The 64,319-nt window shown below is 38.4% G+C and overlaps 4 protein-coding genes and 1 long non-coding RNA gene across 7 annotated transcripts; 3 read left to right on the forward strand and 2 right to left on the reverse strand.

The window, feature by feature from the left end:
- Positions 1-3,435: 3,435 nt before the first annotated feature.
- Positions 3,436-11,541, reverse strand: LOC125261404. Its single transcript, XM_048179970.1, has 14 exons — positions 10,990-11,541; positions 9,645-10,090; positions 9,260-9,355; positions 8,718-9,098; positions 7,969-8,070; positions 6,773-7,005; positions 5,980-6,158; positions 5,795-5,888; positions 5,350-5,694; positions 5,149-5,266; positions 4,934-5,025; positions 4,714-4,828; positions 4,202-4,238; positions 3,436-3,628 (listed from the first exon to the last, which is right to left on the reverse strand). The coding sequence occupies exons 2-14, from the start codon at positions 9,904-9,906 to the stop codon at positions 3,436-3,438; spliced, it is 2,247 nt and encodes a 748-aa protein (XP_048035927.1). The 5' UTR covers positions 9,907-10,090; positions 10,990-11,541.
- A 2,336-nt stretch (positions 11,542-13,877) lies between these two features.
- LOC125261410 lies at positions 13,878-18,240 on the forward strand. The gene is made up of 4 exons (XR_007183287.1): positions 13,878-14,034; positions 14,136-14,192; positions 14,613-14,686; positions 17,878-18,240. It is a non-coding gene; the product is annotated as an uncharacterized LOC125261410 (long non-coding RNA).
- An 8,146-nt stretch (positions 18,241-26,386) lies between these two features.
- On the reverse strand, positions 26,387-44,454 carry si:ch211-234p6.5 (pleckstrin homology domain-containing family A member 4). Of its 3 annotated transcripts, none has more exons than XM_048179975.1 (19): positions 44,047-44,225; positions 38,714-38,786; positions 38,537-38,632; positions 37,303-37,375; positions 37,131-37,231; positions 36,934-37,052; positions 36,645-36,854; positions 36,336-36,564; positions 36,171-36,248; positions 35,674-35,742; positions 34,814-34,894; positions 33,319-33,456; positions 32,959-33,057; positions 32,639-32,747; positions 32,502-32,557; positions 30,024-30,446; positions 29,055-29,170; positions 28,629-28,720; positions 26,387-28,372 (listed from the first exon to the last, which is right to left on the reverse strand). In XM_048179975.1, exons 1-19 carry the CDS (start codon positions 44,085-44,087, stop codon positions 27,438-27,440), a joined length of 3,138 nt encoding a protein of 1,045 aa, XP_048035932.1. In that variant the 5' UTR covers positions 44,088-44,225; the 3' UTR covers positions 26,387-27,437. The 3 variants fall into 3 exon arrangements, with proteins under 3 accessions (XP_048035932.1, XP_048035934.1, XP_048035935.1); XM_048179977.1 differs by lacking the exon at positions 44,047-44,225 and adding an exon at positions 40,943-41,169; XM_048179978.1 differs by lacking the exon at positions 29,055-29,170 and having other exon boundaries at positions 28,232-28,372; positions 44,047-44,454.
- Positions 44,455-44,696: 242 nt separating this feature from the next.
- On the forward strand, positions 44,697-45,834 carry LOC125261417 (pentraxin fusion protein-like). The gene is made up of 3 exons (XM_048179980.1): positions 44,697-44,809; positions 44,955-45,027; positions 45,125-45,834. Exons 2-3 carry the CDS (start codon positions 44,967-44,969, stop codon positions 45,739-45,741), a joined length of 678 nt encoding a protein of 225 aa, XP_048035937.1. The 5' UTR covers positions 44,697-44,809; positions 44,955-44,966; the 3' UTR covers positions 45,742-45,834.
- Positions 45,835-59,095: 13,261 nt separating this feature from the next.
- LOC125261416 (pentraxin fusion protein-like) lies at positions 59,096-60,443 on the forward strand. The gene is made up of 3 exons (XM_048179979.1): positions 59,096-59,255; positions 59,544-59,616; positions 59,699-60,443. The coding sequence occupies exons 1-3, from the start codon at positions 59,247-59,249 to the stop codon at positions 60,313-60,315; spliced, it is 699 nt and encodes a 232-aa protein (XP_048035936.1). The 5' UTR covers positions 59,096-59,246; the 3' UTR covers positions 60,316-60,443.
- Positions 60,444-64,319: the final 3,876 nt, after the last annotated feature.

A 64,319-nucleotide genomic window follows, 5' to 3' on the forward strand; every position in this document is an offset into this window, starting at 1 on the left:
GGAAAGATGAACCGGTAACACTTACAAATACAATACAGGTACACTAATATGCATTAATTCATGCATACCTAATGCACAGATAATCATGAGTTAATGTATGACTCATTAAGAACTAAACCATTTATTAATGATCACTGCATCAGCAACTAACGAACATTCTATATGATTCATAGATTAAATAATATATGAATTGCTGTTAATTAAATATGACATCGTGTTAAATCTCAAATAACATTATATTAACTAATAATGTAAATTAATGTGTTAATTATCACAATGGGTCAAAGCCATGCATTTCAACTTTCAGTTGTCTGATTTAATTAATCATTAGCTAACGATTTGCAAAAGCATCATGTTATGACTTTACTTGTTGAGGCACATGACTATTAACTAATTTAAAATTAATTCAAAAGCCATAACCACAAAGACATATGACTCAACAATTAGTTAATGACCAGCACAATTGTATTTTGCAAATATAAACAAAGTTATAATTTCATGCTCAACAAAAATTGGGACAGAGGCATGTTTACCATTGTGTTACATCACCTTTCCTTTTTATAACACTTTCTAATCGTTTGGGAAGCCACGCTGTTGTTAAATACAGAGGATGCAACAGGCCTACGGTATGTGTACCATCATAGCAGCATTAACATAAATAGTTATGCTTATAAGCCATGTGTGTGTCCCAAACAGAAATACGTGTGTGTGTGTGTGTGTGTGTGTGTATACTTGTTTATATTACATTGTGGGGACCAGCCAGCGGTCCCCACAATGTAAATGGATTAATAAACATACTAAATGATGTTTTTGTGAGAAAGTAAAAGTGTGCACAGTTTCCTGTGATGGTTAGGTTTAGGGTTAGGGGTAGTGTAGGGGGATAGAAAATACGGTTTGTACAGTATAAAATGCATTATGCCTATGGAAAGTCCCCACAATTCACAAAAACGTGTGTGTGTGTGTGTGTGTGTGTGTGTGTGTGTGTGTGTGTGTGTGTGTGTGTGTGTGTGTGTGTCTAGCCTGGTGGGGTGTGTGTGTGTGGACAAGGTATTCCTCATGTTGTGGGGTCATTAATTAATCTGTTTACACATTCAGAAACAAACAAACAAACAAACATGTTCATTTTATATATTGACACCTCAAAGTGCTCTCTGAAACTAGACCTGAGATGGCCTTATGTCCATGAAATGAGAAAATTAAAATTTTGTTGTACAGCTAAACCAAATACATTTTTGGAAAGGTCTTGACCTGGAGAGTAACATATGTTAATATAAAAATTCTATATAGCTCCTACTTTGAAATACTGACCTTTGAAACTTCACCTTGGTGCATGTTTGAAGGCTTATAATTCAGCAACAAAAGGGGCTACATATATGGGATAAACTGGTATAGAGAGCTCTTGACCTCAGCTATCATACTGAGGTATATACAGTATAGGCAACAACTAGGGGCGCTGTCAAATATGGTTAAAATGTATTTAAACCCACTTAACAATTACATATTTAAAATCTGATTACATAGATGTGTTTACCATACCCCTAAACCCCTCACTATACTTTCAACTAACTATTTACAACCTCAAATTCTAAGGAAAATACAAATTTGGTAAAAACTACAATTCCCAATAGCCACACCATGCAGCTTGATACAAATGAGCACTACAGTTGTAGTTCTTTCGGTTTGCAAATTAGGGTTGTAAACTAGGGTTGTAAAAAGATATATCTACTGAATATATCAAATATCTAGTGCAGTCAAACTAGTAATTACACTGCATTTAGATAATCTGTGTTAACAAAAATTTAAAATGTTGGTTTATTTCAGATATTTTAGCCAAACAGTAGAACGCGCAAACTCCGCCCACAACACGAGGCACTTCCATAACCTTCAGCTACAAAAAAGAAAAAAAAACATATTTCTCAGAATCGAAGGAGAAATTATTAAATGTGATAGCATTAACATGAACATATCGTATTGTTGACTTATCATATTGTTTTTTTCTGTGGAGAAATGTTATAAATATAATTATATATAAAGTGAAGAAAATACTTCCGGGCGGAAGTACGTAATGCAAGCTACGTGGTTTCAGCTGCGTCAATAGCAACCGCCATAGCAACGAAAGATAATCTTCGTTCAATGAATGTATATTATCTGTATCTTTAGTTTTGTAAAAATAAAATGCACATTTCTCACTACAAAGCAGCCAATTGGAAAAGGAAGAGAAAACTACGAGAAAAGTTGCTCATCTAACGTTACATAGGCCTGGATCTGGAGCATTTCAAGCCAATAACGCCTAACGTTAACTGTTATGTCAGAACCTACTGTATGTGACACACTGTCTGGCTGATTATGACAGTAAAATCATTGTATTAATAATTTATTAAGTACTATTACTTTTTTTATTGACTTCTCAGGTGTGCTGACAATGGTTGAAAACATGGCTATAACTCATGGGAAAGCTGTTTTGTAGTCAATACACTTAAATGTTCCTTTTTATTTGTTACAAACTTATATAGTGTGTAGCAGTAAACTTCATTTACACATGGAAAACATATTGAGGGCAAGCTCCATTTTACAAACGTGTCTTTTTTTTTTTTTTTTTCCAAAAACAGTGTAGATACAAGAATATGGTTAGTGTCAACTGTAAGGTTATTCATAACACCAAAGCTGGCTATACCTTGAGTACTACAAGGCTTTAAAATGTTACTTAGACAGCAGCTTGTACGAAAACAGTGTTTATTGTCCAAAATTAAGGAAACATTTTGAATAATGAAGCAGAGATTTATAAACAAATAATTTTTATTTACAACATTAGAAGAACAGAAGAACTTTATTGTTGTCCACATGGCCACATTTTTTTGTTTCTTGGAACCAGCAATGTGACAACAGTCATTTTAGCAGACCTTCTTCTATGACACAGTCATTCCTATGTTCCCAAGATGGGGGCCAGGCCTTTAGGCTGAAAGAAATGGCATTTCATTTCTGAAATATGTTAAATATAAGGATGGCCTCTGTTAAACCTGTTAAGCTTCTACAGATTTCCCTGATAGAATGGGGTGGAGAAAGCAGAACGCTGAAGAGAATTTATATTTATATCCAAAATATAATTGTCACTTTGTAATGACATTTTTAAACTGTTTACATTACAAAGATTTGTATATCAGAAATATATGAATTTGAAAGCGGGCATGCGCGTCACTCAGCAGAAAAAGGGAGAAAGGAAAAAGAGACGCTGTACGGATGATAAGCCAGTTGAATTGTGTGTGTACGTTCTTGAGAACCGTAAGTCGTATAACTTATGTTGTCAGTTCTTTAAGCCTGGTCTTGCAAATTTAAATTAAGTTAACTTGATTGGACGCCCCCACTGCTAAAAAACCTAAAAAACTAAAAAGGAAACACTGACAAATATAAGGAATCAAAACAAAAGTGAGTTAATGCTCATTTCTCACTTTGAGAGCTCTCATTCAGTCTCTGCAGTTCATCACTGGTATCCATCCCAATCATTCTGGAAGTCCATTTGTTCCAGTCAAAACTTGGCATAACAGCTGCATGCTTCATCATTCTGGTGACTTCTTCTTTTTTCTCAAAGTGCTGGGAAACCATCCCTTCTTCGTTTAGAGCCCACAGCTCCCTTATGGGAGTAAAACAAAAAATTACAGAAAAAAAAATTACAATGTACAGTATAGTATTACAACCATTACTTAAATACGCTTTTCAATGTCACTGGAAAGCTGGCATCATCTCCTTGAGTGTGTCTGCATGGAGAGAGATTTCTTTTGCCATCTCAGAAAGATCTTCTTCTCCTCCTCAAGTTCCTTATTGCCATCACAACATCAAACGCTTCCTCTTGGTTTTCAAATCTACAGTCAACAGTTGTGGAAAATAAGTGAAAAGTATTTTTCAAAGCTGAAATAATCTGTGATAAGGCATTTGGTTTTGTGCTACTATGTGAATCAAACAAAATTTCAACAGATTTGTGTACATACCACGATGTGAAAGTTGCCATGGCCAAACTGTCTCGTCAAGAGAATGATGTCAAAGGCGATTCTTTCTGTATCTGGAACCATGTTGTATTTTTCAACAACAGCTAAGAATGGCCTTCTCCTCTCTGATTTTGCGCCGATCCGGGCCCGACCTTTGCTGCCATCGGTGTCTTTGTACGCTGGGACCTTCTTTTAATGCTGGCCAAGCACCTCCATTCTACTGCACCGCGTCAAGATCATTCTTTTGGGATGTTGTTGCTGAATCAAACATTTTGCTTAATTTTCATGGATGAAATATAAGTCCAATGTAACTCCACAGGGAAATTTTATCCCTCTTTGCTTCCTTTTTTTTCTTTATAAAAGAAAAGCTCCTGGAGGAAGGACAGGTGAGTCTCAATAATCATTTCATATTTCTTAGCGTGTATAGGAAGTATGTAACAGGGTACCAAAGAAAATGACAACGTAGCCAAGATAGGATCCGCTAACTGCGAGAAATGTCCAATGTTCCAACTTTTGGACTGTGAACCATTCAGGTACTTTCAGGGCACTTTGTTTCGGCATGATTTCCAGTGTGCATGCACTACATACTACAATTTGGCATTTTAATTGCATAAGTACATGACCAAGAAAACATTGTATGTATGATTTCATTTTAAAACAGTAATTACTTGCAGAAGCATGTCTCCCATTATTCTGCAGAACTGAGACATTAAAGTAATAGTATAACTCTCACCTTCTGCCCACTCCTTAATATCAGTGACCCAGCCCTCAACTTCAACCTGTGTCACTGCCAGCTGGATTCTCATGCTTTCCAGGTCCTGAAGTTGGCTCTCCAGGCGTTTTGTGGCCTTAAATAACAAAAAAAGGAAATGAAAGAAGAAAAATGTTATACCTACAAAAATATACAATAGAAGGTATTTACAATATAAGAAAATAACAATACTCATCTCTACCTTCTGATATCGGCAGGCAAGTGAAGTAGCCAAGTTCTTAAACTTTTGCTGATTCCAGCGCATGGCCATCAGTGTAAGCATGTCTGTACGTCCTGCAAAAAAAAAAAAAATAAAAAAAAAAATACACTAATCTGTGTTGTACCACATGTCCCTCACTGGCTACAATTTTCTTGTAACACTTTCAATCTAAGTAGTCCAGTGTGTGGTTACCTTACCTGCTTTGGACATGTGCTTCGTGGTCACAGCAATCCTAGAGAGGAAGGCGTTACACTGCTCAACCTCCTCCCCAAGTGTCAATCCGGCCCCTTGCTGGTAAGCTCCACTCCATTTAACCTATTAAAGAAAATACTTAAAAGCTGCCAACATACCTTTGCAGGTGTTTAGGGACAGTCAATGACATGGTAATGTTTTCTTACCTCACATTTAAAATCATGGGCTTTGGCATGAAACACTGAGAGAAACGGTTTCATGCTAAGTAGGTGCTGGAGCTCCGGGCAGCTTTTTGCCACTTTGTTGAGGTAGGGCCAGTACTTGCAGGTTACATCCATGGCAAAAAAGCTTATTGGCTTATTTGCCAGCTTGTTCTGCAGGTAGAGGGGATAAGCATAGATTTCTCCCCTGAACATGTTGAGAGCGCCAAGAAAAACTCCATGTCGACAGACTGCAAGCTCAAGTCCCTCCTCATCAATTTTACTTGAGGATCTCTGAGACGTTTCCCTGGCAGCTGACCACTCCCCTCCACAGACACCTCTTCCAGAGACCTACAACATGGAAAAAGGTTAATATAAATAGTCACCCAAACAATGTCAACTGTAAGATGTTATTGGTGGTGTTTTTAGAAATATTGTACAACAAGTTTACATGGTTGGTGGTAGAATGAATGTAATCCACAAATCTCTCTACTTCATCATCTTTTGCAATGAAGATGCCATCAAATAAGGCTTGTTCTTCAGATCTAAATGAAAGAAAGGTACACATTGACCTTCAATATGACACAGCAAAGGTTACTTTAACAACAGTGCAAATTACACACATTTTGTAAGTACCTTGCTGCATTCTTAAAGCGGTAGTGCTTGCGATTTCCATCCACAGAAACAGCAAGCATGTCTGGGGTGCACGCAGGACAGACAAAATGCTCCTCCCTGCAGATCTTATCCACCTCAAATCTAACAGCCTCCCACTCCAAAAAGCTTTTTCTGAAGCTGTCTGCTGTGATCTTCCCAGTCTGTTTCAGAACAGTAAAACATGTCAACATAATTCACAGTAAAGTTAACTAAAGTTAATAAGGTCAAAGGTGACACCAAATCCTCCAGCATCGAGCCTCCACAGGCAGCTGCTCATCACAGGCAGCCCAGTGCATCATTGGAAATCTTTTGGAAAACATCACGACCAAAGTCTCCAAAAAAAAAAAAAAAAAAAAAGACAAATTCCACAGCAAACTCAACTCCCACTGCAAACTTAACCAACCATGTCTTTATGGACCTATTTTTTTTTTTCTGAATGCAAACTGCATGACTAGAATGTGACAAGGACATCACTACTTGATCTTATACAACAGGTCTAATGTTTTGAGTGATTGAGTTGATAAATTGCTCCAATACTTTTGTACATGTAGTGTACGAATTTAGATTTTTTACTGAGCGGTAGTTTTTACACAAAGACTTTGAATCTTAGATGATGTTCTATAGATGTATCAAGTACAGCTGAATCACTGTGTTTTGATATCATCAACATGCTCCAATTATAATAATCAATGTGCTGATAATGTCACCATAGTCATTCTGCGATACACGTCAATACTAGTACTAGTTGTTAGTGATTCCCACCACTAATACTCACACGGCCAAATCGGACAGTTCGTTGATCAAGCATTCTTAAAAATGCTTGGCAGGACAGTCCTGGTGCTGCCATCTTCAACTCTTCATATGAACAAAACACATCTGTAGCGTACACCGTGGAAAAGTGAAGGGTAGCAGGCCAGTAGTCATTTCGGACCAGGTCATCCACTCCAGCGCTCCAAGTGGCTTTGCATGCCTCGCATTTCATCTCAGGCATACTGAGATCATATCGTCCTGGAAAAATCAAGAACACATTGGATTATGCACAACAAATGCATTGGGAACTAGAGGCACCTCCCACATGTCCCGACACAAAAGACTGCAGCGCGGGACAGGTTTTGAAAGCTCTATGCGGGACTGGCCGGGATGAGACAGGTGTGTTTGCTGGTGCGGGAGGAACAGATGATTCACTGCACTTCTGCAAATGAAATATGTGTTTAAAACAACATATACAAATGAGAAAGTAGTGTATGTAATTATAGTTCAGCTAGATAATCTATTAGGCAGCAATAAAAAAAAAAGATAAAAAAGGGGTTTAAGCAGCCTAACTGACAGTGTTGTTTACGTGGTTTCAATTCTTTCCTGCTGCTCTGTTGTTGAAACTTGAAATTGAAAGCATGACAGAAGAAGAGGACACCACTGGGCTACTTCAGATATTTGTGAATTTCTAAAGAAAAGTAGCCTACATTACTATCACCCATGTAGTACATTCAGAACCAAGAAACTTAAAATCAGACATCTGGCAGTCTTTCTCAGTTGTCAAGTGCCTCTTTCGTGAGACAGAACACAAAACTGAACATCCCTCCTGCCTATCCTGCGGTCTTTCACAGGCGGGAGATGCACATAAGGTTATAGATGCGGGCGGGAGCGGGACTAAACCGTCACATTATTGCGGAACGGGACAGAATATTGTGGGAACGGGGGGATGCAGGACTGAAAACCCTGCCCAGCTCAGACCACTATAGGGAACATTTGAATAGAAATAGATCAGGACACATTTACAAAGCCAATAGCACAGCCTTGTTTTTTTATTCAAATAGGACAATGAAAAGTGGCAGGAAGCGAGTGGGAGAGCCCTATGGGGTGGAATCAGGTTAAAGTCCAACCCAGGTCCCTATCAGCACTTTGCCCACAATGTGATATGGACGCTACAGCCACTTGATTGGGAATGTTCCCTTAAGTTCATTTTATTCTTACCATTCATTGTAACCACAGCAACAACTTTTCCTGGGTTGACACTCAACGATCCTGGAGAACAACTACATATTTTCTCGGGCATCTCCAACGGCACAATACACACTGAAAGACACATCATATGCAGGGATTAAAGACATGCATCATCCTATGTACTAACTGGGAAGTATTCTGTAATGATTTTTTTTTTTTTTTTTTTTTTTTTTTAAATCAATGATTTGAAAAGCTTTAAAAGATAAAAGGTCATTAAGTGTGTTTCAGAGAAAGTACTCAACAGATTCCTGTGAAGCCTATTATACTGTGAAGTTATTTAAATAAACTGAGAATGGGACTAGGGCTGCACAATATATAATTGCGCTTTTTCTGACAGATAAAGCGATTACCATTTCCAATGATTTTTTAATGTGAATGATTTGATTCAGTTCAATATTCCAAATGTCTCTTTAATTTGTGCCACCTCTTATAGGGAAGCACAGCCAGTGTACAAGAAGACAAACACCCACTGACCGACTGAAGTTCACCAATCAGAATTTTTGTACCCTTCACGCATTACGCACACCCACCAACCAGAAGTTGCACAGTCAAGGAGGATGACGTGAATATAAAAGTCAAATGTCACCTATTCATGGTTATTTGCAGATTTTACCATTAGGCAGTTGCATTGGATCATATTTGCAATTACGATTGCAATAATTGTGCAGCCCTAAATGGGACACTCAAAAAAAAAAAAAAAAGAAAGAAATACAGCTTACCACACTGGGAAAGAGCCCTCTCCACGACACAGGTTGTTGGAGGCAATGGCTGAAAGAATCCAGCTATTGTTGCATCCCTGTTGTGGAACACGTGGTTTCGGTGTATACTAACATCACAATCAGCACAGAAGAATGGTTGTGGTCGGCAGTCACGACAACGGACAGCAGCTGGACTGCTGCCACATTGTTGGCAGATCTGAGTTGTCGCATTTTGTTGTGCCACCATGGTATTCACCAGACAGGGTCTCTCTTTCTCCCACCTCTCTGAGAGGAGACTTTTTCGAGTAGACCAGTCTGAGGAAGCTCGTGGTGGTGCTGGTGCCGTTTCCTGATCATCCAAGTCATCACCCTGTGAGTGGTTTAGCTCTTCAAGGAAAGTCTCTGTTAAAATAGTACATCGTATTTAAAAACAATTTTCTACACTATCAAAGTGTGCAACATGGATGTTGTCGGCTATTCTGACGCAAAAACATGTAATTTACATTCTAATTATTAGAATCTATAAACATAATGAACTAATAGAGACAAAATAAAGAACATACCAACAGTGTCAGGAGGACAGTAGTTGGTCATCTCAATGCTGCTGTCCAACATCCTAGTATGAGCACCAGTCTTACGACTGTAGCTGTGACTAGTAGCTGTAGCAGAAAATAAAACCCAAATCAACCTTTAAAGCATTACAATTCCATAGATTTTGACAAGCTCATTTTATTCCACACAATGATACAAACTTCTATTGGCCCAATTTCGTTGTCTATACCACTTTGGATGAGTATGTAATAAAAACCTCATATCTCATACCAGACACGTTACTGATTCGTGTATTCAATCCCAAGTGGTAAAACAATCTATATCTCCGTTTTAGATATATGTGAAAAATCACAGGAGTTCTCCTTTAAGTAATATGACTGAAAAAAGAAAACTGACCTGTTTGGTTTCGGGATGATCTTGGTCTGTCATAGACAACATTTCCATCACTGTCTCTCTTCAGCCACCTGACAGGTTGATGGCTGGTGGATGGTGGAGCCTTCTGGACTGGTTGATGGCTGGTGGATGGTGCTGCCTCCTGTTCTCCCGGCATCTTATTGATGAAATCTTCCAAGGTCTTGAGTTCATAATTTAATTTAGAATGTTCAACAAGCTCATCAAGCTCATTAAGGACCTGTTCGAAATTGGAATGGTCACTCATGATGAACAAGGACAAACAAGACAACACTAAAGGGATAGGGGGGAAGAGCAAAAGAGCAAGAACAACAGAGAACCAGATGGACTGACAACAATTAACTAGACAAACGTGGCTCTAAAAAGTGCCTTTGTTTTTGCTTTGTAACGAAGCTGAAGTTTTAAAGTAAATGATGAAGGGACTAGGGGACCTGTTGAGAGAAGGGAAAGAATATAAATTCAGATTTGAAGATCATGCTACATACAACTACAAAAATACTTAAGAACTTGAGAAAACGTTGGTCTAGTTTGCCCATGCTTTGGGATGTGGTGGAGGAGGTCTGTGGGTGCTTATATAAATATTAGGCCAGAATACTGTAGGGCTGGGTGTTGCCTTGCAAACTCACAATACAATATCTCACTAGATATGGATGGACTGATCTTGACACTCATGGCTGATATTGATACCAACCATTCACAATGCCAGTTTGGTTGATAATCAGTGCCATTTTTAAATCTGTTTATGTTATTAATTATACTTTTGTATTAACAAGGAAACACATTTCTTTAACTGGATTATTTCCTTTTCCCTGTGATGATTTTAATCAAAAACCTCCCTCAGCATTCATAGTAGTTTAGAATACAAGCTTTTAGTTAACACTGATTTAATTTGTTAATGTGCTTTATTTTCATGTCTATGCTTTCATTAGTACAGTTATAAGTTACACTGACTAGCATGTGTATAAATGGGCACAAAACACTGGGCAAAGAGCAACGACACACAACCACAAGAAGAATCCCAACGCAGACATACATTACAGCTAACACTTACAGTATGTCTCATTATGAAAATCTTACATTCCCCAATAATTGTACCTTACATGATTATATGCGACAAAAATGAACTTGAATTCAATTAGCTAACTTTGCTAGCCCGCACATGTGGTGCAGAAAGCTATATTTTTATCAGAAATATCATCAGAAATATCATCAGTCATCAGAAATGGCCACCTTACAAATCTAAAGTTTCTAAACACAACTTCTTGTCCTGATTCAACAGTTTTTGATGTGTAATCCATCTCTATTAATTAACGTTAACCCTTCTACTTACCGAGTGTAAAATCGCAATGGACCTTGGGATCGCCCATACGTTGACGTCAGCGTTATTAATTTAGAGGATTTAATAAAACAACAACAACAAAAAAAGATTAATTGAACTCAATCGTAGCATATTATATATATTTATTAAAATCAACAAACCTCCGATAAAAACGTTATCCAGCATGCTATAATTAAAGCAGTGTCCTACCTATGACAAGAAAACTCTTAAAATGCTTACTTAAAATGCTTACTAAATCATTTTTTGTAGCCTATTCCTTTTTTATTTTTATTTATTGTAGTGTCGACCCATAAGGCAGACAACGGGTTGCGGTGTGCTGACCCAAGACGTCAAATTTCAACGCTGTTGAGTTCTATAGAAGTCTATCGGACTACCCTGCACGTCGAAAAATAACGCCAAAGGTATACCCAGTGCGTTAAAAAGTGACGCCAGGGTCTACTGACCATGCGTCAGACATTTGACGAGTAGGGGGTGAGACTGTGTGTTGTATAATAAATCAGGAGTTTAGGAGCTTCTCCAGGTTTCTGTAAGTACCAGGCTAAATAATGTCCATAAGAACTATAATAACACATCTCTGCTGGTTTTACAGTTGATGTTCACAGTTTGTCCTGGTTGCTGCTGTCATTGAGGGACTCTGAGTGACGGTGATCTGTCCTCTACACTCTGAAACACACAACAAGAAGAAAATCAACTCAAAACTTTGACAATATACTTGAAGAAATGAACTGATATCAAACTTGTGCTCCACAAACCTTGAGCAAACGCTGTGAGAGTCCAGATGAAGATGATGATGAAGGTCATGTTGATGAAGATTGTTGTGTGTGTCAGTGATGAAGTGTTAAACTCACAGCACTATAAACACTCTCAGAGCACTGAAGCATCTGATCAATATGCAAATGAACTCATTCTGTATTTAAATGAGGCTCTAAATGAAGGTTCAGGAGGAGCTTGTTCATCTCATCCTGTCAAACACAACATCAAATATAAGTGTGAACTTTAAAAAGCATAAAATAGCATAAAATTTAGAACAATTCAAACCACATGTGAAAAAACACTGTGAAAATGAAACGTCGATGAAACTTATCATCATCTAATCAAAATCACATGAGCAAAAGTGATCATCAGCTCGACTGTAAATGTAAGACAAACTCTTGGTCTTTAGACAGCTTTAATGCACATGAACATCCTCTAGCATAATAGGATTAACTTGTAGCTTGAATTGTTATTGGGATCTTTTACAGCTCAGAAACTTCAATCCAGAAACACTTTGAATCGTGTAGTAGACGGTACAGCAATGGCCATGTGTCTTTCCAAATAAAATATGAGTCTTTAAGTATCTCTTTATGGAAGTATTATTCTATGTACTATATTAAAATAGACAGATAATATTGTCTCTTTCCTTCAATTGAACGGCAATACATTCAGTCACGTCTGGCAACTTGACAAATATGTTTTCAGTAGTATAATATAAAATGAATATTAATATAAAAATTAATGATCTGTAAGTATTTTGGAGAATACAGTTTTTTTTTTTGCAAACTAATTGTATTGGGCTTTATTAAACTTTATGAAACTATAATGAATTTAGGCCTATATGCATTTTTATTACTACAAGTCAATCTATTGAACCATTTACACAGACTTTCATAAAGAGATCTGAAAGGATTTGTTGTCCTGTGGCTCCCTCTGGTGGACAGCTTTAGTATTATGACCTTCATCTCTGAATCCCATTCATATAAATGACTGATTTAAAAATAAGTTCCTGAAACTCGCATGTTTACTCAGAAAGTCTTGTTGTCCATGTGTGTGAAGTTCTGTGAATTTTGGATTCAAACTTTTAAACTGATGGAAACTGATAGAAAAATAGATTTCTTCTCCTGTGGTTCCCTCTAGTGGACAACATTAGTACAACATGTTGTAGTCCGTCGGCCATTTTGAGTTGCTAAAAACTTTTTTTGATCTCCTAAACCACTTGACGGATTCACATGAAATTTTGCACGTCATCTATAGACACTAATGACAAAAGTTATCAAAAGGATTTTAATTAGTCAAAGCGTTTAGAAGATAGTTCATTTAGCCATGGCTCAATACACTTATAAAACTATATCTTCTCAACAATCTGATGAATCCAAATTCTGTTGATCACGTGTTTGATGTCTTCAGGGTATCTACACTCTTAAAAATAAAGGTTCTTAAATGGTTCTTTGGCAGGGTGTATGGTTCCATGAAGAACCTTTACTATCCAAAGAACCTTTCCATTGCACAAAAGGTTCTTTGTAGCACAGAAAGGTTCTTTAGACTATAAAATGGTTCTTCACACTCAGTCTCATGTTGTGTACGTATATATATATATATATATATATATATATATATATATATATATATATATATATTTATTTATTATTATTATTATTATTTATTTATTTATTTATTTTTCAGGAAAGTGAGATCAAGTGAGCTAAATTCTCCTGTCTGGTCCAGAACTAATTCAGACTAATTTTTCCAGACTCAAATTAATATAAATAATGCAATATAAATTATTAATTTTGAGTTATATAAATAGAGTTGTGGTGTTTATCAATTGAAAAACAGATCAATCCTTTTATATATTTTAATGTTTTGCATGACTCAAGGCTCACTGAAAATCTTTAAAAATTATAATGTGACTTCGAAGGCGTTGCTGATTAATTTATTATTTAACTAAAAGCAAAGTTTAGTATAAAAATCCTGCAGTAATGTTTTAAAATTAGTTTTAAACCCTTTGTAAAGGGTTTGCCTTGCCTTGCCTATATGAATGGTTCGTAGAACTACAAAATGAGTTTCAAATTCGCGATTGAATAATAATGTAATATAATGTAATATAATTTAATGACATTTCAAATTGTTTATGTAGTGTTTTAATTCAAGATGCTTATTTAAGTGCTGCGTGACGTGTTTTAATGGGCGCGCGCGCTGAGTTGCCATAGAAACGGGCCAGCAACACCAACTGACAAGTTTAAGAACTCCGTCTCTCACTGTTGGTTTCAATGCTTTCAGGTGAGTTTAACCCCTACAAATCACACAATAAATACACACAACTGTTGTTGACACTTTCTTACATGTAATTGACACGCTTCTGTTGAATATTTACTTCACAGAAATGGCTCCGGAGTCTTCGAAAAAGTCCGTTAGCATCTCAACCGTTTTCCGAAGAGGTAAGGTAGGCTAAACTCTTGTTTATGAAAGTTTGGGCTTTTAACCACATCTTTATGTGTAGGTGAGCGGTTTTGATAGATTTGTAAAGGGTTTGCCGGCAGTTTGTCAATGGTTTATTTGAAGTTGGCCAATTATTTATTTATTTAGCTTAAAATATACGCTGTAACGTAGCCTACCGTTAATCGGTGACGTCACTTAATACACGCAGCGTGAAAATTTGCTGCAAACTATTGCTGACAGATGAGAAAGCTCATTAAATAACTTTATAGTATTTTTTTTTCTCACAACATATTTGTTTATGACCATGCATCTGTTATATTACAGTTTAGGAAGGCTTTGGCCTTTTCTGCTCTGTTTTCTTTTAATAAACCTGGCACTGCATGCTAAATATTATGACAAATTGCATGTTATGTTTCTAGATTCTTCCATGCTGATGGCCGTGCAGCAGAATAGGAGCAGACCTCAATCATACACTAATGTTCAAAAGTTTGAGGTTGGTGCAATTTATTTATTTATTTTTTTAAAAGGAAGTCTCACCACTGCTGCATTTATTTGATTAAAAATACAGTCAGAAAAGAAATATTGTAAAATATTATCACAATTTTAAAAATACCCGTTTTCTATGTGAATATATAGTAAAGTGTAATTTATTCCTGTGATCAAAGCTAAATTTTCAGCATCATTACATCAGTCTTCAGTGTCACATGATCCTTCAGAAATCATTCTAATATGATGATTTGATGCTCAAGAAACATTTATGATTATTATCAATGTTGAAAACAGTGCTGATCCAGATTTTTTATGGAAACAGTGATACTATTCAAACATTTGAATATTAAGATTTTTAATTAAGAAAAAAAAAGAGAATTTAATTATTTTATTAATCAAGGGTGCATTAAATTTATCAAACGTAACAGTGAAGACATTTACGTTGGAAAAGATTTATATTTTCTAAAGTTTTAAATAAATTTAGTAAATGCTGTTCATTGAACTTTCATCAAAGAATCCTGAAAAAGGTATCACCATTTCCACAAAAAATGTTAAGAAGCAAAAACTGTTTAATAATAAATGTTTCTTAAGCAGCAAATCAGCATATCAGAATGATTTCTGAAGGATCATGTGACACTGAAGGCTGGAGTAATGATGCTGAAAATTCAGCTTTGATCACAGAAATAAATTATATTATATATGTATAATATATTAAAATAGACAACAGTTCTTTTGTGTTGTATTACTGTTTTGTATTCTTGATTAAATAAATGCAGACTTAGTAAGCAGAAGATTTTTTTTTTCAAGGTACCATATAACATTGCTACCTAGTGCTTATATTGCTTAAATACCATTAATTAGATGGATATGTGGTTCAAGATGCTGTGATAGGCTTCCGCCCCATGACCCTACAGACAAGTGTCACACAACAGGAGGTGACAGACAAGTAAGTTGAAACACAGATTTTATTTATAACAGTGGCAAGGAACTGCATGAGAATGCAGACTAGTGAGTATAACAATTCAGAGATGGATGACTTGGCTGACTGGTGATGATAATCTTTGTAGGAGTGACGGTGATGACCAGGAGTTGGGATGAAGCAGACGACAGATGACGGAGGACAGATGACAAGAATTCACAAAGGCAGGTAGGTACACAGGTTGGTATCGTGAAGGAGTCTGTTCGTGTACGTAGAGATGAGACCAGACAAAGAAGTGCAGGTTGTGAGTGTCTTTATGGTGTGCATTGATGAAGAGGTGCAGGTGCGGCGAATCAGAATTCCGGGGAGAGTGAACAAGTGGGCGGAGCTTGCTGATCTGGTGACGATGGGTTGATTGTGGTCTGAGATGGCTACGACTCCTCCCCCTCCTCCACGGGCGGCTCCTGACGGCCGGATGGTGTGACGACGGGGCCTACCTCAACCCCTAGGAGCTGGGCAATCTAGGTGTTCGGTGTGAAGAACAGCTGGATCCAATTCAATGAGGTACTCTGGCCCTGCCACCGCTTGTCGAGGGCGGCCCTGATCCTGTAGATAACTTTCTCATTTGCGAGCTCAGGAAGAGGAAGTACCTTATCGTCACCAGATTGTGTGAAGGGAGACAACAAAGGTTCAGAGTCAGGTTTGAGTAGTGGCACATGAAATGATAGTAAAATGCGGTAGTGTGGTGGAAGATTGAGCCTGTAGGTGACCTCGTTGATCTGCCTCTGCACAGTGAACGGACCTATGTAACAGGGACTCAGCTTACGGCAGGGCAGGCAGAGACAGATGTCCCATGTCGAGAGCCACACCTTCTGACCTAGTTGGTAGCAAGGGGTCTGTGTTCTTCGAGTGTCAGCCTGCCTCTTGTGTCTCTGCACTGCCTGTTGGAGATGCACGTGAGCTGAGTCCCACACCCTCTCGCTCTGCTGGAACCAGTGGTTGACAGTTGGAACCTCCAAGGGCTCACCGGACCAGGCGAATAAGGGAGGCTGGTATCCAAGGATGCACTGGAATGGGGTGAGGACCTCAGGTACCTCCCAATCTCCTGGATCTTCCGTTCAGTCTGCCCGTTAGTTTGCGGGTGGTAACCGGAGGAGAGGCTCACAGAAACTCCCAGGAGTTTGAAGAATGCTTGCCATACCCGTGAGATGAATTGGGGACTGCGATCTGATACAGTGTCCTCTGGTAGGCTGAAGTGGAAGAACACATTTTGGAAGAGGGCTTCTGCAGCTTCAAATGCAGTAGGTAGACCTTTCAGAGGGATGAGTTTAGACGCTTCGGAGAAGCGATCAACGATGAAGAACACAGGTATTGTTGCAGATGGTGGAAGGTCGATCATAAAGTCAATCCCCAGGTGTGACCATGGACGATGTGGAATAGGCAGATGAACCAGCTTCCCCTGTGGCAGTTTGCAGGGAGTGTTGGTAATAGCAAAGACTGAGCATCCCCTGATGTATCAGGAGATATCTTGAGCCATGGTGGGCCACCAGTAGCGATGACGTAAGAGCGAGAGGGTATGTTGACTACCTGGGTGTCCAGAGCGTGAGCTGAGTCCATGAGGGACAGACGATAGGCTGGTGGTAGGTAGAGTAGCCCCTCAGGACCTCCCAGCAGAGCAGGATCGGAGCATGTAGCTTGGGCGATTTCTTCATTGAGGGACCATTGAATGGGACTAAAGATCATGGCACGGAATTGGACGGGGATGCACACTGGTGAGTATAACAATTCAGAGATGTATAGATGACTTAGCTGACTGGTAATGATAATGTCTCTTTGCATGAGTGACGGTGAAGACTGGGAACTGGGAAGCAGACGACAGAAGACAAAGGACGGGAATCCACAATGGCAGGTAAGTACACAGGTGAGTGTCACGAAGGAGTCTGTTAGTTTACGTAAAGACGAGACCAGACAAAGGAGTACAGCTGATCTGGGCGGAGCATGCTGATCTGGTGACGATGGGTTGATTGTGGTCTGAGATGGCTGCGACTCCATGACAAAAAGTGGTTTGGAGAGTGAATGGATGGATGAATTTGCAAGATTGTACTTTGACTTGCATTGATTTTGTTTCTCTTCTTACTGCTGTTCAGTTTTTTCTTTTTTTTTTTTGTCATGTCGCATCATTATACTTGTGCTAAAACTATGAAAATTGAGAAACTAATTAAATTTTCTTTCTCTTTCTCTTTCTCTTTCTTTTTTTTTTTTTCTTCCTGTTACAGGATGCTACCCAGTCCCAACCATTCATCAGAAGGACTGTGAAAGGGGGAACTGTTTAAACCACCAGTGGCGGTTTCCACAGGATAGTTGTGGATGAGGGGGGTACTGATATTAACACGTTGTATTCACTGTATTACACACTATAGTGTGTATATATTTTTTAAATTCACTGTGACCATTGAGTACTCAGACTTGACATTGACGGATGACATTGAAGATGTTTGCAGTGATCGAGTCTCAGACAGTGTCAAGTCTTAATACTCCAGTACTTGTGCACACCCCTATTAAACGCACACACACTGTATCAAGGTATGATGTATACTGCAATGATGTATAATGTAAATGCAATAAATATTTTAATCATATACTGTTTTTTTGTCAAGTGTTGTTACTTTTGGATTTTCTTCTATTATATGAACTATTAAAGAAAATTTATAGTATGATAAATGTGAGGATATTATTGATCTGGAAGAAATGGGGCCATAAAGAACCTTTTCATCAGTGGTTCTTTGTAGAACCTTTAAAAAGAGTTCTTTGTAGTACCAGAAAAGGTTCTTTATGGCACCAAGAACAAAATGGTTCTTTAAAGAACCTTTCACAAAACGGTTCTTTAGGGAACCAAAAAAGGTTCTTCTATGGCATCGCTGTGAAACCCCCTTTTTGGTTCTTCCTGGCACCTTTTTTTTTAAGAGTGTAGATGATACACAGATAAATTTGGGGTTAAATAGACAAATGGTCTAGGATGAACCCTTCAGTGTTTGGATCTCTGATAATCTCACCTGTGCTCGATATTCTCAGTCGTCTGAAGCTCTAAAATGATGTTATTGACTTCAAATCTTCTCATCTGCTGCAGCCCTCATATTTGTGAATGAACTTATTCAGTGTTTCTAGCACAAATCACTGTGACTCTGACTGACGGAGGTTTTTGACTCTTTATCACTGAACCAGGATAGAGGTTGATGATCCCAACTCTGATAGACGTCAGGACTGCTTTTACAGGACATGGTGAATGTGTTTCCTAGATGAACAGATTTCAATGCAGGCGTCTGAGTCGCTTCACCAACTGATTTATGATTATTTATAATGTTTCCTGAGGTGCACTTATAATGTTCATATGATTTTTACATCAAATAATTGTCATAATTTAGAAATAAATGGCTATTTCCACTCTGATTTTAGCGCTCTGATTGTTTACATGTGGAAACTTCTCGAATACTATCACTACATTTTTACTATAACAGCTGTCTAAATGAGCGAATGGTGAAAAGTGTTGATTATTGCCTTATATTTAGATCTGTTCATCACAGGGAAGGTTGCAGTGATGAGAAACTGAGCAGATGACAGACAGTCTGTTGATGGTGTGAATGCAGTGATCTCGTTATTACAACTAAATTTCTGCACTCCAGAAATGCTTTCACCATAACTAACAATGCAAACACGATGTAAATACAGTCAGAGATTGATTGTGTAGTGTAAGAGCGTCACTGATTATAACAGGAGTTTTGGGAAGTGTCCAGATAAACTCTCGCTGTGTGATCGACAGCTTCAGTTCCTCAGATCTTTACTGTATAACTAAGATTAGGAAGAAAAAATAATAAAAGTACATGATCAAAAATATCAATGACTTTAAAATATTGAGTGAGTGGAAATGAGGATAAATAAACCATAAATGATCTAAAAATGATGATAACATCAAAAGAATTTCTGTTTATCTTAAGAAAGACTGATGAAGCTCAACAAAGCTGATATTAAGATCATATTTGTGTTTCTGCACTGTTGAGTGTGTGTGAAAGTGTGTGAAAGTGTGTGAAAGTGTGTGAGCAGCTGCAGTATCAGTTCAGTCACTGTGACTCTGACTGACGGAGGTTTTTGTACGACTCTTTATCACTGTGTGAACACATAGTCACTACTAAGCCAATATGTTGTGTAGTGGTAACTCTGACAGTAATAATGTCCAGCATCTTCAGTCTGGACTCCACTGATGGTCAGAGTGAAATCACTGTTAGATCCACTGCCACTGAATCTAGATGGAGTTCCTGACTGGAGTTTTTTACATAATAAATCAGGAGTTTAGGAGCTTCTCCAGGTTTCTGTAAGTACCAGGCTAAACCTTCATCTCCATCATCCCATCTGCGCACATTACTGCTGGTTCTACAGTTGATGTTCACAGTTTGTCCTGGTTGAGCTGCTGTCATTGAGGGACTCTGAGTGACGGTGATCTGTCCTCTACACTCTGAAACACACAACAAGAAGAAAATCAACTCAAAACTTTGACAATATACTTGAAGAAATGAATTGATATCAAACTTGTGCTCCACAAACCTTGAGCAAACGCTGTGAGAGTCCAGATGAAGATGATGATGACGGTCATGTTGATGAAGATTGTTGTGTGTGTCAGTGATGAAGTGTTAAACTCACAGCACTATAAACACTCTCAGAGCACTGAAGCATCTGATCAATATGCAAACACACTCCAGATCATTTACCTGAAGACAGCAGAAACACTGTTTTGTCATTTAGTATCTTTGCTAATAAATTTCTATTGATCATTTTCAGAAACAGACACTCCTGATTTACTTCATGTTATTTTGGGTGGATCTTCTCCCTCTAAACACTGTTTTAATGATCAGTTTCATTCAGACTTTGATGCTGAGAGCATTTAATACCTGTGCTGCAGATTTGATATCATCATGATACTGTAGAACAGGTCAAAGGTCATCCAATAGAGAATGACCATCTCAATCTGGCTGAAGATTTCATTATAAAGCAGTTTAATAGAATTAGTGGAGTTTAAATCACATGTGTTTGTAAATGTGATCAATGTAGTTTTTGACTGATTATAACAAGTAACAATAACAAGGTTTTCATTTTAAAGATGAATATTTAGTGTGTGTTTTCAGCTCAATCATGTTGATGTTGAGAAGAGCTGCTGTTGAGTCTCATATCAGTGTGTGTGAGTGTCGTTCGTCTCTTTCTCTGCTGGAGTTTGTGTTCATTTGAGTGTGACGGAGGTTTTTGTACGACGCTTTCACTAGAATGAAGCACTGTGGTGGACTTTCGGTGGAGGAACTGAACTGACCATCAGTAAGTCTCTAAAATGCTCTAAAAATGTTTATATATAATTGTTTTGTTTTTAGATTATTCAAACAAGCATTTTGCAACAATGTTTTAAAAATTATAAAATAGTTTGAAAAAAAATTAACTACAATATTTCATAGTAAATTTAATAGTTTAATAGTTTATTTAAATTTGTCTGCTGTTTCATAATTACATGTTTATATTCAGTGATATTTCATGATATTTATCTTTTTTTCATTGGAAGGCATATTTTATGTTACTTTTACATATTTATTTCTTTTTACAAGAGTAATTTCAGATATTATAACAATCAGATATAACATTGTTTTTTAACATATTGATTGCAATATTTTCTGACATTTTCAATTATTTCTTAAAATACATAATTGTGTCCATAATTTTTGGTAAATTTGATAATTCAGAAATGTTGTAATGCATGAAACTAAAGTTTGATGATACGGACAAAATAATTCTAATTTTGTAGGCGTCATCATCAGACAAAGAGAAAGATCTGAAAAATTCATAATTTTATCTTACATTTGCTGATAATTATGATTGTGAGTGTCTTAAGTTAATAATGAAATGATCATTTAAATTTGTTTTCTACATATAAATCATCAGTTTGTGGACAATGTTTTTAAAATCAGTTTGAGATTAAACTGAACCTTATTCAGAAAAGATGAAATGACTGTAATATTTGCTGTATATCATGTCTGCTTCAGAGAACTGATTTATATTTATTCATATATCTTATACTTCATATATTTAGCAGCAGTGAATATTTTATTTGAACTGAGAATATTGAAATTTAAATGCAGGATCATTACTATGTGGTTTATGAAAGAAAGCAGTGATGTGAATTTCTGTAAAGATGAAATGATTGTGATTTTTCCTCCATTACTGTGTGTGACATCTGACTAATTGATGATCTAAAGACGTTGGTGTTGTTTGTGTGTGTTTGTGCAGCTGGTCCCGCAGTGAAGCCCTCCGTGTCTCTGCTGCCGCCCTCTTCTCTGCAGATCTCTGGAGACTCAGCCGCACTGCTCTGCCTGCTCAGCTCTTACTCTCCACAGGGGGCGACGGTGAGCTGGACGCTGGACGGGTCAGAGGTCAGCGAGGGGGTTCAGACCAGCGCAGAGAGCGAGCGGGACGGACGCTACAGCCGCAGCAGCGTCCTGAGCCTCAGCAAAGCACGCTGGGAAGGCGCGGATCGCTTCGTCTGCAGAGTAAGACATGACGGAGCTGATCACGAGGCCTCGTTCCTCAAGAGCTCCCAGTGCTGAAGTTTCTCCGGTCCAGACGAGGCGTATCTGAGCGTCCGGCAGGATTCACAGCAGTCACGTGATTTACAGCTCAATACTGAAGCAGTCTTTCAATGTGCTGCCATTGCTGTTCATTCAATAAAGCTTCTGAACGCGTTACATTTGTGTCCGACTGCATCATTGATCAGTGTGTCGTTCATTCAAAGTCCTGCACTAAAGTTTCAGCTGCTTTTGATTGATTGTAATAGTTGAGAACAGCTGCATTTAGCAGGAAATGTCAAATGAAGCTCTTGGGGTTTGAACATGGTCACTGGAGACGGAGCTGCTCTATTCTGAGAGGATCACAATCACTAAACCTGCCAATGCAAATGTGATTTTCACCTCAAACTCACAGTTTCACTCTTTGATTGGTTCAACGCTCTCAACTGGAACACTTTCACTTCTGCTCATGAGAAATGAGTTATGAGTAATACATTTATAAACAGCTTTAGATGAAGGAGCTGCTTGAAAAACATCTGCATGTTACTGATACACCATGACTTTAGTGTAGTTTAATGTACAAAAACAAAACAACATATGGCGCCATTATTAAATAAACCATAAATGAAAATTATGATAACATCAAAAAAAATTTCTAATTATCTGAAGACTGATAAAGCTCAACAAAGTTGATATTAAGATCATATTTGTGTTTCTGCTGTTGAGTGTGTGTGAAAGTGTGTGAAAGTGTGTGAGCAGCTGCAGTATCAGTTCAGTCACTGTGACTCTGACTGACGGAGGTTTTTGTACGACTCTTTATCACTGTGTGAACACACGTTGACTGTTTGGATAGTGGAAACTCTGACAGTAATAATGTCCAGCATCTTCAGTCTGGACTCCACTGATGGTCAGAGTGAAATCACTGTTAGATCCACTGCCACTGAATCTAGATGGAGTTCCTGACTGGAGAAGGTTTGTATAATAAATCAGGAGTTTAGGAGCTTCTCCAGGTTTCTGTAAGTACCAGGCTAAACAATCATAAGGACTACTATAATACACATCTGTGCTGGTTTTACAGTTGATGTTCACAGTTTGTCCTGGTTGAGCTGCTGTCATTGAGGGACTCTGAGTGACGGTGATCTGTCCTCTACACTCTGAAACACACAACAAGAAGAAAATCAACTCAAAACTTTGACAATATACTTGAAGAAATGAATTGATATCAAACTTGTGCTCCACAAACCTTGAGCAAACGCTGTGAGAGTCCAGATGAAGATGATGATGAAGGTCATGTTGATGAAGATTGTTGTGTGTGTCAGTGATGAAGTGTTAAACTCACAGCACTATAAACACTCTCAGAGCACTGAAGCATCTGATCAATATGCAAACACACTCCAGATCATTTACCTGAAGACAGACACTCATTAACAGACTTGAAATGTCACTGTTAAAGCATTAGTTCACTTCAGAATTAAAATTTCCTGATAATTTACTCACCCCCATGTTATCCAAGATGTTCATGTTTTTCTTTCTTTGGTCGAAAAGAAATTAAGGATTTTGAGGAAAACATTCCAGAATTTTTCTCCATATAGTGGACTTCACTGGGGTTCAACGGGTTGAAGGTCCAAATTATAGTTTCAGTGCAGCTTCAAGGGACTCTACACGATCCCAGACGAAGAATAAGGGTCTTATCTAGCAAAAAAATCAGTCATTGTCGAAAAAAAATAATTTATATACTTTTTAACCACAAGTTCTCATCTTGCACTGCTCTGTGATGCGCCACACATTACGCAATCACGTTGGAAAGATCACGCGTGATGTAGGCAAAAGTACCGAGCAAGCATTTACAAAGTGAACGTGCAAAGACTAAAGCAAACGGCCTTTACAAAAAAAGGTAAAACAATGATATTGGATGATTTTTAAGTTGGAGGAGAAAATTAGATGTAGTTTTTCACCCTACCGCAGTATTTCCGCCTACTTCACACGTGACCTTTCAACGTAATGTGTGGCGCATCACAGAGCAGTGCAAGACGAGCATTTGTGGATAAAAAGTATATCAGTTTTTCAGGAAAGTAAATTATCCGGACATTTTCATTCAGAAGTAAACTCATCCTTTAATTCCCAAATTTGACACCAAATCCATGTGTGTTCCTGCAGTTTCTGAACAGACAAGAGGATCATCACACACGAGTCTCTGTCAATCACTGAATCAACTGAGTTTGATTGTGAGTTGCGTCACACATGATATAAAGTTTTATCATGCTGATAAAATGAATCAAGTCCAATCAAGTAGGCTATATACAAAACTATATGTGTGCTTTATCATTCATTTCATGATTTTATTAAAATTCAGTCAATAAAACATAATTGTAACATTATGTCCTTTTTTGTGTCATTTTTGTTTCGGCTCTTTCATTGGATCAGGGCTTTAGCTCATATTTTATAAATAAACTTCACTCAATGGAGCATGAAAACACCTGCAGATACATGATGAAACGAGATCTGCTCAATTCTCAGAGGAACACAATCACAAATGTGATGCAAATGAGTATAACTCCACTCAGTTTCACTGTTTGACTTGTTATACTGTGAAATGAGACTGCTGAGTGCACATAGTTTTATAAAATAAAATTATATGAGCGAACCAATAACATTTAAGTGCGGCTGTGAAGGATAATTTCATTGGTTGACCCCCTGAACAAACACGCCTCCTTCACTGACGAGTCAGGGGTTTTTTATGTGAACACGGACTTTTTATATGCACTATGCTAGTATATAACAATCAGTTCAAACTTTGACCTGTGGAGGGCAGTAATACACTTAGCAGTAAAACAAAGTCTACACTTAAAAAAGCTGGAATTCTAATAGAGACCAGAAGAAGAAGATTTCAGAAGAAGAAGAAGAAGAGAGCTACCCCATGTCATCAAGATGTCCAGCATTTATGGTTAAAAGAAATTATATATTTTTGAAAACATTCCAGGATTTTTTTAGAAAATAAGCAATAGTTGAAGGTCACTAGATAAGTTTCACCCTTAAAGTTTCTCGTGATCTGGGATCGTGTAGAGCTCTTTGAAGCTGCATTGAAACTAATTTTGACCTTCAACTGTTTGGTGCCCATTGAAGTCCACTATATGGAAAAAAATCTTGGAATGTTTTCATCAAAAACTTTAATTCTTTTCGTCTTTTCAACTGAAGAAAGAAAGACATGGACATCTTGGATGACATGGGGGTGAGTAAATTATCAGGAAAAGTTTATTTAAAAGTGGACTAATCCTTTAAATGGCTTTAGAAGACTTGTAATGTACCGCACAGGTCGTGTGAACTCACTGTTATGATATTTTACTCTTATTCACTTTTGAAGAATGACAGCTGACAACAATCACGTTGTGTGGAAAATGAGCAAAATTAGTGCTAATTAAAGATCAAATTTTGTGTCCCACAGAAGAAAGTAAATCACATGTGTTTGCAGCAACATGAGGGTGAGTAAATGCTGACAAAATGTTTAATTTTTCCAATTGGTGAACTATCTCTCCTCACTCGGTTATATTGAGATCAGTTTTAGATTTACACATGAACTTAGTGCTCTCTGATTTACTGTTGTTAAATTAAATTAAATAAAAAAGGAAGTAAATTAAAAAAAAAGGTGGTAGGAAGCTTCAGCATTGTTTTGTAGGTTCAAATATGATGGTTTAATTAGATAACAACAAAAATAGCATCACATAACACTGCAATGAATGTACAAAGTGCTTTATTAAAATCACTAAACTTCTAACATGTTCATTAAAGGTGCTAAAGAGGATCTTTTCGTCGACTGAGAAACCAAAGACTGTTAGTGAGTTTTTGAAATGAGAGCATGCGTAAGAACAACCCCCCTCCTTCACAGCTCATTTCGAGGGAAGGCCTCCCAAAACTCGTGCACGAGTATTGGAACACGAGTGTTTACCACCGGCATTCGCTGTGTCGTGTTAGTGGATTCATTATGTCGGACTCACCGCAGGTAACTCATAATCTGCAGTTGTTATTCCTGTCTCCTGACAAAAACATTGCATGCGGCGCCTGTAGAGTGTGGAAAGTTACTGGAGCGCGCATCTGCGCACGTCTTTCACAAGGAATGTATTGGCAGTGATTGACAAGCCAGAGGGCCAATCGTTGGCTGATGTTTTTAAGGCCCTACCTCGTGCACAGATGATGTATATTAATATTATTCCTTTCAGTGCACCTAATAAATAGTCTTTTATCAGTTAGTAAAGACAGTTTCAAGTAATATTGCAAAAATGTATAAAACAAAACATCCTCTTTAGCACCTTTAAGCATGATGAATATGACTTTAGCCAAGCAGAACATCCTGGATCAACATCTTTTATTTGCTTCTGGGCCAAATTTCCTGTCAGACAAATATTTTTGTCCCTTAACAAGAGGAAAGTATGGAAACTCGCCACATAAGAAAAAAAATCATGCTTATATAATTCTAAAAGTTGGAATTATGAAATTCAAAGTCATAATTATGACATACTAAGTCAAAATTCTAACATTAAAAAATCTATTATGACATGCTAAGTCACAATTGTGACATCATAATTAAGATTTTGAAGACATACATATGCTTAAGTCATAACCCTAACCTTAAAATCTAACTGTTTATAGCAAAGATCTAATAAACAGACAATGATGTTGATCCAAGAACATGTCCCACTTGGCAAAACCACAGAAAGCAACTAAATTAATAAGCCACAGATGTGTTTACCATATTAGACTATAACTGGTCTTACAAATCACAAAGTTGATAACTGATTAATGCTCATGTAAGTAATATTTCCAGTTCATTTTAAAAACGTCAAGAGTTTGTATGCATTTAGAGGTATTATCTTAGTGGTCAGGAGATTTAATGTGGATGTATATGTAACCCCTCCTGTTCGAACCGCCCGCTTTAAGCTGGACTCGAACCCAGGTCCGTCGGCATGGGAGTCGGGCACTCTAACAAGGACATAAACACGTTACATATAAAAATAACACAAAATGACCTATTCTCAACTAAAACTACACTCCATGCTTTTCTTGGTGCAGTGGCACACACACAGATCAGCATGATATGATTATATTTCATGAAGGATTGAAGCTGTTCTGAAGGCAATGGTAATTTAATCTCCTATTCAATCCCTTTACTATCCATTCACTTCTGATATTCCTACTCGTTTGTGTCTGATTGCCTCTTTCCCTCACACTTTCTTCAGCCTCACTCATATCTACAGGCTGGTGCTGACCACGGTTATCCGCGGCCTGCAGTCCTGGACATGATGATTTATTACTGAGCTCTTCATGACAGAGCTGTAAACTTTCTGCTCTTTCCCTCTCTTGCACGTGACATCACTTCCTGTTCGACTTGTATTTTTTGTACTGTTCTCCCCATTGACCTCAGTGTGAGATGGTCCAGACTCATTTACTGTGAGGTTTGATGGCCGTGTTTCATCTCCACTGATTTGATCCCTCTGATTCTCGCAATCATCTCCTGATCTGGGTGAGCAAAACTGGATTTCCTCATAGATGCACAGCTCGGGTTTGGATTGGTCAGAGTTGGACGTCAGTTGATTGACAGATGTTGTTGTTGGCTGAGCGTTTAGTGGTTGATCAGGCATTATTTTGAGGTCAGTGCAACTTTTTCCATTTGTTTGGCCAATATGTTCCTTTTCGAATGTAGTTTTGGGACATTGGCTCCGCCCACAGTCTCCTCCCACTGGTTTATCAAGCGTTTGATTGGTTCCCTGGTCTGGTTGTTTATTTTCCACTGGAGTAATGGATGCTTGAGGTTTTGCGTCGTGCACATAGACCGGGACTAACTCGCACCGTCGGTTATTTGACAGAAAGCACTCAGATTTGACGTTAGCCGAGACTGACAGCTTTTGTCGGTCAGAACTTCTGTTCTTTTTATGAGGTTTGTGTGTTTGATTGTTTCCCTGATGTCCCTTAAACACCGTTAGAGTTGAAATATGATTGATGGAGTGGCTTTCTATGACAATGATGTCATTGCAAGATGATTGTTGTGCTGTTTTGTCCTTTATTTCATTGCGCACATTTACGTCATCACTTTGTGGCATTATTGAGTTGGCCGACTCTCTGCTGTGGCTTTTAAATTTGCGTCTATCACTGCTGTAGCCATTGCTCAAATGTACAACAGCAGAATCTGGAAAAGAAGAGAAAGATTATTAGATCATTATTTTACATAATATATGCATTAAAATTAAATTATTGTATTCTTTACAAATTGTGATTGTGCAACTGCATTTGGTGATGGTAAATAAAGTTTAAAGGAGTTTTGTGGTTTAATTACCACTAATTGTTCTTGAAAATTCTATCTAAATATTTTTTACCATAGTAAAATGCAAATGAGCTTGCATGACTGCATATAGAGGGAACGCTAAACAGATGCTGCATGTAACCTGCTGTGTATTTCTGGACATCTGTCTCTTTTTCACTGGCTGTAATGAGTTTCAAGGGATGAATGTCGTCTATGAAGTGCTCTCTGGCTGCACTGAAAGCAAAAGAAAAATAAAAGAGACAGAGCGATGAGAATATTTTTCAGAAGAATATAGTGTCAGCAAGGATGAGACTGAAAAAGTTAACAAATCAGACTGAATATAAATGGCATAAACATGGCATAAAGCTCGATATTTAAAGACATGCACAACCTAATACGTGCACAACGCAACAGTGTTCAGAGAAATTAAAGATTAAGTGCAATTTTGAAACCATGCATAGCATGTATTTGTATTAATGCAAATATATCTTTTACATTACTGTCAATTTAACTTTTTTTTCATATTGACAGAATTTTTCACAGGTGTAGATGGTTTAAATATCCATACCTCATACTTTTGTCTCTTTTATCCGTTTGTCTGAGTTTAGTCTGGCGTTTCTGAGAGATCATGGCAGCGTCGCAGTCAGACTCAGAGTTTGTAAGGCACAAGGCTTCAGGCTCGAGCTGTAACATGCATTCATGCACACATGCACATAATCATCCATATTATAATGATTGCACTCTGGGTCATTTTGTTTTTCAGTTTAATTACATTTCCCAGCAGGCTCTGGGTTACTACCTCTCTTTCCACATGATGGTCAATGCAGCAACAATTCAATGACTTTTTTTTTTTTTTTAAGGTTATTTTTAAAGGTTCAAATTGCTCATGAAGTCCACGTTTATTTTTTCAGAAACGCAGTAACAACAGTAATGTTGTGAAATATTATTGCAATTTAAAACAACTGTTCTCTGTTTGAAAATATCATTTATTTCTGTGATCAAAGCTGAATTTTTAGCATCATTACTCCAGTCTTCAGTGTCACATGATCCTTCAGAAATCATTCTAATATGATGATTTGCTGCTCAAGAAACATTTCAGATTATTATCAATGTTTAAAACAGTTGTGCTGCTACATATTTTTGTGGAAGCAGTGATACATTTTTCCAGGATTTTTGATGAATAGAAAGTTAAAAAGATCAGCATTAATTTGAAATATAAATTTTGTACATTATAAAAGTCCTTACTGTTACTTTTGATCAATTTAATGCATCCTTAATAAATAAAAGTATTAATTTCTTTCAAAAAACAAACTTACTCTAAACTATTGAATGGTATTACTTAAGAGAACGCATGATAAATGTTATCATGATTAAAAACTACTTTAATAAATTCATTAAATTAACCCACAAACTATCGGTATCGGCAGATCTCACTCTGAATAATCGGCAATTGGAGAAATTTAGTATTGGTGCATCTGTAGTCACTCTGCAACAGGAAAGCGAACAGCACATTTTAATATAATATAAATAATTTCACCTCCTGCTGATGGTGTGTCCAGACCTTTCTGTCAGCCAGTGCCTTTTCTCTGGGATTTTGAGGCGGTTTCTTTTGCAACATCTCTTCAGGTCTGTCGGCCCAGTGTAAGTGTCTGTTCTTGTCGGCCGTCTCATGCATCGTTCTACTGGGTTTCTTCTCAGCGCTCCTCTGGCTGTACCTCAGTCCTGACTGAAGGGTGATTTGCTCGGGCAGCTCAGGATAGGGGTCGTCTACAAAAATGCGCTCGGCGATTAGCGACGTCGGAAGGGTAGATGTCACGACACGGGTCAGGCGCAGGGGTTCGTGTGGGGCTTCGTGTTCAGCACTCGACCTGCTGTCATTGGCAGGGTTCTCTTGGGTCCATCTCTTATAACTCTGGTGAATCTTCATGTAGTCCTGCTGCTCTCCTTCGGTCACACACTCCTTTGACATGAGAGAAAGAGAAGGATATCATCTTTAAATTGACACAACAGAATGTCTAGCCAACTACATGTCTCTTAAGTCAAATTTTTTAATGCCAAGGACTGTATATTTGAGACTTTAGACCAGGGATGGACAACTCCGGTCCTGGAGGGCTGGTGTCCAGCAGAGTTTAGCTCCAACCCTAATCAAACACACCTGAACCAGCTAATCAAGGTCTTTAGGATTAGTACACAGCAAAAACTGCAGTGTTAAATTAACTCTCCTGGGAGTACATGTGAGACCATACTCAAGAGTGTTAAAGTGTTAAAATAAGAGTGTTAAAAGAACACTGAAAAGTGTTAAAGTTAATAAGATAATTAAGTGATTAATTGAGTAATGATTGACCATTATTGAAGACATCTGATGATAACAAGAAGAATCACCAAAGGAGAAAATCACAATTTTTAAGCCACCATCGTGGAGATGAGGGCTTGCTTTAGTTGGGCTCTTGTCCCTTGACTTTTTAAAATAATATTTAGTTTGGGCTGTTTTAACTGAGTTATGACATCCAGACAAACAAATGGAAAAAAATGATCAGGTGGTGTTGGTTATGTTTTCACATAATCATTATTTGGTCTGAATATCTGAACTCATTTAGAGCCCAATCTCTGAGTTAGATTGACATTATTGATTACAGCAGAACTGTGATTCTACAGCACAAGATCAGCTCTATCAATATAATCTGAAGGATTTCACAAACAGTTGTTCTGAGCAAAAAAAAAAGAATCTTTCTCTTAGGCACACACAGACATCAAGAATCAGCCTGTGAATCTCAATGACGGTGACAAGCAACATATTCTGATCAACAGATCAACTCTGAACATTAGAAAACAAGCTACTAAAAAGTCGCATAAACGGAACAAAATAAAATATGAGAATAAAGGAAATTACTAAGACAATTCAGCTCATAATTTATTCAGCTCATAATTTATTCATTCAGCAATGCATGATGGGAGCCATGGATGAATTTTGATTGGTGGCACCCAGAATACACTGCAACATGCTTTATTATTCTCACCACTGTTGAGATTCACAGGCTGATACTTGATGTCTGTGTGTGCCTAAGAGAAACATTTTTTTTTGCTCAGAACTGTTTGTGAAATCCTTCAGATTATATTGATAAAGCTGATCTGCTGTAGAATCACAGTGCTGCTGTAATCAATAATGTCAATCTAACTCAGAGATTGGGCTCTAAATGAGTTCAGTGATTTAGGTCAAATAATGATTATGTGAAAACATAACCAACACCACCTGATCATTTTTGCCATTTGTTTGTCTGGATGTCATAACTCAGTTAAAAACAGCCCAAACTAAATATTATTTTAAAAAGTCAAGGGACAAGAGCCCAACTAAAGCAAACCCTCATCTCCACGATGGTGGCTTAAAAATTGTGATTTTCTCCTTTGGTGATTCTGCTTGTTATCATCAGGTGTCTTCAATAATGGTCAATCATTACTCAATTAATCACTTAATTATCTTATTAACTTTAACACTTTTCAGTGTTCTTTTAACACTCTTATTTTAACATTTTAACACTCTTGAGTATGGTCTCACATGTACTCCCAGGAGAGTTAATTTAACACTGCAGTTTTTGCTGTGTACTAATCCTAAAGACCTTGATTAGCTGGTTCAGGTGTGTTTGATTAGGGTTGGAGCTAAACTCTGCTGGACACCGGCCCTCCAGGACCGGAGTTGTCCATCCCTGCTTTAGACTATATAGATCTATAATTTGAATTAATCCCTTTTTTTTTGCATGACACATTGACATTAGAAGAGAGGCTCTCAGGAGCATGCATTAACGTCACAAGGCCGATGTGACCAAGTTGTGTTTAACTTCCTAAGAATGGAGTATTTTCTTTGCATGACACATTGACATTACAGTACAGAATGGCTCTTTCGGGATTATCCTTCATTGTGCGGAAGAGAGGCTCTCGGGAGCATGCATAAACGTCACAAGGCACATATGACAAAGTTGTGTTTAACTTCCTGAGAATGGAGTATAGTGCATCATATTACCATGTTGAGGCCTCCTAACTCGCCCTCAAAGTAGGAAACTGGTTTTGACTGAGGAACTGAAGGATAGAAGGAGAAAACGATTTACATATACATACTTAAATGAATGGAAATTGACACAGACTGACACATATACTCACCCCCCTGAGTCTGTATACCCAGTAAGGCCATAAAGCGGTTCTTGTTCACCCTCAAACCACACAAGATATCCTCCATCATCCAGAGCTGCCTCTGTGCCTGAATCTGCTCCTAAGGTTATTTGGATTTAAACATTGTTTTAACCATTTGCAATGTGTAAGTAGTCATTTAGCATAACAAGATCTTTAACCACTATGTCAAACTGTTACAGTAAAGAAATCTGAAAGTTTACAGTATAGATATTTCTGTATGCTGATGGTGACACCCACAGGAACGTTATTAGGAGCAGAGCATCAGGTGATCCACTCAAATGTTGCATTACCTGCGGCGTTCCGAAATGGAGGATGTGTTGGAGATGAGAATGGAAAACGGACAACTCGCTCTCCATCCGTTCATAATCACTCCACAATCTGTCCATCTCCTGATGAAGAGAGGATTAATGCATTATTAACGCAGTTTTCATTGATTAGTGCTTCAGATGGTTGGTACATTTTGCATTTTACAATGCACATTTAAGCACTCCAAACTCAGAGCAGATGCAGATGGAATTAATTTACTGTGAACCGAGATGCTGTAAGAACACAATGCCACGCTTCTCTCTGAAACTTGCAGCACATATATTGTTTTTTTAATTAAATCGCAGGTGATTAATTGTGCAACCATAGCACACAAAGTACAGTACCAATGACAAATCGCATATTCTGGCTCTGAGTGTAACCAGCTCCTCCTGAAGCAATGTCTTCTGGGATACTTCCTGATTTCCAGGAAGTCCATCTTCCATCCCCAGCCATTTTATTTCTAAAGCATACTCCACGCTTTTCTAAAGAAAGGGAGAGAGCAGGCAGGAATATTTTGACGTGTTTTTATACATCCATTCCCACTGAGCAAATTACGTCCAGAAGACGTCTTTTTGAGGTCTTGTCTCAGGTTGAAAAGACGTCCACTGAGGGGCCAGAATGAAAGTTTTTATGATGTCTTTTTTTGACGTCTTCTGGACATCCGATATAGACAAACACGCAGAATCACCAAAGGAGAAAAATCACAATTTTTAAGCCACCATCGTGGAGATGAGTGTTTGCTTTAGTTGGGCTCTTGACCCTTACCTTATTAATATTAGAGTTTGTTTGGGCAGTTAACTGAGTCATAACAGCCAGACAAGTAAAGAGAAATGATCAGGTGTTGGTTATGTTTTCATATAACCATTAGTTGACCTGAATCACTGAACTCATGAAGAACCCAATCTCTGAGTTAGATTTACATTATTGACTACAGCATCACTGTGATTCTACAGCAGAAGATCAGCTTTTACAATATGATTCAAATGATTTCAGAAAAAGTGTGTTGAACAAAAAAAAAAAAAGCATTTCTTTTAGGCACACACAGACATCAAGAATCAGCCTGTGAATCTCAACAGTGGTGACCATCAAAAAGCATGTTGCAGTGCATTCTGGGAGCCACCAATCAAAATTCATCCATGGCTCCCATCATGCATTGCTGCATGAATAAATTATGAGCTGAATTGTCTTAGTAATTTCCTTTATTCTCATATTTTATTTTGTTCTGTTTTTATGTGACTTTTTAGTAGCTTGTCTTCTAATGTTCAGAGTTGATCAGAATATGTTGCTTGTCACCGTCATTGAGATTCACAGGCTGATTCTTGATGTCTGTGTGTGCCTAAGAGAAAAAATTTTTTATCATCTGAAACCCTTTATATTGTATTGCTAAAGCTGATCTTGTGCTGTAGAATCACAGTGCTGCTGTAATCAATAATGTAAATCTAACTCAGAGATTGGGCTCTAAATGAGTTCAGTGATTCAGATCAAATAATGATTATGTGAAAACATAACCAACACCTGATCATTTCTCTTTGCTTGTCTGGCTGTTTTGACTCAGTTAAAAACCATACAAACTCTAATATTAATAAGGCAAGGGTCAAGAGCCCAACTAAAGCAAACACTCATCTCCACGATGGTGGCTTAAAAATTGTGATTTTTCTCCTTTGGTGATTCTGCGTGTTTGTCTATATCGGATGTCCAGAAGACGTCAAAAAAAGACATCATAAAAACTTTCATTCTGGCCCCTCAGTGGACGTCTTTTCAACCTGAGACAAGACCTCAAAAAGACGTCTTCTGGACGTAATTTGCTCAGTGGGTTATTGATCTGTTTGTGTGACAGACCTTATCTGCTTGTAACTGAGCCAGCTGCATAGAGACGGACTGCAGCAGTTTATCACAGCCACACAGACGAGTGAGAACCACCTGAGACACAAAGAGAAGGACAATGACTGACGGAAGCTCAAGGGGCCGGATTCAAGAAAATATTCTTAAGAAGTTAAGAGGTTTCTTAGAGGTTCCTGAGTGCTTTTATTAAGAGCACAACCAGTACAATGTTCTTCTGCAAAGTGCATGCAGTTTTCTTTTGTTTGTTTAACCGCTAGGGGGCCAAAAGTTACATAGTGTACCTTTATGAAAATATTTAAAGAATTGCACTTTTATTTTTAGATTTTTGTGAATCCAGACCCTGGTTTGCAGAAAAGAATCAGACTTCCCATCACCAATGTAAAACACCTCAACAACCGTTTTTCTGCGCTACCTGTAGATACTGTTAATGCCAGTTCACACTGCACCGACAGACGGCAACAGACACGCTCATCGGGTTTTGTCAGATCAGTGTGTTACCCCTGTCGGAGTCTGTTGGCGTTTGTCGGAGCTCGTTTTCGCAGATTGAACAAGCTGAATTGGAATAAGGACATCTGAGAAGTGATGTGCTGTAATCTGGTGACTGTTGCCATGTGTTGGTGCGGTGTGAATTGGCCTTCCCTGACAGCAACATAGTGTCGGCCCAGATCCGGCACACATCAGGTCCGCATGTAATCAACATGTACCAGATGTGGGCCGGATCTGGGCCAAACTATGTTGCTGTCTGGGTTTATAATAATCATAAGCATGCAAAATAGCAGTTAAGAAGAATTTCATTCTTAAAAATGTTTTCTCAACACAGCAAGGCATGAATTCTCACAAACACACTGTACACTCACATCTGTATCGTTTTCCAGATCTCTGATTGGCTGTATTTCTCTCTCCATGAGGATGTCTGATTTTCCTGCCTAGAGCAAAATAAAATTAAATCCGAATTGTCATAATTACATCATCAATATGCAAACTGAAAATGCAAAATGCTCTCCAATGAGAGCCATTCTGACCAAAAGATAAAAATGTATTTGAGTGTTTATGTAAATGCAAGTTATACTTAGGTTCTAAATTACTTTTATTTGCAGAATCATGGCTGCATAAATGGATGGAAAGATGCATGAAATCGCAGTAAAAACACTTTTAACTGGCTTGAAAAGAAGATAATAAACTATAATATGAGCCTACAAATGGCGGGCATGCAATATGCCACACGGATGTCAGAGACCATGTGCTAATGTTAAAGAATTGTTCTTTTGAACTGGTTCATTGAAATGAACTCTTTCTTTTAAATTTGCTTTCAAAAGATTCATTTTATGAAGTTATTATCACGGATTTATCTTACCTTGCACATTGCCGTGTGTTCAGCCGTGTGGTAGTTGGAAGAGTAGCACACAGAACATGGAAACTCAGGTGGAAAAGGCTGAAACACAGATATTAGACAGTTCAAGAAAGTGTGGATTATGAATTTGATCATATCAGAACATTGCCGTCTGTTCTTGATTCTCACTTTGTCGGGCAGATGTCCTCTCTCTGTGTAGATGCATGGTGACATTGGAGCACTGGAGCAGTTATCCATAGGCCAAACGTCTGCTCTGCCCATAGGACCGTGACACACTGACCCATACTGATCTCTGGGAAACGGAGGCTGCCTGAAGGCTGCTCTTGGATGTAGGAAGGAAAGAGGTTCCTCATCTGCATTTGCCAAACTTGGAGAATGCTCAGTAGCTTCAGATGCACTGACAGAGAGAAAAAGGGAGACATTTGAAAAGGTTCATCGAGACACTTTAATTATTGTGAAGCATCTCAGATCATTTACATTGGTCTGCTCTCATGTCTTCCTCTCAGTTCTGGTGTCTTCATTTTAATTCCTGTCATATCTTGATCTATTAGAGAAGGTTCTGTCTGCACCCTTGTCAGTTTTGTTCCAGCCTGGGCGTTTCTTTCGGGAAACGTGGTCATGTGCTGAAGCTCCATCATTTCAGCATTATCTCCCATCTGAGTGAAGTCCTGAAAACTGGCACAGCGTCTAAAGAACAAGAAGAGACATTAAAGTAAATTGTAGAATTTTAGAAAAATACAATTTTAGTTTGAGAGCTGAAGCTCACCTGTTGATGATGTCATCAGCCTCCATGCTTGCTGATTGGCTGAGAGCCCTGACCCAGCCCAACATGTCCTCCTGCGTCTCAGCACTCATGATGTATGGCCGCATCCCTTGATGCACAACCTAAATGCACAAGTGTACAATAAGACTATAAAGAATGTGCATTTAGTTTAAGGCGCTCCAAATAACGTTCGCTCTCACCTTGAATGCGTATTTGCGGTTCCTGCACTCTCTAGGTGAGCAGTACAGAATCCTGTAGCTGGGAAGAGGAATACTGCCCAGAACAGACTCCTCACGGCTGTCTGGAGAAAGAGATTTAAGAATTAATTCAAGATTGTGTATATATAAGAAAATCACATAGGAATGGGTTTACCTTTATAATAATACAGGCAGTAATTAGAGAGAACAAACCATCTTCTCTTCCACAATTTCAGTCCAGTGCTGTCCTATAGAAAAAGATAGATATGATCACATACAAATCTCTTTACACACACACACACACACATATATATATATATATATATATATATATATATACACATATTTATATAATATATATTATACACACTGTATATTGGTGGAGCTAAAGTCAAAAATGTGTAGGTGTTGAGGCATAAAACAGGAAATGTCATCACAAAGGTCAGTAAATCTCTTAAAATATCAGATAATTTTTATGCTTTAAAAATGAATATTTGATAAAATGTTATAATAAAATAAAATTTTATTTTAGTACTTCAACTTATTTCGAAATTCTAAAGTTTTTCATCTAATGTTTATACTATTTTTTTACCAAAAACTATTTATAAAAGATTTAGTTTACAATAACAATGTCTAAAATACCTTTAACTTGAAGATATGTAAAATATTTAAAAGGTTAATGTTATATTTACACTCACTTGTCTTCAAGGTTTAAGGAAAATATATCAGAGTCATTATATTATCAGTCATTATATCAAAAATATTTGAAAAAAGGAGTACATGTCTTTCGTAATATATGCCAAACCAACATGAATACAAAGATGGTATTTAAAGTAAAAAGATGAACATTTTTAAACTAGGAATTTCATATTTTTATGTTTTGTACTAAGAGACTAGTCATAGCCACTTCCACAGATCAACCAGCTGTCTTTGATGCACTCATTGCTAATAGTTTAAGCCCTGTTTTCACAGACAAGGCTTAAGCTAGACTAAAATGCATGTTTGAGCTGTTTTAACTGAAAGCAACTTGCACTGACATATCATCTTAAAATGTGTCAGTGTAATTGTTTTGTCTCAAAAAGCACACCAGTAATGTTTTTTTCTAGGGTACGTTTATGAAAGCTACTTAAATGCCCTAATTGAACTAATGCCTACTTCTGGCTTAATCTAAGCTGTCTGTCTGTGAAACCGGGCCTAAGACTTGTTTGCACCATTGATGTGTGTTCTGAAGAAGGCTAAGTAGCCGGAACACACATTTTGTTTTAATGATTTAGCATAGTTAATTAAAGGCAGTGCCTTGGAGTATTTTGTCTTTATAATTTTAAACTAGGTACTTGTAAAGTATTCCTCGAAGATCTTTATTTGTCATGATCTCACACATATGGTCAGTATTGTGCTCTAAACGTTACCCTCTTGTACAGCCATCCTCTGATCACCACAGGGCAGTTGGGGTCTCTCTTTGCCGCCTGACATCTCTTTCCAAATGTCTGCACTCTTTCATGACTCTGCACATACATAATCACACAAACTGTGTCAGTGGGTTTGAAACATGTACTCGTGTTTGTCCATATGTGTATATGATTCACCTTGTCTCTGATGGGCAGAAAGGACACTGTGGCGCTGCTGGAGGCCTGACTGACTCTGTCCTGATCCTCCATCCTAGAGAGACAAGAGTGATGGACACAATGAATCATCAATAACCATCAGGTTAGCTGACTTGCTGTTAAACGGGAAATTCAAAGGGATTTTTTTTTTAAAATATTGGTCTTAAGTTATTTATTGAGCAACTGTGGTTCATCAAGGTCAATCATCATTTACAAACACACACTTCTGCTAATCAGTTACCTTATTTCATAATGTTCAAGTAGATCTCAAGCCATATTTGACCATGTTGAGCCACAGTTGCTTAATCAGTTTTGTGAAACGTGCATAATCTCACAGTCTGACACTCTATAGCAGGGGTTTCATCTTGTAACCGGAATGATGCTTTAGATTTCCTGCATGGCTCCATGGCAGCATCACTTTAAGTGTTGCAATGGCCGTCTTTTGTAAGTGCCTCACCCATCAAAGTTTAATGAGTGTGTAGATGACACAAAGCTGCCAAGCTACGTTGAAAACAAATGGGAACTCATAGAATGGGTTCCGTAAACCGGAAAAGGAGAACATCCAATCAAAAGTTAGAATTCATAATGACGGCACTCATCGTTTACTCAGGAAAAAGGTGGTCTATCTGCTGTAGTGTGTATAGACCTCATACATACAGCCTCTGTCTCTGAAAACTACTGCTGACAGCACTGTACAGTGATTGTCCATTCAATTTTTTTCATTCCTTTATTCCCACTGACATTTCTTAGTCATTTTTCAGAATAACAGAACTATTGTACTGATGCAAACTAGATTTTAACATTTGAAGTAAATGTGAGCAGTGCTTTCCTGTGCAAAACTCACTGCTGGGGTCTAATAAGTGTTTTTAAGTGTGTTGCTTTGCTGTTCCTTGGGTATTCTGAATGCTTGTGAATGTGTTGCTATGCGGTTGCTGGGGTGATTTGACTGGTTGTGAGTGTGTTGCTGGGGCATTTTGAGCAGTTCTGACTTGTGAGTATGTTGCTGTGTGGTTGCTGGGGTGTTTTGAGTGGTTGTGAGTGGGTTGTGCTGTTGCTGGGGTGTTTTAAATGGTTGTAAGGGTGTTGCTGTGTGGTTTCTGGGGTGTTTTGAGTGGTTGTGTGTGTTGATATGTAGTTGGTGGGTTGTTCTGAGTGAGTGTGTTGCTATGTGGTTGCTGGGGTGTTTTGAGTGGTTGTTGTGCGTGTGTTGATAAGCATTTGCTGGGGTGTTTTGACTGGTTGTGAGTGTGTTGCTATGTGGTTGCTGGGTGTTTTGACTGGTTGTGAGTGTGTTGCTATGTGGTTGCTGGGTGTTTTGAGTGGTTGTGAGTGTGTTGCTATGCGGTTGCTGAGGGGTTTTGACTGGTTGTGAGAGTGTTGCTATGTGGTTGCTGGGGCGTCTTGACTGGTTGTGAGTGTGTTGCTATGTGGCTGCTGGGTGTTTTGAGTGGTTGTGAGTGTGTTGCTATGTGGTTGCTGGGGTGTTTTGAGTGGTTGTTGTGCGTGTGTTAATAAGCATTTGCTGGGTTGTTCTGAGTGGTTGTGAGTGTGTTGCTATGTGGTTGCTGGGTGTTTTGAGTGGTTGTGAGTGTGTTGCTATGCGGTTGCTGAGGGGTTTTGACTGGTTGCGAGTGTGTTGCTATGTGGTTGCTGAGGTGTTTTGAGTGGTTGTTGTGCGTGTGTTGATAAGCATTTGCTGGGTTGTTCTGAGTGGTTGTGAGTGTGTTGTTATGTGGTTGCTGGGGTGTTTTGACTGGTTGTGAGTGTGTTGCTATGTGTTTGCTGGGTGTTTTGAGTGGTTGTGAGAGTGTTGCTATGCGGTTGCTGGGGTGTTTTGAGTGGTTGTTAGTGTGTGCTTTTGCTATCAAGTCAAAAGAGTCCACCCTCCAAGTCTTCAATTCATTTTGTTTTATCATGCACCGGTGGAAGTCTTAAACTAAACACCTTGCCTTACCTCCCCTACAAGACTCATGATTTGAGGATTCATTCATGTCTGAAGCACAAACACTGCAGGATGACGCATACACTGAAGTTCAATGCTTATGGTTAGGAGCTTGTTCAAATCATTAATGGTATGAGCAATAGACTTGGCAAATATCACTGTACATTCTCATGCTAAGAACAAAGTAATCACAAGTAAGCCACAACATGTGGTGTTAGTTCACAAGCTCACTACATGCAAGTTTCACACTCCGAAGATGAAATACTAACCAAGCTTGAGGATTTCAGTAAAGTGCTCCAGATATGATCTATATCCTTAATAGAACAGCTCAAGAAGTCTTGCAGGAGTCTGTCTTCATGCTATTCTGGGGGCTGCTGACCCAGAACATAGAGTGACACATAACAGCTGTTTTGCCCTGACTGACCACTGGACGAGTTCACAGAGTACGTGAATGAGAGAGTGGAATTAGAAGAATGAATGATCACAGTTGTTGCTGCTCAGTACAGCTGCTCTACTGAAGCTCTGGCAGCTGTGGTTGCCAGAAATTCATTTAGATATGACAACAATGGCATTACTGGTATTTTGGTAATGTGATATAAAACAGTCACATGTACATAGTCGATAAAAAAAAAGTAAACTGTAAATATAGAAATAATATATTGTAAAATGTGATGTTTCATCTGTGGCTAAACAATTTATACTTTTGCCATAAATAAGACAATTCATACTTTTTACCAAAAAATATTTTATTCCTACAATATTTTAAATTAAAATATATTTTATTGGTAAAGCCAATATTGTTTTTCATTATTTTCATCAATGTCAGGTAACAATTAACATGTTTTTACTGTAGCATTTTTTTTTTCTTTTTGAATATTTTGTACAGTTAAGAAAGGGACAGCAAGAATGCATGAATACAAGTGGACATGGAGTATGTGAGGTGTAGGAGTGTGTGTGAGTGTCTGAGAAATGGTTGCATAATGTCTGTTGTGCAGCAGACATACAAACAGAGCCTGAGCTAAACAAAGCATGAACTGTTGAGACCTCATGAACAAAACAACAGTCGCTTATTGAGCAATGCTCGCTGGTGACCTGGTCAGGATGACCACAACATTGTAGCTTGTGTTTGAAGATAACATTCTTTAGAAAGGTTGTAGAAAAGTTGTGGAAACCTTATTGCACATTATATCATGTCATAACCAAGCCATTTTCGTAATGAAATTCTTCTTAACTGCTATTGTTTCATTTTTTCTTATGTTAAGAATATTTTGTATTCCCAAGAACATTATTTAAAAATGTTTTAATCATTTTTTCCTTGAATTCTTGAAAAGAATGTTCTTAAAAATAATCATCAATAACCCCTTTAAGTTAAGATAACCTCCAACTTGTCTTTAAAAAGGCGGCCTTTGAGGTACTGTTGGGAAGTCAGATTCTTTTCCACATACCAGATCTTTTGAACAATTTGTTTCAATGAAGTAGTTAAAAAAAAAAAGATTCACCAGTTCTTTTATGTCATCACGTAATGATGTCATTAATGCACGCTATCATCCCTGTGAGTGAATATACATGCCCTAAACGCTTAAATAAAGCCATGTGTAACGTGTGATTTATATTTTATTACATTTGTTATTTAAGAAACTTCCACCTCATTCAAGTCCTCAGTTCACATGTACATCTATCATAGTATATTGTTGACTTGAGTTTTGATCCATTAACTTGTGGATCAGTGTTGACGCAAGTCGCAAATTGTTTTAAACATTTCAGTTCAATTCGGTAACTGGTTCATCACGGTCACTAAAAATAACCAGTACAATTTGTTCAGGAACCGGACATCACTAACACCAAAGCCATTGATATATTCTTAAGAAAATAATTACGAACTTCTTAAGAATATTATTAAAAACATCCTAATTACTTTGTTGGTGTTGGATTCATAAATAAGAAGATTTCTGTAACTCCAACACCAGATATAAGTTTAAAGCAGTAAGTCAATGGCACAAAACAAAAATCAGTCAAAGTTTATTGGATGTTTAATATACAATTACAGTATGTGGATTTTAGATCAATGAGATTCCACTGTCGGTTTATTGTGTCATGTCTGAATAAATTGAAAATCCTGAAATAATTGTTCAAACCCACACTGTCTATACTGTCATTTTGTAATTGAAGAAATCTGATATTTGTGTTCAGACACTGTGGTCATTATTTATAGGAACATGAGTTGCTATCGTAATGATATACAGTAAGCATCAGCATGACCACAAGAGACATAAGACAGTAGCGGTCATTATAGAAACAGAGGATGGAAAAATGGAAATTTTGCCTCTGCTCACATTCATCCATTCATGATTTTTTTGCCACAATACTGAACATATGAACATATGCATCAAAGTCATTACTGTGTTTTATATATTCATGCATCTGAACAACTCACTCTTTTTAAAAAATGTTTCTTATTTATGTTTTAATATATTACCAAAAACAAAAAATGACCAAAAACATTATTGCAACTTAAAATACCTGTTTTTTATAGTAATATATTTTAAAAAGTAATTTATTCCTGTGATCAAAGCTGAATTTTCAGCATCATTACTCCAGTCTTCAGTGTCACATGATATATATGCTGCATATATGCTGATTTGCTACTCAAGAAACATTTCATGCTATAATCAATGTTGAAAACAGTTATTTTTGTGGAAACTGTGATTTTTATTCAGGAGTTTTGATGAATGGAAAGTTCAAAACAGCATTTATTTGAAATAAAAAATCTTCTTAACATTCTAAATATCTTTATTGTCGCTTTGGATCAATTTAATCCATCCTTGCTGAATAAAAGTATTAATATCTTTCAACAACAAAAAACTTACCGACCCCAAACGTTTAAGCGTTAAAGAGATAGTTCAGCCAAAAATAAAATTCTGTCATCATTTACTCACCCTCAAGTCGTTCCAAACCTGTATGAATTTCTTTCTTCTGCTGAATGCGAAATAAGAAAGTTTGTAACCAGGCCACTTTGGGGCACCATTGACTTCCAGTAGGAAAAAAAATACTATGGAAGTCAAAGGTGCCCCAGAATTGTTCAGTTTCCCACATTCTGCAAAATATCTTCCTTTGTGTTCAACAGAACAAAGAAGTTCAACAGGTTTGGAACAACTTGAGAGAGAGTAAATCATAGAATTTTCATTTCTGGGTTAACTGTCCCTTTAATGTGTTTAGGCCACTGATCACATACACACAAAATCTGCTTTAGAACCATAAAGACCGGTGTATGTTAAATAAGAAAGTGGTTAAAACAACATGAGCAACTACAACCCCAACAAATGACTAACTACAAAAGAAACATAATATCATGCAAGAAAATAAACTGTTTTACCTTGTCTGTTTTCGGTACCCAACAGCAACTTCCAGTGACATGGTGTGTTCTCAGCATCTCTTCTTCTGAGAGACAAACGCTCAACACAGTCGCACAGTCGCTGCGGAGGCTCAATCCCTCTTTCATCCCTTCAACACTGAATCCTCTGTTTCACCAGTTCACTCGCTCTTTTTTTTTTTTTTTTTTTTTACTTCTGATGTCTGTAGAGTGGCATTTAGCTTCATCTCTGCAAGTAGGACAGAAAAATCACAACTAATTCTCCTGAACAGCAATGGAGAGCAAATGGAGATTTTTTCTAAATTTGCTAGGAGACATTTGTCTCCTCTAGTTTCAGAGGTGATCACAAAATATCTCTTTTTTTCTTAAAAGATTGTATTGATCTGAGTATAATGAGTCATTATAGGGAACATTATGTAAATTATGAACAGATGTTAATGTTGTCATTAAAATGTCAAAAACACAAAGCTACAATTTTAGTTGAAAAGTTTGTGAATGAAAGAATGCTATTTGTCTCTCTCTTTTTTTTTTTTTTTGCAGTCCTGTGCTGTTATTTTAAAGTATAAATATATGTACACATGATTAATATAGTCACACATTAAATTAACCCATAACTGCAAATTGCATTCAGTAACTTCAAAACCGCATGCAGTGTCATTGCACGTCAACTTCCCTTTTTTACAGGATAAATTGAAAAGAACGACCATTTAGGAGATAAACAAATTGATTGATCTGATCTTCTCTCATATAAGACGTGCTGATCATTGTAAGTATTCTCAGCTTGAATCTCTAAAATGTGATTGAAAGCATAGAGTAGTAATAAACTTATTTAATTTAATATTAAAACAATGAAACAATGAATAATTGTGCTAAAAGTAGTAATGGATTTTCTTTTGCTCTTTTTCATTCAGACCTGCAACAAGATGTTGTTGTCAGTGGTTTTATTTTTCTGTCTGCTCTCTCTGAAACCAGCGGCTACTGAAGGTACCATATTTTGTCTTAATGAATAGTTTACACTGATTTTTGTAAGTGTGATTTCGCTTGTATATTTTTGTGGTTTGTTTTGTGTTTCGTCTTGCAGTGGGTCTTGGTGGTAAAGTGCTTCTGTTTCCAACCAAGACTGCTTCAAGCTATGTTAAACTCACTCCTGAAAAGCCACTGAATCTGACAGCGTTTACTCTCTGCATGCGTGTCGCGACGGAGCTCCAGCGGCAGATCATTCTGTTCACCTACCGCACACCCAACCACGATGAACTCAACTTGTGGAGAATGAAAGATGGCCGGTTGACCTTGTATCTTCAGACTAGTAGTTCTGGACCACTTTTCCGTCTGCCTCCTCTCTCCACCTTTCACACTCACCTGTGCGTCACCTGGGACTCTGCGACTGGTCTCTCTGCCCTTTGGGTGGACGGACGGCGCAGTGTGTACCAGCTCTATAGAAAAGGTCACTTAGTTCGTCCTGGCGGCACCGTCCTGCTCGGCCAAGACTGTGATAAATATATGGGTGCCTTTGATGCAGAGCAGAGCTTTGTAGGTGAAATTTCAGATGTGAACATGTGGGATCATGTTCTCTCTGGCAGTGAGATTAAGGCGGTTTATTCAAACCAGGAACCATATGTGCCGAAGGGAAACGTGTTCAATTGGAACACCATCAAATATGAGATTATTGACAATGTTCAAGTGGTGCAAGATAAATGATTCTCATCAGCTGTAATGTTACACAGTTGTATCAGTCTCTATAATCTGTTTTTCTGTTTTAATGACTTGCAAAGCTGTAAGGGCTAACAAATAAATTTTTTCAGCATTACAACTGCTTTGTCTGTGCATAATTCCGAAAAAATGTTCTCAATTGCTTAACCTCAGTCTAGTAACTGGTAATGTTTTCTCACAAAAAAAGTGTGTATATATATATATATATTTACTTCACAAAAACTCTCTGATGTTACTTACCAGTTATATATATTTATGCTGAAGCCATCAGTCTGTGTTGCTTTAAAAGGTTTAACAAGGCAATTCATGGTGAAGAACTACACTACCCATGATCCCGCATAGAAATATCCACCAATCAGAGAAATAGAGCTCTGAAGTGACTGTCTACTCCCATAAAGCACTGCTATTGACATAATCAGTCTCCATGTGGTTCTGAATGACTTCTATATTAGATTATTTTGCAATAAACTTATATTGTAGCTATAATTATAATCCACAACAAAAACATTATTTGCAAAGCTATGTAGTTCATTTCTGCATTAAAGGCTATGAAAAAACGACCTCTGAGCAATGAGCATTTACATTTTTTTAAAATCTGTATATATATATATATATTTTTTTTTTTTACATACAGTGAGTCCAAACATTATTGGAAAATGTTATCATTATAACACAAAAACACCAGAATCAATAAAGACACATTACTTCATGTTAATGTCATGATCACAAATTGGATTGCCCAAGTTTAGCCACGAGAGGGCACTCCAACATGGACTATTGTTCACTGTTTTGACTTCATTTCCCATAATTCACTCCTGGACTACTTATCCTCATTTCATTGCACTCAGCTGTTTTGTGTTAGTTCATTAGTGTCTGTCTATTTAGTCTCAGTTGTTTCTGTCCTCAGTTGTTGGTTTGTTGTATTTGTTGCGTGCACTGTTTGTTACCTCTGGCTTTCTGTTTTTGTGGACTGTTATTTGGATTTTGACCCTTGCCTGTTTTCTGGATTCTGACCTTGGATTACCCTATAATAAATTCTGCAACTGGATCCTAACATCTTGTTCTTGTGTGCACCGTGACAGAACAAACCACCAATGCAAGGATCCAGCAGCAGGAGAGTCCGGCCACCGTCCAGCACACGGGGAAGTGGGAGCAGTCCCCAAGAATTAGCTGAGCTTCGGCAGAGGGGTATGGAGGTGCGGAAATTCACCCAACGGTTTTGGTCGTGGGCGGAGAGATTTAATCTCCCTGATTTGGTCCTTAGGGACCTGTTTAATCAGTGTCTTGATGACCCCCTGCCGCAATGGGAGATGGAGTTCGTGGGGAATTTAAGTTTCTGGAATTTCTCCAACTACCTGTATCTGCATGGGAATGGGCAGATACGGATACCTCCAGCACCCGCTCCAGTCCATCAATCCGCTCAAGTTTGGGAATCCTCTCCAAGCCTGTGAGCCCGCACCAGCCAGCAAGTCCGCTCCAAAGCCAGCTCCAGCCAGTGAGTCCGCTCCAGCCAGTGAGTCCGCTCCAGAGCAGCCTGCTCTCTTGGTCAGTCCTGTCTTGGCCCAGAGGGCTGTGCTTACTTTTTATGTTTTGGCTGTCCTGCGTGCGCTGAGGATGAACTCGAGCTCTATAGACTTTAGAGCAGTCTGCCAGCCCGAGCAGCCTGCGGTCGTCCCAGAGCAACCCGCTGTTGTTCCAGAGCAACCTGCTGTCATTCCAGAGCAGCCCGCTCTCCTTGTCAGTCCTGTCATGGCCAAGAGGGCTGTTTTCACCTTTTATGTTTTGGCTGTCCTGCGTGCGTGGAGGATGAACTCGAGTTCTATGGACTTTGGAGCAGTCTGCCCGCCAGAGGCTGCTGTCGTCCCAGAGCAGCCTGATGTCGTCCCAGAGCAGCCCGAGCAGCCTGCTGTCGTCCCAGAGCAGCCCGCTCTCCCTGATATGACCACGGAGCACCCTTGGCCAGCCCTGCCGCCAGCCCTGCCGCCGCCGCCGCCCAGGCCGCCAGCCCTGCCGCCGCCGTCAACCAAGCCTTCTGTCCTGCCGCCGTCAGTTCCTCCAGCACCGCCCTGGCAACCAGCCAGGACTCCAGACCCCAGGGAACCCGGCTGGTCAGTTCCTCCAGCGCCGCCCTGGCATTCAGCCAGGACCCCGACCTTCTTAGAGCCCCCGTGGTCTGTTCCTCCGGCTCCCCCCTGGCCTTCGGTTGGGGGCTCTGGTCCTGGCCCGCCGTCCCTCCCCCGGTCCTCCTCCAGTCCACCTCCCTCCTGAGAGTTGTGTTTTTGTTTTTTGTTTTGTTTCATGGAGCGTCTGGTAGCCGCTCCGTAAGGAGGGGGTAATGTCATGATCACAAATTGGAGTGCCCAAGTTTAGCCACCAGAGGGCACTCCAACATGGAGTATTGTTCACTGTTTTGGACTTCATTTCCCATAATTCACTCCTGGACTACTTATCCTCATTTCATTGCACTCAGCTGTTTTGTGTTAGTTCATTAGTGTCTGTCTATTCAGTCTCAGTTGTTTCTGTCCTCAGTTGTTGGGTTGTATTTGTTGTGTGCACTGTTTGTTACCTCTGGCTTTCTGTTTTTGTGGACTGTTATTTGGATTTTGACCCTTGCCTGTTTTCTGGATTCTGACCTTGGATTACCCTATAATAAATGCTGCAACTGGATCCTAACATCTTGTTCTTGTGTGCACCGTGACAGTTAATGACCATTTAGCTTCACTTAAAGGGATAGTTCAGCCAAAAAGGAAAATTCTGTCTTCATTTATTCACCCTCACGTTGTTCCAAACATGTATGCGTTTCTTCTGTTAAACACACAAAAAAGATATTTTGAAGAATTCTAGTAACCAGACAGTGACTCTAGCCATTGACTTCCACAGTAGGAAAATGTACAACTATCTGGTTGCCAAGATAAATCTAACCTCGATTTTAAATCTCTCAACATATCCGCAGAAGAGGATTAAACAACAGCATTACCAACTTCACTCATTAGGGGTACGTTTCACATTCAGTGATAGAACTTGCTGCTTAACTACCATAGATAACATGGTTGAAGAACTTAACTAGCTAGTCATGATTGTTATTGTTTCCCCGAAACCGTATTGTCACATTTGTTGTGTGCACAGCAAAATCCCATCTACAGAAGTTTTTATTGAGAATTACCAAAGGTTTATATTGTTTTAATGTAAATATTTAGTTGAATTTAGTTAGTCTCCATTTTGGAGATTAGGGTTTGCTTTAGTCAGGCTCTTGACCCTTGACTTTTTAACATTAGTTTTTCTCTCTAATTTTAATCAAAAACAGAATTATCAAAAGATGCGGAGCATCAAGATTTAATATTTAAAGATACAATGAAGTGTGCATTTATTTAGCAAAACCTGCAATTGATCACAATTACTTTTTTTAGCTTTTATATTGCTAAAAATTGTCCTGCTGTATAAAAGTAGCCCACTTAAATAATCCTGCTGTGTTTTATTTTACAGTATACTATATACAGTAAATACAAGTACACATGGTCCATTGCTTTTGAGTTATTGCCAAAAATTAATAATTGCTATGTTTTTTCTTTATTTACTTTTGAGATAATGCCATATATGCTTGCATGAAATGCTATGTTGTGCAAACTGCAACTCAGAATGATGTTGCATCCTGTGTGTAATTGAAACAAAATGAGATGTGCAGAATGTTGTGAAAGTTGAAGTTCGTGAACTGCTTGTATCTAACCACAAAGATTAACGAGTAGGCACATGAGGGTGAAGAGAGCATGTTGCAACCTCAAGCGAAGTTGAGCCAGATGAAGACTTCAGTGAAGAAGAGGAGGAAGTGCTAGAAGAAGACAACAGTGTAAACGACAGAGGAAGAACATCTGGATTAATCATGAGATACAGAGACTGATACGATTACAACAGGAAGATTGGAAAGTTGGAATTTCTAAGATGAAAAATTCATCTTTAGTACTTCTTAAGAACATCTAAGTACTCAACTGTGCTATTTTGAGACAGCATTAAATATGAACTAAAATGTGCTTTTAATACTATCTCTGTATTTAAAAAATATATTTAATTACCACTTGTAGTACACTGTGGGTTCAAATGTACTATAAGTGGTATCTAAATACATTTTTTTTAAATACAGAGATAGTATATTAAAAGCACATTTAAGTTCGTATTTAATGCTGTCTCAAAATAGTTGAGTACACTTAGATGTTCTTAAGATTATCTTAAGTAGTACTAAAGAAGAATTTTTAGTATATTAAGTACAAAATTAGTGCACAAAAATAGAGCACTTTAAGTATATTATAGAAATGTACTTTTTTTTCACCTGGGAACAACAGTTGCTTATTGAGTGATGCTTGTATTGTTCTTGTGTAGTCACTCAAAATAGTGCCGTACAAAGAAATAACTCAGAGCTCACACATACACATCTCATTTATTTTACTCCTTTACTCGATATGATGTTTTATTAAACAAGGTTCGGGAGGAACAGGTGCAGATAATTAACCTAACTAGCTCATGTGGAGAGCATTCAGTTAATCAATGCAATCATGACAAGAGGTATAAATACAGCAGACTTACCTCTGTTCGTCTGACAGTTCATCAGCATCCCTCCTCCACCCCTTCTCCTCACTTCAGTTCTATCTACTTCTATCTCAACGAGGGGGGGAGTACTCTGGGTTCGGGCCAAAATTTCCAAGCTCGGAGCCCTCCCCCCCGGACAGCACGCCAAATATGCATAACCCTTACCACACTTAATTATATGTAAATGTGAACTCGTGAACAACCACACCGGAACATGTGAGAGCTAACAACCAATCAGCATTCAGAATACCAATTACCACACATGTGGTCTGATAATATTACATCCCCCTTTTTATGAAGTTTTATGTTATCACCCAAGTCTAATATGACAGACTTCACACTCAAATTAAACATATCAGGTCACATTAAGAGGGGGCGGAAAGTTTAGCATTGCACTTATGGAACAGATTTACAATGAATCCCTATAACTAAAATTACGCTGGTATATTAGGTACCCTGGAGCAATTAGCTAAAAACTAATGACATGCAGAACACACTTTCAACAAAACTATCTTTAGACTAGCGTCCACATACTTGAAATGTTTGCTTTACTTCTTACCGAAAGTCAGAAGTTTGTTTTACAAATCAAAAATGTCTCTAGGTTTCACCATGCGACCAGAGCATGTAAACTGAGGGGGTTTAGCTTGCTGTTGCACATTGCAAGTGTTTTCTTTCAGTCCTCCTGTATCCACAGGTGGATCACTGTACGTTTCCTCAGGTTTCCATTAAGTGTCGGCGATTGCGGCGGAATATTTGATCATCGGGGGTGCGGATAAGATATGACCGTTGTGTGTCCGCAGGTTGCAATACAGTAGCGGGCATCCATCAGCCATTGGCTTGTTGAAAGCGAACATTAACCCCTTGTGTCAAAGCTGACAATGGCTGTGCAGTGCGATCATAGTACTGTCTCTGTTTTGCTTGTTTTAGTGTCCTTTTCGCATTCACCAGTTTTATATCGACAATCTGAGGCTGTAGCTGTTTTCCTGACATGGGCAGGATGGAGCGAAGACGTCTACTCATCAGCAATTGTGAGGGAGACTTAAATCCATCAACAGGGGTATTCCTGTGTTCCAGCAAGCTGAGGTAAGGGTCCTTCTTCTCAGCATGTGCTTTACTCAATATGGCCTTTGCTGTCTGCACTGTCTTTTCAGCAAGACCATTGCTTTGCGGGTAGTGCGGACTAGTCCCACTGAATCGCAAAGTCTCTAAAGTCATGCGAGCTGTACTGTGGGCCATTATCTGAAATTACTCTTTCAGGTACACCATGCCTGGCGAAGATGGCCTTCAGTTTTTGGATCACTGCTGATGACGTGGTCGAATGGAGTCTCTCCAGCTCAAAGAATCTGCTGTAGTAGTCTACAACTATTAAATAGTCGTCACCGTTCCACATGAGCAAGTCTGTCGCAACGATCTGCCACGGACATTCTGGGATCTGGTGAGAGATCATGGGCTCTTTTGGATTAGATTTTCGGAGCTCTAAGCATGTGGTGCATCTTTCCACCATTTCCTCAATCTGTTTGTTCATGCCTGGCCAAAATAAAATAAAAAGCCCTTCAATCTCTGAAATCTCATCTCTGTGATTCCAATACTCAGCAAGGCAGAAGGGGCACTTTTTCCTCACATCAGGCCAGCCAGCTTTTATCACACTTCTCAGGGAGGTAAGCTGTGGATCTTGCTCTGCTGCTTTTCGGATGTCTGTTAGCTTTCTGTCGCTTACAGGAAGATTAGCTACAACTGTGTGTATTTGTGCATCCATATCTTCGTCCAGTGATTCAAGTCTGTACGCAATGGACTTCCTGGAAAGCGCATCTGCTATTGGAATGTCTTTTCCTGGACGGTGCACAATTTATATCAGATATCGTACCTCTGTAATTGCAAGATCATCCTCTGAAGGCGTGGAGATGCGGCTGCAAGAGGCTTTCTCAGGATGGGTTCTAAAGGTTTGTGGTCTGACTCAACGATTACCTTTCTACCATAGACATATGCGTGAAAACGTTTGCATCCAAACACCACAGCATACAATTCCTTTTCGATCTGCGCATAGTTTTCTTCTGTTGGTGTGAGGGATTTCGAAGCATATGCGATGGGTTTGTGGTCCTGGAGCAGTACAGCGCCTAGGCCACTTTTTGACGCATCTACCTGCAGGCGGAGCTCTTTACCAGGGTCGTAGTAAGACAGGACTGGACCAGGCTCTCATGTGATCAGCTCTTTCATCTTCTCAAATGCTTTCTTCTGAGTCTCGTCCCACACAAATTCATTATTTTGCTTCAAGAGCAGCCTCAGAGGAGCGTTTATTTCTGACAGATTTGGTGCAAATCTGGACAAGTAATTGACCATACCCAAGATGGTTTCTAGCTCAGACTTATTCTTTGGAGGGCTCATGTCTTTTATCGCGCTGATTTTTTCTGGATCAGGTTTGATGCCTTCACGTGTTAGCTTGTGACCGAAGTAACTGACCTCAGGGACACATTTCACACTTTTGTCTGGATTGAGGCGTACCCCTTTTTCACGGGTCCTCATTAGCACAGTGTGTAAGTTTGCATCATGCTCCTCTTTTGTTTTTCCAAAGACGAGTATGTCATCTACAATGGCTGCAACGCCGTCGAGCCCTTCATAAGTCTCATCTATCTTTCTCTGAAACTCGTCTTGAGCAGAGATCAGCCCAAAAGGTAGACGTAGAAATCTGTACCTTCCCCACTACAGTATTGAATGTCGTTAGTTTTGATGACTCTTCTGACAGCTTGATAGCCCAGTATCCAGATTTTGCGTCAAGCACACTGAAAAATTGTGCTCCGGCGAGTTTTGGGGTGATGTCGTCCAGAGTCGGCAGGGGGTAATGGGGCCTTTTGATAGCTTTATTCAAGTCTCTGGGGTCCAGACATACCCTGAGCTTTCCAGTGCGAGGTTTTTCGACAACCACCAGGGCATTGACCCAGTCTGTGGGTTCCGTAACTTTAACAATGATGCCTGCTTTTTCCATGCTGTCTAGCTCCTTTTTGAGCCGACTGCGCAGCATGAACGGAATCCTCCTGGGCGGATACACGACAGGGACAGCTGTAGGATCCAGGTGTATGGTACATTCTCCTGGAAATTGACCAATCCCATGAAAGACATCCTGGAACTCTTGTATGATACCACAGGGTTTGTCTTTGTCTGCATCAACTGAAAAGACAAGCTTTATCAGCCCCATGTCCAGGCATGCTCTCAAGCCAAGTATAGGAGGTGCGTGTGTGCTTACTACGTAAAATTCCAGCAAAGCTTCTGCGTCTTTGTATCTGCAGTTGAGCTGACATGTTCCTTTAACATCAAGTGGCTCTCCGCCATAGCCTGTAAGACGGCATGTTGCGGGTTTCAGTTCAGTTGTGCTGAAAAGATTTTTAAATCTACTGGCTGGAATAATGTTCACCTGGGCCCCAGTATCCAACTTGAATTTAACTTTGTTTGCTTGAGGTCCTAATTCAAGTTCCGCAAAGGCCTGTTCACATTCTGTGTTTTCGTGCTCTTTGTTAATTGCATCAATAAACAGTTCATCCGCCTCTAATATGCCTGTATTTTCCACTATGTGAACAGTTCTATGTATAACATGTTGTTTTGATTTACATACCTTTGCAGAGTGGTTGAGTTTATTGCATATTTTGCACCGACGGCCTTTTGCAGGGCACGCGTCCCTCTGGCTGTGCTGCTGTGCACATCGACCACATGACCTGTTTTTGTCGGTAGCTCTATCCGTTTCCTTCGCGGGAGATTCATGTTTCTGCCTGTACACTGTAGTCTTTTTGCTTATGCCGCGTTCCAGGCAACCCGTAACCCGTGTTTTTCCAACCTTCTACCCGTGAAAGTGCACTGGAACAGCAGTCAAAGCCGTGACTTCCCACCCGTGAACTCGTACCAGATCGATGTACTCCCAGTTACGAGTTCTGACGTCACATAGCCCGTGAAACAACAATGGCAGCCCCTACGGATGCCGTGTTTATGCAAGTGCACGGTAAAATAAAAGGTATAACAGCTTCTCTTGCCTTATGCGCCGTTTTCCTCCTCCGTTTCCCTTAAATAAGCAAGGAGTAAGCACCTTTGGTGATAGAAATAATTAATGAGCATAAGCCCCGTACGGTCCGCCATGTTGGTTTGTTTACACTTTTACGCAGTTTGGCGTGACTTTCCTGGAACGCTACAAAGTCGTGAGTCGTGATTTGAAATCGTGACTTACGGGCTCAAAACCTGCCTGGAACGCAGCATACACACCACGTGTGCTGCACGGTTCTGCGCTGCCGTTGCAGGCGAGTTTATCATCCTGAGCTGGTCTTGCGCTGCTTCGTGGGAACGCACAATATCAATTGCTCTTTCAAGTGTTAGATCGGCGCCTTGATTTAACAGTTTCTCTCTGACTTTTGGGGAGTTCGTTGCAAAGACTATGCGGTCCCGTACCATTTCGTCACTATTCGTATATCCACAGTCTTTCACAAGCAGTTTAAGCTCCGTGACGAAGTGCTCAAACGATTCATGTTCCCCCTGTATTTTTTCATGAAACTTGTACCTCGCGAAGATCGGGTTGGCTTTTGGCATGACGTACTCCTCAAACTTAAAAAAAAAATATGACTGCAGTTTTTTCGATTCATCTGCTGACAATGTCCATGTATTATAAACATCACGTCCCTTTTTGCCTACCCACAGGAGCAGATAGCTGCACATTGTCTCTTCGGCCTTGTCGCGCAGCGGCCCGGCGAACATGAGCTGCTCGTGCCATTTTCGGCATAGGAACCCCCGACGAATCCATCTTGCCACAATCAATAAAGTTCTGACACCATGTATTGTTCTTGTGTAGTCACTCAAAATAGTGTCGTACAAAGAAATAACTCAGAGCTCACACATACACGTCTCATTTCAGCCTTTACTCGATCAACCACACCGGAACATCAGAATACCAATTACCACACATGTGGTCTGATAATATTACAATGCTCACTGCTGATCTGGGGTGCGTTTCCCAAAGCGAACTATGGTCGCAAGTTCCGTCGTTACCAATAGAGTTCAATGGGACTTACGACCATGGTTCACCAACGATGCTTTCGGGAAACTCACCCCTGGACAGGATGTCCATAACATAGCTTGTGTGTGAAGATGAGTTATTTAGGTTAGATAGGTTTGTGCTAATGATTATTATTGTCCATTACACATTATAATGACGTTTCTTATGTAACACAGGTTAGAATTCAGCTATATAATAAACAGAAGGAAAAGAATATAATTTTCAAATAATTATAATTTTAATAAAATGCTGAAAGTTTTAAACAAAATATAATTTGTAATAATAAATGTAATATAATAATCCATTTAAGCACTTAAACGCTATATTGCACATGATGACATATCCTGGTATGTTTATATATGTTGAATATGAGAGAGAAAAGTTTTTGAATACTAATTTCATATAGATTGATGGTTGATTAGTGTATATTGTGTTGTTCTAAAGGAAATAGTATGTAAATGTTTTTGAAACTTAAGACGCTGTTTGTATAAACAGGTCAGGTTTTTTTGTGTGAATGGATCGAACCCTTCAGACACCGAGATGGCGAGCCTCCCAACCGAGCTACTGTTGATTTGAGAGAAACGCAGATGGAGAAATCCTGTGCATGTCCATGGATTGGTGCTTTCTACTGATCAGGTGGAATTGCGTATATTCTGCACTGTAAAAAATGACCGTGATTTTAACAGTAAAAGACTGTATAAATGCTGCGGTGAAAAACTGTCAGTTAGTTTACAGAAAGTTTCCGTACTATATACGGTGAATAACTGTAATAGATCTAACGGTACATTTAATGTAAATTTACGGTAAATTACCGTTAAATTCACAGTTTTTGGAAGTGAAAAATAACAATTAATTGTAAAATTTACAGTGAAAAAACGTAAATTGACATTCCCACAATTCCCTGCGTGACACTTCACATTTTATATATTTTCATTGAAATAACTCTATTTCTTCTTAGTTTTTCTCATTTTTTTCTAATCAGTTATGTACATTAGGGTTTTATGTTACATCTAATGTTGTTAAATTAATATTTATTGCATTTTTAAAATTTCATGCATGTTACCATGATGGTGTTTAGTGTGTGTGTGAATGACACTGTGTGCACCTTCTATATGTTAGTGTTGTCCTTCACCACTGTGTTTGGTGACTGTCAGTGTATTATAAAGGTACAAAACAGACATTAGTACTTCATTAGGTTGGTAAATTAACATTATATCAGTTAATGAAAAATGTTATTTTACCGTAAGTTTAACAGATTTTTTTTACGTTGCTACTGTATCTTTTACGGTAAAGTTCTGGCAACCACAGCTGCTGGTTTTTTACCGTAAATTTTATTGGGATTTTTTTTACAGTGTGATCTGACTTTTCCTTCGTCGATTACTTCGCACTATTGACTGTTGAAACACAGCTTTCGTCTACACTAAGAGACTTTTGCACACATACCAACATATTTTTTCCACTTTGGATGACAAAGGAACATTCACTTATACACAGACTGAGAAGTTATTGACTGTTATATTGTTTGAAGAGTTTGAATTGTTTTCAAATTGTTTCGAATTTAACTACTGTGATATTGCAATTTTCTTATTGTTTTAATTTGGGTTAACTTTTTTCTATGAGTGAAATATAAAAGGGTTGAACAAAAACCCAGATAAGAAAAGCTCTTATTAAACTAAAAGTTAGTGAAACTGAATATCTATAATCCAAAAATTAGAAACTAAACAACTGAAACATAAATCGAATAACTATAGAGGCAAATAGGAGAAAAGCTATTTAAATAGTGAACAGAGCTCAAAGATATCAAAAAGAACGGGATTTTATGTATTTTTATTTAATTGCTGTTGTGAATGTGTTACATTTGCTTCCATTATTATCTTTGCACAAACAAAATACATTGAGTCATTTTCAGTTACTGTCTGTGTCCTTGTGTGCCTTGATTGCTTACCCTCCTGTAACGAACCTAATCACTGGTCCATTATCAGGTGCTTAGAGCGACCTGTCCCTGTTACAGAAACTTCTGTTACACTGATAAAAATTATATGCTTGATTTACTTAAAAAATATAATGAATTCTTTTGCATAATTTTATTACGTAGATCTAACAAGACTAGTCTTTGTACAAACTACTTAATTTTTCTGTTTGTTGAAATAAAATTTGCACATAAAGTTAACTTAATTTTAGCATTCAAGACACATTGGACACATTCAAGAACCATTTTCACAACTTTTACAAAATCTTCACTCTGCAAAGTCTCTTTTTGTTAAGCGTTAGCCAGAAGATGGGTATATTCCCTTTATGGCATGCCCAAAACAGTTGTTTTTATTATTAAAACAACTTTAATTGTTGTTAGCAGGTCCTCAACCCAAGCACATGTTCTACACTTCACCACGATGGTAACCCCAAAACTATTAACATAACAGAAACTTTTAAATACCAACATAATAGAACAGTAAACATTAAAAAGTCTCTCCATTTTCTCATGTTGCTAAAAACTGCTTAAAATAACAGTTTATTTCAACATTTACACTCCTAGATCAGCCCCTTTGCAAAGCATGATGGGTTGTGAAAGTCTTGTTTGATTGAGTCCTGGTTGAGTTTACTTGATTGAAACATGTTATTTTAATATGAAAACATCAAGTTAAGTCAAAAAGTAATTGTTTTAAGTCAAATTAACATGAAGCAATTAAATTTGAACCAGAAACCTAATACAATGGTGTTGAATCAAAATAAGTTGTTTACATAAAGTGAACAGCATCAAAAAATCATTTTTTTGAGTGTACACTTAACACAACATTTTGCTGAGTTCGTTCTTAAGAAGAAAAATGTTCTTAAGAAAATATTTGAAAACTTAATATCTTAATTAACTTAAGATTTTTTTTTTAATGCAAACAGATGCAATGTGATAAGCTTCCAACAAAAGTAAGTTGTCAATGGCACAAATCCAAAGTCAACCAAAGTTTATCTGTTACCGTGAACTAAATGATCTGTAACGTACATTTACTGTTTGTGGAAAGGGTGAGGCACCACTCTCATTTTATTGTGCCATGTTATTGTGGGGGGTTCAGTTGAAATGATCTCACATAGGACACCTGACAGACAGAGGAAACTATACAGCAAAATGGAAACTATAAGGCTCACCAGACAATGTATGCGTAAAAGTCATTACTGTATTTATGCATTCATGTGTCTGAAACAACTAAGTCTTTCTTATTCCTGTGATGCAAAGCTGAATTTCAGTATTTCAGTGTCACATTATCCTTCAAAAATCATTCTAATATGTGTAAGGTGCTTGCAGGCAGGCAGACGAAGACAGAAGTTCCAGGTTCAAAATCATTCATATAAATCCAATACAGACAGTGCAAACACTAAAGTTGCACTTGCTTTAGTTGTGTTCCTGACCCTTGACGTTTAACTAATTTAACATTTCTGTATTGATAAAGCAGGTCAGCATGCTTGTGATCATAAAATAGAACATAACCCTAAACTCATATCAGGAACCTTGAACTGCAGCACTTTCATTACCGAAAGAGAACGTTTTAGGAATGTTCCTAATGTTCTGTAAAGGTTTGGAATTTGTTTTTTTTAGAGAACTTCGCCTTCTACGTGGGTGTACGCTATGATAGGTAAAATAAAACACATGAAACATGATTGTATTGATCTTGTGAGTTGTCATTATAGGGAAATGATATCATTATAATGTCAATAATGCAGGACACGTTGACTTCCCCTTTCCAGGTTAAACTGAAAAAAATAAAAAAGATGACTGGGAGGCTCGTACATGAATCTGGGCTTAACCCAATCTGCATATAAATACTCAAGACACTTCTAGTCATGATCATCTGTGAGACAAACATCTGATCTGAACTGATCTTCTCTCTGACATCACCTGATGAACATCGTAAGTATTCTATCTTTGGTGTCTCTTAAAACTGACTGTTGAAATTTAATGTTCAAAACTTTATTCAGCTTTCCTGTAGCTCAGTGGTTAGAGCATGGCACTAGCAATGCCAAGGTCATGGGTTTGATCCCAGGGATTACACATACTCAGATACAAATGTATAGTATAATGCAATGTAAGTCACTTTGGATAAAAGCATCTGCCAAATGCATAAATGAAAATGCGAAGCAGTGAATAATTTGTCTGTTAAAAGGAGTAATGGATTTTCTTTTGCACATTTTCCTTCAGACCTGCAGCAAGATGCTGGTACCAGTGGTTTCATTTTTCTGTCTGCTCTCTCTGACAGCAGCAGCTGCTGAAGGTACCATATTTTACAAGTTTACGGATTGGTTGTGAGCAGGATTTTGTGTGTCTAGTGGTTTGTTTTGTGTTTTGTTTTGCAGTGGGTCTTGATGGTAAAGTGCTTCTGTTTCCAACCAAGACTGATTCAAGCTTTGTTAAACTCACTCCTGAAAAGTCACTGAGTCTGACAGCATTTACTCTCTGCATGCGTGTCGCGATGGAGCCCCAGAGCGGGAGGGAGATCATTCTGTTTGCCTACCGCACGCCTCAATATGATGAGCTCAATGTATGGAGAGAGAAGGACGGTCGGGTGTCCTTCTACCTCAGTGGCGATGGAGCATTTTTCAACCTGCCTCCTCTCTCCACCTTCCAGACCCACCTGTGCGTCACCTGGGCCTCTGCGACTGGTCTTTCTGCCATGTGGGTGAATGGAGAGCGCAGTTTGTTCCGGCTCTATAGAAAAGGTCAATCTATACGTCCTGGCGGCACCGTCCTGCTCGGCCAGGACCCTGATAAATACGTGGGTGCCTTTGACCCAGAGCAGAGCTTTGTAGGTGAAATTTCAGATGTGAAAATGTGGGATTATGTTCTCCCTGGCAGTGAGATTAAGGCGGTTTATTCAAACCAGGAACCGTATGTGCCGAAGGGAAACGTGTTTGACTGGAACACCATCAAATATGAGATTACTGGAAATGTGATAGTGGCTGAAAATAACTGATTCTCATCAGTTGCAACATTACACACATTGTCATCCACATAGTTGTGTCAGTTTTTATGATCTGTTCATCTGTTTTGATCAGTTACAAGCTGTAAGGGCTATCAAATAAATTTTTCTCAGCATTACAACTGTGTCTGTGTATAATTTGGAACAAAGAGTTGAATGTTGAAAAGGGGGTTTTACTGGTTTAAATCTTAAATTTGCACATTCTCTCTAATGTCAAGAAACTAGATACTGTTCTTTGTGCTGTTGGACAGATCTACCATGAGCTCAGATGTTCTTTATCAGTTCATCAGTGATGTATACCTGCTCTGCATGCATTACTACATCTTAATTTTTTTATAAACATTTAAGTGCAATTCCTGGTGAAGAACTACACTAGCCATGATCCTACAGAGAAATGTGAGCCAATCAAAGAATCAAAGCTCTGCAGTGACGCCCACTCCCATAATGCACTGTGAGTGATGTAATCGAGTCAGTCTCCTTACACTAGTAAACGACACATCTGATTATTTTGCAATACACTTAAACTGGATCATTTCTTTCTATAATTATAATCAACAAGTTTAAGTCAATAGTTTTATATTCTCAATATTTGTTTTATTGCATTCTTTGCAGTGCTTCATGGTATTGTCATTCATTCCTTCATTAAATTGTACTGAAAAAAAATACCTGTGAGCATTTAAATTCTGCATATGTATTTTTCATAATTTTTCATATTTTTTATGATTTTTTAAAAAAATCGTTATAATGTGAAAAACAACAAAATTAACAAAAATTATGTGGAACATCAAGACTTCAAATTTACGAGCGTACTTGAAAGGTTTATGAAAACATGAAAAACATGTATGCATCATGACAGACTCGTGGCTTGAGGAACATCTGCATTATTACAATGTTCCAGTGATGTTCAAAAATCTACATTCTGAATCTTTCTGAGTCTGCACTTTAAAGTAAAAAAAATGTGTTGGTGGTTTAACAGTATACAGGAAATTACATCACAGAGAAGACCATAGACCTTCAAGTTTGTCAAGCCCATGTAGAAGGCGAGGTTCTTGTGACCTTGCGCAAGGTTGCCTAAAAGTGATGAAAATTCTGAACCTTTACAGAACATAGGGACGTTCCTAAAACGTCCTCTTTTGGTAATGAAAGGGCCATTCTATTTTGGTTATTTATGTTACAAATAGGACATTTAGGAACTAATAGTCCCCTAAACATTCCCAGAACGTTCTGAATGTTCCCTGAAGATCCACCAAATAACGTTCCCCAACCTTTAAAAGAGCTCACCATCTCTGAACGTTCTGGGAACGTTAGGTGACAGGTTAGATGGTGATATTTTATAGAAGATAGTAAAGTATGAGAGCAGCAGTAATAGTGTTGTTCTACATAGTAAACACCAAAAGTTCATTCTCATTCAAAGAACAAAGTAATCACAAGTAAATCACAACATATGGTGTTAGTTCAGAAGCTCACTACATGCACAAGTTTGAAACTCTGCAGATGAAGTAGGCTACTAAACCAGCTCATGGATTTCAGCTATAAAGCGCTCCAGACGTGATTGACATCCTTACAAACTTTATAGAACAACTGAAGAAGTCTTGAGAGTCGGTCTTCACCCCGCTAGAAATTTTAAGTTCCCAGAACATTCTCAGAACGTCCCAACTGGTGCTAAGGACGTTGCCTAGTAACGTTCCCAGAAACCAGACAGCAACAGAATGTGGTCCAGATCTGGCCCACATCTGGTACATGTGGATTACATGCGGACCAGATATGGGCCAGATCTGGGCCGACACTATGTTGCTGTCAGGGAACATTCAGAGACGGTCACGATATGGAGCTCTTTTAAGGGTTGGGGGACGTTGTTTGGTGGAACTTCAGGGAACATTCAGAACGTTCTGGGAATGTTTAGGGGACTATTACTATAGGACGTTCTATTAACTTCCCAAATGTCGTCTTTGTAACATTTTTGCGCGACCATAAAATAAACAAAATAGAATGTCCCCCCGTTTCACAGTAATGTTTATGACAACATTATATATACACACACATCTCTCATGAACACTAAACATTAATAACATTGAATTAACATAAACATTGGATTATCTAGATAATTTCCTTTACTCGACTCTCCAACCTCAGAAAACCTTCTGCTGATGTCTGTATGATTGTTCAGACCATTTATAAGGGAAATTCGTCTGATACACTGCTGCCGTCTGGTGGTCACATGCAGGCAGTGCATCATGACAGACTCATGGCTTGAGGAATGGAATGTCTGCATTCATACAAAGTTCCAGTAATGTCCAAACATCTACACCTCATTGTTAATCCACAAACCTATGCAAACAAAACCATATGAAAAAAAAAAAAAAAAATCAAAAAACCTTCACTGAAATGTTCTGATATTCAATGACACATTCATGAAATCATGATATTCACAGCTCTTGTGATACTGAAAAGGAAAAGACTGAAGTAAAAAAACAATTGCTTTCTCAAATCACATTAAAAAGAATTTTGTTGTATTGTGCAAAAGGTTATGTACAGTATTGTACATAAATTAATTTTATAAATTCAATTTGTGTCTTCATGTTTGGCAATTGAGTGCATCTGTTTATTTGATTGATAGAGAGAGAATTACAGAGGAAGAGAGATTTGAAAACTTCTGTACTGTACATTTAGTTTTAAGGAGACCTTCACTCTCACCTTCAATGTGTAACTCTCTAGGTGAGCAGTACAGAATCCTGTAGCTGGGAAGAGGAATACTGCCCAGAACAGACTCCTCATGGCTGTCTGGAGAAAGAGATTTCAGGGAATAAGACACAGGTATACAGAGCAAACCATCTTCTCTTCCACAATTTCAGTCCAGTGCTGTCCTACAGATAGATCACATACAAATCTCTAAAAAATATAACCGTATTGATTTATTAAAATGCAGTTACACTTCTAAGATGACCATATTTTTACCCTGTCCTGATCCTCCATCCTATCCTCCATCCTAGAGAGACAATAATGGACACAGAATGAATAATCAATAACTGTTGAGCTGTTCAGGTTAGCTGACTTGCTGTTACCCATCTGTTTTGATTTAAAGGACAAAAAGATTTTGATTAATTGAGGTAGTAGTGCTGTTAGTTGATCATTGGCTCAGGTTTAGAAATGCTTGCCCACATTGCAGGGGTTCTGGGATGCACTCCAGTGCTCCGTTTAAAGCTATCACCCTGTAGCCCAAGACTAGTTGCCCTCTAAATCTATGCAGGGTTAAGACTGATCAGTACTTGATGGGAGACCTCCTGGGAAACTATAGGTTGCTGCCGAGAGAGGCCAGCAGGGGGTGCTCACCCTGTGGTTTGTGTGGGTCCTAATGCCCTAGTATATTGATGGGGACATACTGTCAAAAAATACTGTCCTTTAGATGAGATGTTAAACCAAGGACCTGACTCTCTGTGGTCATAAAAAAAAATCCCAGGATGTCCTTCGAAAAAAAGAGTAGGGGTTGTTTAACTCCGGTATCCTGGTCAAATTTGCCCATTGCCATCATCATGGCCTCCTAATCATCCTCATATATATACTGATTGGCTTCATCACTGTCTCCTCTCCACCAATAAGCTGGTGTGTGGTGAGCGTTCTTGCACAATATGGCTGCCGTCACATCATCCAGGTGGATGCTGCACACTGGTGGTGGTTGAGGAGATTCCCCCCCTCAACGTGAAAAGCGCTTTGAGTACCAAGAAAAGCTCTAAAAATGTAACAAATTATTATTTTATGCCATATTTTTGGCAATATATTTAAAAATAATATTTATATTTAAAATATATTTTCAAACAGTATAAATACAAAAAAAAAATAATTTAAACAAAATATAAAATAATACAAACAGGATTACATTTTATGGGTCCTTGGCAACAAAAAGTTAGAAAATATTGGTTTTACGTCATTGACTGAGCAACTCTGGCTCAGCAAGGTCAAACACTGAGAAAAAAAGGGTTACAGACCCTGCTTTTGTTAAT

This window comes from Megalobrama amblycephala, unplaced genomic scaffold, assembly GCF_018812025.1.
Source record: "Megalobrama amblycephala isolate DHTTF-2021 unplaced genomic scaffold, ASM1881202v1 scaffold414, whole genome shotgun sequence".
Classification (NCBI taxonomy): Eukaryota; Metazoa; Chordata; class Actinopteri; order Cypriniformes; family Xenocyprididae; genus Megalobrama; species Megalobrama amblycephala.

Coding starts and splice junctions, on each gene's coding strand:
- LOC125261404 (XM_048179970.1), bottom strand. CDS start 9,906: ATGAGTGACCATTCCAATTTCGAACAGGTCCTTAATGAGCTTGATGAG. Junction 5,026..5,148: donor GAAGCACATGTCCAAAGCAG/GTAAGGTAACCA, acceptor TTTTTTTTGCAG/GACGTACAGACATGCTTACA. Junction 4,829..4,933: donor TTGCCTGCCGATATCAGAAG/GTAGAGATGAGT, acceptor TTGTTATTTAAG/GCCACAAAACGCCTGGAGAG.
- si:ch211-234p6.5 (XM_048179975.1), bottom strand. CDS start 44,087: ATGTCACTGGAAGTTGCTGTTGGGTACCGAAAACAGACAAG. Junction 38,633..38,713: donor TTCTGCCCATCAGAGACAAG/GTGAATCATATA, acceptor ATGTATGTGCAG/AGTCATGAAAGAGTGCAGAC. Junction 32,558..32,638: donor GGGTATACAGACTCAGGGGG/GTGAGTATATGT, acceptor TCTATCCTTCAG/TTCCTCAGTCAAAACCAGTT.
- LOC125261417 (XM_048179980.1), top strand. CDS start 44,967: ATGTTGTTGTCAGTGGTTTTATTTTTCTGTCTGCTCTCTCTGAAACCA. Junction 45,028..45,124: donor GAAACCAGCGGCTACTGAAG/GTACCATATTTT, acceptor TTCGTCTTGCAG/TGGGTCTTGGTGGTAAAGTG.
- LOC125261416 (XM_048179979.1), top strand. Junction 59,617..59,698: donor GACAGCAGCAGCTGCTGAAG/GTACCATATTTT, acceptor TTTGTTTTGCAG/TGGGTCTTGATGGTAAAGTG.